The sequence below is a fragment of the Carica papaya genome, chromosome 1 (genome assembly GCF_054855325.1).
Source record: "Carica papaya isolate Zhongbai chromosome 1, ASM5485532v1, whole genome shotgun sequence".
In the NCBI taxonomy this organism is placed as follows: Eukaryota; Viridiplantae; Streptophyta; class Magnoliopsida; order Brassicales; family Caricaceae; genus Carica; species Carica papaya.
This window is the reverse complement of record NC_142309.1, coordinates 11,025,102-11,086,049: the sequence shown is the minus strand read 5'-3', so window position 1 is coordinate 11,086,049 and position 60,948 is coordinate 11,025,102. Positions and strand designations below refer to the sequence as shown.

At 33.2% G+C, this 60,948-nt stretch overlaps 2 protein-coding genes across 4 annotated transcripts; one reads left to right on the top strand and one right to left on the bottom strand.

The window, feature by feature from the left end:
* Window positions 1–12,336: 12,336 nt before the first annotated feature.
* ABCI13 (non-intrinsic ABC protein 11) lies at window positions 12,337–28,882 on the bottom strand. Of its 2 annotated transcripts, none has more exons than XM_022035241.2 (10): window positions 28,175–28,882; window positions 26,560–26,688; window positions 16,853–16,948; window positions 16,636–16,713; window positions 16,494–16,555; window positions 16,312–16,387; window positions 15,896–16,003; window positions 15,394–15,569; window positions 15,223–15,307; window positions 12,337–12,895 (listed from the first exon to the last, which is right to left on the bottom strand). In XM_022035241.2, the coding sequence occupies exons 1-10, from the start codon at window positions 28,370–28,372 to the stop codon at window positions 12,857–12,859; spliced, it is 1,047 nt and encodes a 348-aa protein (XP_021890933.1). In that variant the 5' UTR covers window positions 28,373–28,882; the 3' UTR covers window positions 12,337–12,856. The 2 variants fall into 2 exon arrangements, with proteins under 2 accessions (XP_021890933.1, XP_088075423.1); XM_088219297.1 differs by having other exon boundaries at window positions 16,853–16,943; window positions 26,574–26,688; window positions 28,175–28,314.
* A 13,601-nt stretch (window positions 28,883–42,483) lies between these two features.
* LOC110825399 (uncharacterized) lies at window positions 42,484–58,400 on the top strand. 2 transcript variants are annotated; one of them, XM_088219277.1, is made up of 9 exons: window positions 42,491–43,056; window positions 43,254–43,345; window positions 43,449–44,149; window positions 49,896–49,966; window positions 50,632–50,721; window positions 50,837–51,049; window positions 51,419–51,517; window positions 54,175–54,307; window positions 57,721–58,400. In XM_088219277.1, the coding sequence occupies exons 1-9, from the start codon at window positions 42,691–42,693 to the stop codon at window positions 57,879–57,881; spliced, it is 1,926 nt and encodes a 641-aa protein (XP_088075403.1). In that variant the 5' UTR covers window positions 42,491–42,690; the 3' UTR covers window positions 57,882–58,400. The 2 variants fall into 2 exon arrangements, with proteins under 2 accessions (XP_088075409.1, XP_088075403.1); XM_088219283.1 differs by lacking the exon at window positions 51,419–51,517 and having other exon boundaries at window positions 42,484–43,056.
* The last annotated feature ends 2,548 nt before the right edge of the window (window positions 58,401–60,948 follow it).

The window sequence follows — 60,948 nt, the reverse complement described above, 5'->3', positions numbered from 1 at the left end:
ACTAAAATACTCTAGAATTTACTATTAAAAGAAAGATGTCGAAGAAGGCAAACAGAAGGACAATGAGGAGTCTAAGATTTTTGTTGTAATGTGTAAGAGTGGGATGTAGAGTTCAGTCTGGATTAAAAAATAGAACAACAAAGTCCAAAAAAAAAATTCTCTAAAATTTACTGCAAAGAGAAAAAGGTCGAAAAAGACGAAGAGAAGGACAATGAGTTGTCTAAGAATTTTGATGTAATGTATTAGAGTGGGATGTACAGTTCAGTCTGAACTGAAAAATCGAACAAAAAAGTCCAAAACAAAAAAATTGTATAAAATTCACTATAAAGAGAAAGAGGCCGAAGAAGGGGAGGAGAAGGACAAGAAAGACTCTAAGAATTTTGTTGTAATGAGTAAGAGTGGGATGTAGAGTTTAGTCTGCATTGAAAAATCAAACAACAAAGTCCAAAACATTAATTTTTTAGAATTTACTGCAAAGAGAAAGAGACCAAAGAAGGCGAGGAGAAGTACAAGGAAGAGTTTAAGAAGTTTTTTGTAATATGTAGCAGTGGGATATAGAATTTTGTCTGGACTGAAAAATCGAACAATAAAGTCCAAAACAAAAATTCTTTAGAATTTACTGCAAAAAGAAAGAAGTCGAAGAAGCGAAGAAAATGGACAAGGAGGAGTATAAGAATTTTGTTGTAATGTGTAGGAGTGGGATGTAGAGTTTAGTCTGGAATAAAAAATCGAACAACAAAGTCCAAAATAAAAATTCTCTAGAACTTACTGCAAAGAGAAAGAGGTCGAAGAAGGTGAGCATAAGGACAAGGAGGAGTCTAAGAATTTTATTATAATATATACGAGTGGGATGTAGAGTTCAGTCTGGACTGAAAAATCCAACAATAAAGTCCAAAACAAAAATTCTCTAGAATTCACTGTAAAGAAAAAGAGGCCGAAGAAGGCTAGGAGAAGGACGAGGAGTCTATGAATTTTGTCGTAATTTAAAAGAATGGGATGTAGAGTTCAGTCTGGACTTAAAAATCAGACAACAAAGTCAAAAACAAAAATTCTTTATAATTTACTACAAAGAGAAAGAGGCCGAAGAAAGCAAGGAGAAGGACGAGGAGGAGTTTAAGAATTTTGTTGTAATTTGTAAGAGTATGATGTACAGTTCAGTTTGGACTGAAAAATTGAACAACAAAGTCCAAAACTAAAATTTTTTAAAATTTATTGCAAAGAGAAAAATGTTGAAGAAGGCGAGGAGAATGACAAGAAGGAGCCTAAGAATTTTGTTGTAATGAGTAGGAGTGGGATGTAGAGTTCAGTATGGACTTAAAAATCGAACAACAAAGTCAAAAACAAAAATTCTATTTATTGCAAAAAGAAAGAGATCGAAGAAGACGAGGAGAATGACAAGGAGGTGTCTAAGAATTTTGTTGTAATGTGTAGGAGTGGCATGCAGAGTTTACTCTTGATTGAAAAATCGCACAACAAAGTTCAAAACAAAAATTCTTTAGAATTTACTGCAAAGACAAAGAGGTCAAAGAAGGCCAAGAGAATAACAAGGAAAAGTCTAAGAATTTTGTTGTAATGTGAAGGAGTGGGATGTAGAGTTCAGTCTGGACTGAAAAATCTAATAATAACATCCAAAACTAAAATTCCTTAGAATTTACTGCAAAGAGAAAGAGGCCGAGGAAGGCGAGGAGAAGGGCAATGAGCAGTCTAAGAATTTTGTTGCAATGTGTAGGAGTAGGATGAAGAGTTCAGTCTAGACTGAAAAATCGAACAATAAAGTCCAAAGCAAAAATTCTCTAGAATTTACTGTAAAGAGAAAGAGGCCAAAGAAGGCGATGAGAAGGAAAAAGGGGAGTCTAAGAATTTTATTGTAATGTGTAGGAGTGGGGTGTACAGTTCAATCTAGATTGAAAACTCGAACAACAAATTCCAAAACACAAAATTCTCTAAAATTTAATGCGAAAAAAAAAGAGGCCGAAGAAGGCGAGGAGAAGGACGAGGAATCTAAGAATTTTGTTATAATGTGTAGAAGTGCGATGTAGAGTTTAGTCTGGACTGAAAAATCGAACAACAAAGTCCAAAACAAAAATTCTCTAAAATTTACTAGAAAGAGAAAGAGGTCGAAAAAGGCGAGGAAAATGATAAAGTGGAGTCTAAGAATTTTGTTGTAATGTGTAGGAGTAGGATGTAGAGATTAGTTTGCACTGAAAAATCGAACAACACAGTCCAAAACCAAAATTTTCTATAATTTACTGCGAAGAGAAAGAGATCAAAGAAGGCGAGCAGAATGATAAGGACGAGTCTAAGAATTTTGTTGTAATGTGTAGGAGTAGGATGTAGAGATCAGTTTGCACTGGAAAAATCGAATAACAAAGTCCAAAACTAAAATTCTCTAGAATTTATTGGAAAGAGAAAGATGTCAAAGAAGGCAAACAGAAGGACAAGGAGGAGTCTAAGAATTTCATTGTAATGTGTAAGAGTGGGATGTAAAGTTTAGTCTGGATTTAAAAATCGAACAATAAAGTCCAAAATAAAATTCTTTAAAATTTATTGCAAAGAGAAAGAGGTCGAAGAAGGCAAAGAGAAGGACAAAGAGTTGTCTAAGAATTTTGATGTAATGTGTAAGAGTGGGATATACATTTAAGTATGAATTGAAAAATTACATAACAAAATCAAAAATAAAAATTCTCTAAAATTTACTATAAAGAGAAAGAAGTCGAAGAAGGGGATGAGAAGGACAAGGAGGATTCTATGACTTTTGTTGTAATGTATAGGAATGTGATGTAGAGTTTGGTCTAGACAGAAAAATCAAACAACAAAGTCTAAAATCAAATTCTCTAGAATTTACTGCAAAGAAAAAGAGGCTGAAAAAGGTGAGGAGAACGACAATGAGGAGTCTAAGAATTTTGTTGTAATGTGTAGTAGTGGGATATAGAGTTCAGTCTAGACTGAAAAATGGAATAATAATGTCCAAAACTAAAATTTTCTAAAATTTATTGCAAGGAAAAATAGACCAAAGAAGGCGAGGAGAAGGACAAGGAGTTATCTAAGAATTTTGATGTAATGTGTAGGAGTGGCATGTATAGTTCAGTTTGGACTGAAAAATCGAACAATAAAATCAAAAACAAAAATTCTCCAAAATTAACTATAAAGAAAAAGAGGTTGAATAAGGGGAGGAGAAGGACAACGAAGTGTCTACGAAATTTGTTGTTCTTTGTAGGAGTGGGATGTAGAGTTTACTTTGGACTGAAAAATCAAACAACAAAGTTCAAAACTAGAATTCTCTAAAATTTACTGCAAAGTGAAAGAAGTCGAAGAAGGCGAGGAAAAGGACAAGAAAGAGTCTAAAAATTTTGTTGTAATGTGTAGAAGTGGGATGCAGAGTTCAGTCTGGACTGAAAAAATGGAATAACAAAGTCTAAAACTAAAATTCTCTAGAATTTACTGTAAAGAGAAAGAGGCCGAAAAAGATGAGAAGGACAAAGAAGAGTCTAAGAAATTTGTTGTAATGTGTAAGAGTAGGATGTAGAGTTCAGTCTAAACTAAAAAATCAAACAACAAAGTCAAAATTCAAAAATTTCTAAAATTTACTTTAAGGAGAAAGAAGTCAAAGAAGTCGAGGAAAAGGACAAGGAGGAGTTTAAAAATTTTGTTATAATATGTGGGAGTGGGATGTTGAATTTAGTATGGACTGAAAATCGAATAACAAAGTCCAAAACTAAAATGCTCTAGAATTTACTGCAAAGAGAAATATGTCAAAGAAGGCGAACAGAAGGACAATGAGAAGTCTAAGAATTTTATTGTAATGTGTAAGAGTAGGATGTAGAGTACAGTCTGGACTAAAAAATAGAATAACAAAGTCCAGTATAAAAATTCTATAAATTTACTGCAAAGAAAAAGAGGCTGAAAAAGGCAAGGAGAAGGACAAGGAGTTGTCTAAAAGTTTTGATGTAATGTGTAAGAGTGACATGTACAGTTTAGTATGGACTGAAAAATCAAACAATAAAGTCCAAAACAAAAATTCTCTAAAATTTACTATAAAGAGAAAGAGACTGAAGAAGGGAAGGAGAAGGACAAGGAGGTGTCTAAGAATTTTGTTGTAATATGTAGGAGTAGGATATAGAGTTTACTATGTATTGAAAAATCGAACAACAAAGTCCAAAACTAAAATTCTTTAAAATTTACTGCAAAGAGGTCAAAGAAGGCGAGGGGTAGGACAATGAAAAGTTTAAGAATTTTTTTGTAATGCATAGGAGTGGGATGTAGAGTTCAGTCTGAAATGAAAAATCGAACAACAAAGTCGAAAACTAAAATTCTCTAGATTTACTACAAAGAGAAAGAGGTCGAAGAAGGCGAGGAGAAAAACAATGAGGAGTCTAAGAATTTTATTGCAATGTATAGGAGTAGGATGAAGAGTTAAGTCTGGACTGAAAAATTGAATAACAAAGTCCAAAACCAAAATTCTCTAAAATTTACTGCAAAGAGAAAGAGGCTAAAGAAAGCAAGGAGAAGGACAAGTAGGATTCTACGAATTTTGTTGTAATGTGTAGAGTGGGAAGTACAGCTCAGTCTGCACTGAAAAATCGAACAACAAAGTCAAAAACAAAATTCTCTAAAATTTACTACAAAGAGAAAGAGGCCAAAAAAGGTGAGGGGAAAGACAAGGAGGTGTATAAGAATTTTGTTGTAATGTGTAGGAGTGGAATGTAGAGTTCAGACTGAATTGAAAAATTGAACAACAAAGTCCATAACTAAAGTTTTCTAAAATTTACTAAAAAGAGAAAGAGGTCGAAGAAGATAAGAAGAAGGATATTGAGGAAACTAAGAATTTTGTTGTAATGTGTAGGAGTGGAACGTAGAGTTTATTCTGGACTAGAAAATCGAACAACAAAATTCAAAACTAAAATTCTCTAGAATTTACTGCAAAGAGAAAGAGGTCGAAGAATGCGAGGAGAAGGACCAGGAGGTGTCTAAGAATTTTGTTGCAATATGCAGGAATAGGATAAAGAGTTCAGTCTATACTAAAAAATCGAACAACAAAATCCAAAACCAAAATTCTCTAAAATTTATTGTAAAGAGAAAGAGATTGAAGAAGGCGATGAGAAGGACAAGGAGGATTCTATGAATTTTGTTGTAATATGTAGAAGTGGGAAGTACAATTCAGTCTAGACTAAAAAAATGAACAACAAAGTACATAACTAAAATTTACTGCAAAGAGAAAGAGGTCGAAGAAAGTAAGGAGAAGGACAATGAGGACTATAAGAATTTTGCTGTAATGTGTAGGAGTGGGATGCAGAGTTCAGTCTGGACTGAAAAATTGAACAACAAAGTCCAAAACTAAAATTCTCTAAAATTTACTACAAAGAAAAAAAGGCCAAAGAAGTTAAGGACAAGGACAAGGAGAGGTTTAAGAATTTTGTCTTATTGTGTAAAAATGGGATGTAGAATTCAGTTTGGACTGAAAAATAAAAAAATAAAATCTAAAATAAAAATTCTTTAAAATTTAGTGCAAAGAGAAAGAGGTCGAAGAAGTCGAAGAAAATGACAAGAAGGAGTCTAAGAATTTTGTTGTAATGTGTAGGAGTGTCATGTTGACTTTAGTCTAGACTGAAAAATCGAACAACAAAGTCCAAAATTAAAATTCTCTAGAATTTACTGCAAAGATAAAAGGGTCGAAGAAGTCGAGGAGAAGGAGAATGACAAGTCTCAGAATTTTTTTTTTTAATGTGTAAGAGTGGGATGTAGAGTTTAGTATGGACTAAAAAATAGAACAATAAAGTTCAAAACAAAAATTTTCTAAAATTTACTGCAAAGAGAAAGAGGTCGAAGAAGGTGAGGAGAAGGATAATGAGGTGTCTAACAATTTTGTTATAATAGGTAGGAGTGGGATTTAAAGTTTAGTATGGATTGAAAAATCGAATAATAAAGTCCAAAACAAATTTTTAAAAAAATTTACTACAAAGAGAAAGAGGTCGAAGAAGGCGAGGAGAAGGATAAGGAGGTGTCTAAGAATTTTGTTGTAATATGTAAGAGTGACATGTAGAGTTTACTTTGAACTGAAAAATCGAACAATAAAGTCCAAAACTAAAGTTTTCTAAAATTTACTGCAAAGAGAAAAAGGTTGAAGAAGGTGAGGAGAATGATAAGAAGGTTTCTAAGAATTTTGTTGTAATGTGTAGGAATGGGATGTAGAGTTTAGTATGGACTGAAAAAGAGAACAACAAAGTCCAAAACTAAAATTCTCTAAAATTTACTGCAAAGAGAAAGAGGTCGAAGAAGGTGAGGAGAAGGACAAGGAGGTGTCTAAGAATTTTTTTGTAATGAGTAAGAGTGGGATGCAGAGTTTAGTCTGGATTGAAAAATTAAAGAACAAAGTCCAAAACTAAAATTCTCTAAAATTTACTAAAAAGATAAAGAGGTCGAAAAAGGTAAGGAGAAAGATAAGGAGAAGTCTAAAAATTTTGTTGTAGTGTGTAGGAGTGAGATGTAGAATTCTATCTAGACTGAAAAATCGAACAACAAAATTCAAAACAACAATTCTCTCAAATTTATTGCAAAAAGAAAGAGGTCGAAGAAAGCAAGGAGATGGACAAGAATGAGTTTAACAATTTTGTTGTAATGTGTAGGATTGGGATGTAGAGTTCAGTCTAGACTGAAAAATCGAACAACAAAGTCCAAAAGTAAAATTCTCTAAAATTTACTACAAAGAGAAAGAGTCTGAAGAAGGCGAGGACAAGGACAATGAGGAGTCTAAGAATTTTTTTATAATGTGTAGGAGTGGGATGCAAAGTTTAGTCTGGACTGAAAAATAAAATAACAAAGTCCAAAACTAAAATTCTCTAGAATTTACTGCAAAGAGAAAGAGGCCGAAGAAGGCGAGGAGAAGGACAAGAAAGAGTCTAAGAATTTTGTTGTAATGTATACGAGTAGGATGTAGAGTTCAGTCTGCACTGAAAAATCGAACAACAAAGTCAAAAATCAAAATTATCTAAAATTTACTGCAAAGAGAAAGAATTTGAAGAAGTCGAAGAAAGGGACAAGGAGGAGTCTAATAAATTTGTTATAATGTGTAAGAGTGGGATTTTGAATTCAGTCTGGACTAAAATCAAACAACAAAGTCCAAAAGTAACTATAATCAGAAAGATGTCGAATAAGACAAACAGATGGACAAGGAGGAGTCTAAGAATTTTGGTGTAATGTATACGAGAGGGATGTAGAGTTCAGTCTGGATTGAACAATCGAATAACAAAGTCCAAAACAAAAATACTCTACAATTTACTACAAAGAAAAAGAGGTCGAAGAAGGCGAGGAGAAGGACAAAGATTTATCTAAGAATTTTGATGTAATGTGTAGGAGTGGCATGTACAATTCAGTCTGAATTGAAAAATCGAACAATAAAATTCAAAAGAAAAATTATCCAAAATTAACTATAAAGAGAAAGAGGTTGAATAAGGGGAGAAGAAGGACAAGTCAGTGTCTAAGAATTTTGTTGTAATTTGTAGGAGTGGGATGTAGAGTTTACTTTGGACTGAAAAATCAAACAATAAAGTCCAAAACTAAAATTCTCTAAAATTTATTGCAAAGCGAAAAAGATCGAAGAAGGTGAAGAGAAGGACAAGGAGGAGTCTAAAATTTAATCGTAATGTGTAGGAGTGGGATGCAGAGTTCAATCTGGACTGAAAAATGAAATAACAAAGTCCAAAACTAAAATTCTCTCGAATTTACTACAAAGAGAAAGAGGCCTAAGAAGACGAGGAGAATGACAAGGAAGAGTCTAAGAATTTTATTGTAATGTGTTGGAGTAGGATGTAGAGTTCAGTCTAGACTGAAAATTCGAATAACAAAGTCAAAATCCCAAAGCGTCTAAAATTTCCTGTAAAGAGAAAGAGGTCGAAGAAGTCGAGGAAAAGGACAAGGAGGAGTCTAAGACTTTTGTTATAATGTGTGGGAGTGGGATGTTGAGTTTAGTCTGGACTGAAAATCGAATAACAAAGTCCAAAACTAAAATTCTCTAAAATTTACTGTAAAGAGAAAGATGTTAAAGAAGGCGAACAGAAGGACAATGAGGAGTTTAAGAATTTTGTTGTAATGAGTAAGAGTGGGATGTAGAGTTCAGTCTGAACTAAAAAATCGAAAAACAAAGTCTAAAACAAAAATTCTATAGATTTACTACAAAGAAAAAGATGTCGATGAAGGCGAGGAGAAGGACGAGGAATTGTCTAAGAATTTTGATGTAATGTGTAGGAGTGGTATGCACAGTTCAATCTGGATTAAAAAATTAAACAATAAAGTTCAAAACAAAAATTCTCTAAAATTTACTATTAAGAGAAAGAGGTCGAAGAAGGAGAGGAGAAGGACAAGGAGGTGTTTAAGAATTTTGTTGTAATATGTAGGAGTGGGATGTAGAGTTTACTCTGTACTGAAGAATCAAACAATAGAGTCCAAAACTAAAATTCTTTAGAATTTATTGCAAAAATAAAGAGATCGAAGAAGGTAAGAAAAAAAACAAGGAGAAGTCTAAGAATGTTGTTGTAGTGTGTAGGTGTGGGATGTAGAATTCAATCTGGACTAAAAAATTGAACAACAAAGTCCAAATGTAAAATTCTCTAGAATTTACTACAACGAGAAAGATGTCGAAGAAGGCGAACAGATGGACAAGGAAGAGTCTAAGAATTTTATTATAATATGTAGGAGTGGGATGTAAAGTTTAGTCTAGAATGAAAAATTAAATAACAAAGTCCAAAACTAAAATTCTCTAAAATTTACTATAAAGAAAAAAAGGTTGAAAAAGGTAAGGAGAAAGAAAAAGAGAAGTCTAAGAATTCTGTTATAGTGTGTAGGAGTGGGATATATAATTTAGTTTGGATTGAAAAATCAAACAATAAAATTCAAAACAAAAATTCTCTAGAATGTACTGCAAAGAGAAAGAAGCCGAAGAAAGCCAGGAAAAAGACAAGGACGAGTCTAAGAATTTATTTATAATGAGTAGGAAGATATGTAGAATTCAGTCTGGACTGAAAAATCGAACAATAAAGTCCAAAATTAAAATTATCGAAAATTTACTGCAAAGAGAAAGAGGCCAAAGGAGAAGAGGAGAAGAATAAGGAAGAGTCTAAGAATTTTGTTGTTATGTTTAGGAGTGGGATGTAGAGTTTAGTATGGACTAAAAAATCGAACAACAAAGTCCAAAACAAAAATTCTCTAAAATTTATTGCAAACAGAAAGAGGTCTAAGAAGGCAAGAAGAAGGACAATGAGGTGTCTAAGAATTTTATTGTAATGTATAGGAGTGAGATGTAGAGTTTACCCTTGACTGAAAAATTGAACAATAAAGTCCAAAACTAAAATTCTCTAGAATTTACAGCAAAGACAAAAAGGTCGAAGAAGGCGAGGAGAATGACAAGGAAGACTCTAAGAATTTTGTTGCAATGTGTAGGATTTGGATATAGAGTTCAATCTAAAATGAAAAATCGAACAACAAATTCTAAAATTAAAATTCTCTAAAATTTACTGCAAAGAGAATGAGGTTGAAGAAGGCAAGGAAAAGGACAATGTGGAGTCTAAGAATTTTATTGCAATGTCTAGAAGTGGGACGAAGAGTTCATTCTTAACTAAAAAATCGAACAACAAAGTCCAAAACAAAAATTCTCTAGCGTTTACTGCAAAGAGAAAGATGTCGATTAAGGTGAGGAAAAGGTTAAGGAGGAGTCTAAGAATTTTGTTGCAATGTGTAGGAGTAGGATGTACATTTCAGTCTGGACTGAAAAATCGAATAACAAAATCTAAAACAAAAATTCTCTAAAATTTGTTGCAAAGAGAAAGATGTCGAAGAAGGAGAACAGAAAGACAATGAGGAGTCTAATAATTTTATTGTAATGTATAGGAGTGGAATATAAAATTCAATCTTGACTGAAAAATCGAACAACAAAGTCCAAAATAAAAATTCTCTAGAATTTACTGCAAAGAGAAAGAGGTTGAAGAATGCGAGGAGAAGGACAAGGAGTCTAAGAATTTTGTTGTAATGTGTAGGAGTGGGAAGTACAATTCAGTCTGGACTGAAAAATCAAACAACAAAGTACAAAACAAAAATTCTCTAAAATTTACTGCAAAGAGAAAGATGCCGAAGAAGGCGAGGAGAAGGACAAGGAGGTGTCTAAGAATTTGTTGTAATGTGTAGGAGGGAATATAGAGTTCAGTCTGAACTGAAAAATCGAATAACAAACTCTAAAACTACAATTCTCTAAAATTTACTACAAAGAGAAAGAGGCTGAAGAAGGCGAGGAGAAGGATAAGGAGGAGTCTAAGAATTTTATTGTACTGTGTAGGAATGGTATGTTGAGTTTAGTTTGGATTGAAAAATCAAACAACAAAGTTTAAAACAGAAATTCTCTAGAATTTACTGCAAAGAGAAAGAAGCTGAAGAATGCGAGGAAAAGGACAAGGAGTCTAAGAATTTTGTTGCAATGTGTAGGAGTGGGATAGAGAGTTCATTTTGGACTAAAAAATCGAACAGCAAAGTCCAAAACAAAAATTTTCTAAAATTTACTGCAAAAAGAAAGAGGCCAAAGAAGGCGAGGAGGAGGACAAGGAGGAGTCTAAGAATTTTATTGTAATGTGTATGAGTGAGATGTAGAGTTCAGTATTGACTGAAAAATCGAATAACAAAGTCCAAAATAAAAATTTTCTAAAATTTACTACAAAGAGAAAGAGACCGAAGAATGCAAGGAGAAGGACAAGAAGGAGTCTAAGAATTTTGTTGTAATGTATAAGAGTGGGAAGTACAATTCAGTCTGAACTGAAAAATTAAACAACAAAGTCCAAAACAAAAATTCTCTAAAATTTATTACAAAGAAAAAGAGGTCGAAAAAGGCGAGGAGAAGGATAAAGAGGTGTTTAAGAATTTTGTTGTAATGTGAAAGAGAGGGATGAGAGTTCAGTCTGAACTAAAAAATCGAACAACAATGTGTAAAATTCTTTAGAATTTACAGCAAAAAGAAAGAGGTCAAAGTAGGCAAGGAGAATGACAAGGAGGAGTCTAAGAATTTTGTTGTAATGTATAAGAGTGGGATGTAGAGTTCAGTCTGGACTAAAAATCAAACAACAAAGTCCAAAACAAAAATTCTCTAGAATTTACTGCAAAGAGAAAGATGCTGAAGAAGGCGAGGAGAAGAACAAATAGGTGTCTAAAAATTTTGTTGTAATGTGTAGAAGTAGGATATAGAGTTCAGTCTGTACTGAAAAATCAAACAATAATGTTCAGAACTAAAATTTGCTAGAATTTACTGTAAAAAAAAAGAGGTCGAAGAAAGCGAAGAGAATGACAAGAGTCTAAGAATTTTGTTGTAATATTTAAGAGTGGGATGTAGATTTCAGTCTACACTGAAAAATCAAACAATAAAATTCATAATTAAAATTTTCTAAAATTTAATGCAAAAGAGAAAACTGTCGAAAAAGGCGAGGAGAAAGAGGATGAGGAATCTAAGAATTTTGTTGTAACGTGTAAGAGTAAAATGTAAAATTCTCTTTGAACTAAAAAATCTAACAACAAAATCCAAAAGGAATTTTAGTTTATCCTCTTCGTCTTCTTCCAGTATTTTAGTTTTCTTCATTTTTCTCTTTGAGGAAGATGAGAGGTGAGGAGGAGAACTTATGCGGTCAGTGCGTGCGGGTACATATATGTATGTATGTATATAGAGAGAGAGCAATACACATACACACACATATAAACTTTATTTTTGTTAATGATGATGATAATTAAATTAAATTAATATAATAAAAGACTTTACATGTTTCACAACTGTATTAATAAGGTGGTATTAACTTTTTAATTAATATCAACTACTGATTTCAAAAACAAACTAAACCCTTCTAATCAAAACTTCCAATGACTTTGTATATTAAAAATTCAGTCTTATCAATTAGTATGTTTGCATGTAAACATAATAGACATCGTAATATGGACAAAATGAACTCCTACAATTGATATTTAATATGCTAGATTTCATTATGTCTGATTCTTTAAAGAACATGTGCAAATCTGGTTTCTATGTGGTAAAGTCATCTCATTCAAATATATATTTTGTATATCTAAAAACCAGGAAAACAGCTCATAAGTTAACTACTAACAAACTCGTATAAACCCTTAAACAAAACCCTGCAAGTGAGAGAATCCATAACTCATATAAACTCTATACCAAAGTCCTGCAATTTTGACATCGCCATACCATTGATACAAACCACATCCTAAAAACTAGTAATTAAGTTGGAAGAGTCTAAACTTCTTTAAACTCAATATTGAAGTCACATTTTCGATGTGAAATCCAAGTCTCATACGTTAACGTAACAATAAACAAGCAGAAGCAAGTTTGTGTATATAAAAGAATTCATCGTGCGTTAACCGCAAATAGTCAAATGATACCTGAGGCTATACAACACAAACACTGAAAAAAAAACAGGAAGTTAACTATGTTCGTTTACCTAAAACTTACATTTGGGATCTGGTCATTCCTCAATATGCTCCTTCAACAATGGAACCTACCTTGGACTTGAAACCCAGAGTAAAGAAGTAAGATTGGAAAAATGCTATCATGCCTCAACGGATCTCCCAGATTAGGGAAAACGAAATCAGTCCATAAAGTTTAAATTATAATTATTTTTATTTTATTTTTTATTTTTTCCCTCCATAGAAAGAGACAAGGCTCAGAGACATATTAGCATTTCTCACAAAGCTGAACCATATCATAGATTACATCAGATATAGCATTGCCTGCAAGAGTTTGGAGATACAGGCAAAATCTTTGAATGCTGCACAGCACCATGCCTACCACCAGGAAGTGTCAAAAAAATCCTTGCCATATGTACTAATATTTAATTGGCCCATCTAGGCTTCCTGATGCAAACTGAATACAAAAGAAACACAGGGTAAGACTGAGAGTCTAACCAAAACAAAATTAACATGACAGCTGCATATATAATTGATCAGCATCATGAAAAATTCACACCCAGTCGATAAGTTGACAAACAACAATATTACAATTATTCCACTCCATGCTGATCATTTTGAGTAACTTTGTCCTTGTTAACTTTGTCATACATTGTGCTTGTCTAGAATCTATAATTTTTATGACTAAGTTCCTTTTTTTTAAAGTAATTTCTATGACTAAGTTCTTACAGAAATTACAAATTTTCAAAGTTACAAGTTCTATAGGCATTTGAAGTACATGTTCCTTCCTTGATATTACTTATGCTTTATCAATTCAAAACTTGACGTCAAATTTTCCCCAAGTTCCATAAATTGATATAGAAAAAGATCCTCAATTGGAATAATTTTAGTATTAAAAGACTTATGTAACTATTATTACTTCATATCTTTAATTTATTTAGCTTATTAAAGCAGATTTTGACTTATTATAAATTAGACTATTTAAATTTTAAGTTATTAAAACTTTTGCTCTCTTTTATTATTTTAATATTTTTCTTATTTGTTGTGCCTATATAAAAACCAATAACTATCAACAATGGACAAAAAAGAATGATGATGACTTAAGAAGTCTTTTCACTAGGATTTATTTTCATTTTTTCGATGAAAAAAAGAAGTATAATTAGATAGAGAGAAAAAAATACAACCATAGATGACTAGCTCTCTTTCCTTAAAAAAATAACAAAATAAAGGAAACACTGAATATACTCATAAAATCATAGAAGAGTAATTTCTATGAAAAAACAGGCAAAGAATACTCTTAAAAATCCCATAACTTTCTATCCAAATGAGCCAAAAAACACCTTATCCCAAAGAAGAGAAAAATGAGACTCACAATTCCTAAAAAATTCTAGGGTTTTCTCTCCAACCAACAGCCCTATGCATAAAAACTTAACCTCCTTTCTCTTACCAATGCCATGAAGAGCAGAAGACAGAAACTCATCAGAGATGAAAATGAGTGACCCAATAATCACCAAATGTATTAAGAAAAAGAGAGAGACCAAAGTCTCCAAGATATTTCAATAACCAGAAACAAATAATTATGAGATTCAACAGCTTTGAAGAATATCATAGACAAACCCATTTATCTCTGTGTTTGTTCTACTTATTGTTATATTTTACCTATCCCTTCAGTCAATTTTTCTCCATATTCCATCACCTTGACCTCCCATTTCCTATTGTCTATATCTGTTCTTCAGTTTTTCACATAAAATTTCTCTATTTATGAATTACTTGTGTTTTTCGGATATTCAGCTCTTAATGCTCTAACATTTCCATCAGTGCCTACTCTCTCTACAGAGACATTTTGGGTGATGGACAAATTACCTCCTAGAAAACCAAATCTGCCTTAGATGGTTGGCCTTTCTTCTTCCTATTTATGATCTGACCCACCTTGCTTTCTCTCTAACTCAGTACCTCCATTTTTTCTCTCTACAATGCACGCACTCTCTCTCTCTCTCTCCAGAAGAAATTAGCAAACCAACACAGGAGTTAATGGTGGTTAGAGATGGGAGGAAGGTAGTGGAAGAGAGAGAGAGGTGGGCTAAGGTTAGCTTCAGTGCTGTCGAAAATTTTTTATTAGTTTTTATGTTTTTAATTTTCAATTCTTTGATTTCTAGTACATTAAAAAAATAACTAAATATTAAAAACTTTTACACATCAGAAGCCACATAAAATCTGACAGAAATTTATTCAATAAAAAATAATTGTGTCTAATTTACTGTCATATAGCAAATTCACTGAAGTTGTTAGTGTGCATTAACAATCAGCAACTAAATTAGAAAATTTTTCAAAAAACAGGGACTAAATTGTGAAAAAATAGTACAAACATCAATTTTAATATTTAAAAATAGTATAGGGATCAATGGAGTATTTTGGTCCATATGTTAATGTTATTGTACAAATAATTATTTCAATTAATTCTTTTTATTCTATTTTATATCGTTTCAATATTCACAACTTTTTACAAACACAGCTTCTGTTTTGGTTTATTTTCTTTTTATACCCTTTTTGGTAATTTTGGTATCAACAGCTATTTTTAACTAAACACTCAACATCTGCTTTTTAAGGTGACAGCAATTTTTACAGCTGTTTTTACCAAACACCTAACAGTTTCTCACTAAAAATGCTTTACTCAGTAACTATTTTAACAGCACCTTTAAATTCACAGCAGAAACTACAAGCTCTCCCAAATGCACCCTCAGGCTAGACTAAGCTAAGACTAAAAGTCAAAACATTTCATGTTACCTGTTGAACAATTGGATTGGTAGATGATGTGAATTCATGAGTCATTCCCTGCCAGACAACTTTTCCTTCATGTAGAAATAATAACCTATATACAGATAAGAAATTTATTCAATTATGGCATCTCCCCCAGCATATCCATTACAATACAAGACAATCTTGGGGAAGCATCACCTGTCCACAGCTCTCCTAATGGTACTATGCTGATGAGTAACAACTACATAAGAAGCAATTTTTCCAGGTTTTCCAAGCGCATCCTCCCCCTTCACATGGACAGAACGGATAAGATCTTCAACAACAGTGGATGCAATTGGATCAAGTCCAGCAGTTGGTTCATCATATAGAAGCACCTAACAGAGGTCAAAAAAGGCATCAGTGAAAAGATCAAGTTAGGAAACAGCATAAGCCACATCATATAGCATTTTTTTTCCCACAGTCATGTGGCTTCATCTATAGTTTTCTTTTCAAGTGTTGCAAGTAGTAATTAAATGATAAGAAAAAGTAACACATTCAAAGTGCTAGTCTTACAACACTAAATAAGTATTCTATATCACAAATGAAAATAACCAGGTTAAAAACATAAGTCTCATATAATTATTATACAAACTCGAAGTTTCTCTGGTAAAAAAGAAATGAGGAAGATGAAAATATAGATCTAAAAAGCAGCTTGGCTTACCTCTGGCTCAATAGCTTCCTTTGTGGTATCAAAAATTATTGAACGAGCTAAAGCAACCCTTTTCTTCATTCCACCAGATAATTCAGAAGGTAACCGATTCTCAACACCCTGAATACAGCAGAACTATATTCATTAAGCTCTAGCTGAAAATTTAGTAAACAAGTAAATTAATGGGAACTGCAGAACTTGCTGGATAGAATAATAAGCTAGATTAGCTAACCTTCAGCAGGAACTCTATTATGAGCAAAAATTCAAAAGAATTTATTTGACAAGGAATTTAGAATAAGTATAGAGAAAAACTAAAGTACTATAAAATCATATGCAAGTCAAAATGAAGCCAGTGGAGCAAAGTGGAGAAAAGAAAAAAAAAAACTGATGATTTCATCCAAACTGAGAAATTAGCATTGCAGGTGTACCTTTAAACCAACAGCAGCCAATGTTTCTGCTACAAGCTCTGAGATTTGCTCATCCGACATTTTTGAGTTTTCATATCTATTTAACAAACATAAACGAGTTCAACTTGTTTCTATTATCAACTAATTAAATGAAATAAATAATACAAGTGTAAACTTTCTAAAGATAATCTAGAGTATCTTACAAAAGAAAACCAACATTTTCACGAACAGTCAAAGAATCAAAAAGTGCAGCACTCTGAAAGACCTGTAAAGAGATACACATACTTGTGAGAAAAATTTCCAGAGAATGCCAAGACAAATATAGAACTGAGAGACAACATCTACCAATCCAATTCGAAGACCAGAAATCTCATCATCACTGATCAAACCAACTCTCTTTCGACCTCGAATGTAAACGTCCCCCTGTTTTGTTACACATTCCAATAAGAAAAACAAGCAATAAGCGAATGCATAAATGAAATTAAGATGATCAATGAGAAAGATCAAAAGATTAAAACATTATATAAAACTTAGACTAAGCAAAAGAGAAACCTCAAGCAACCTTATCCGGAGCAAGAAGCCCAGCCATAATCTTCAGAATTGTAGATTTCCCAGTTCCAGAAGGTCCAATAACTCCAACAGCTTCACCATGTCTAATCTATAGAACATTGCAAATCAGAATGAAAATAGAAATGAAGGGCCACAGTATGTGTTATATCTTTAACATAAAAAAGCAAACAAAATAATCATTTTCCCCACCACATATTTACTATATTATTGCAAGAAAAGTTCAAAACTGAAATCCATGTCAAACTCAGATATCCTGCTGATGGCATTAAGGTATGAATGAACTCAACCATATTTACTTTTCAAGCACTTTTCACTCAGACTAAATCATCACTTCCTGAAGTAGGACATGTAAACAGTAAAAAGGAGAGAAACTGATGTGAAAAAAAGGAAATGGGAGATCAATAGAGGAATTACCATCGTCAAAGGCAAAATTAAATGATAGATTAAAAATATATATTTGAAATACTACATCAGAGAAGTGTTCAGTTCACCAAAACCTAACATATTCTCGAGATTCATACCATTATGACATACTAATAACAACAAAATTAGGAAACTACAATAAGATAATATCAAAACTTTCAAAATCCTAATTATATAAACACAAAACCTACTAAATATACCTGAACAGTCTTAACAAATTAATAAATAAATAATAATAATAATTACAAAAGTATTCCCTAAATTTTTTTTATGGATAAAACAAAAGTATTCCCTAATACTAAAAGGTATTCAAATTTAACTTCTTTTCATTCTGCATTACTTGCACTTTCCTTACAGACATACGATGTTAGAAGTCAAATCCTTGTAATCACACCCTCAGGGATGTTGAATTTCTGTATGGTTTGAAGATTATTTTTTTAGATTATTTTTTATAGCGGAAGAGTGAATTAGAGTTTAATAAAGACCATGTTTAGTAGTTTTTTTAGAGTTTTTAATACAAAAGTATTCCCGAATACTAAAAAGTATTCAAATTTAACGTCTATTCGTTCTGCATTACGCACTTTCCTTACAGACATACGATGTTAGAAGTCAAATCTTTGTAATCACACCCTCAGGGATGTTGAATTTCTGTATGGTTTGAAGATTATTTTTTTAGATTATTTTTTAGAGTGGAAGAGTAAATTAGAGTTTAATAAAGACCATATCTAGTAGTTTTTTTAGAGTTTTTAATACAAAATGTAGTGTGTTCTAGGCAAAGATGGCACCCATCTATGTAAGCAAGCAAAATTACAACTTTCTTATAGGAAAATAGATATTATTAATTTTGAAAGAAAAATGTTTCAAAGCATAGAAGATAAGATATCCTCCTGATTGAGTTGCTAGTAAAAATGAAAATATAATAAAGAATATCAGGCTTTCAAAAAAACATTGAGCAATCACATGGTTATTGCTTCCTCATTCCAGGGGAAGTTAGTAAGTGAGATATTAGAATACAGTATATGTGACTTCGCCCATAGGGAGGCCAAAAAGGTACTGTAACTGAATATGGAAGAAAAATATTGTATTGTCGTATCTAATTAGGTTGTACATGTTACATTTTTAAATAGGAATACAAGAGAGCTAAACTAGGAAAGTATTAGCAGTCAAAAAATAATTACCCTAACTAATTCCCTTGGTTAAAGCTTTGACTCAATCTCCTATGTTTAAAACTCTACCAATCCTAGTATTTGGTGTAGTTAATATCAAATACTCTTCTTTCAAATGGTGTAATTAATATCAAATATTCTCCTTTCCAACACTCCCTTTCAAGCTAGCAGGTAGATATCTTACATTGCTAGCTTACTTACTAGGAAATTAAGTTGTCTCTTCTGTAGTCCTTTCGATAAGTACGTCCACCATGAGTAGTTGGTACATAAAGAACACATATTAGACCATTCTCATGTTTTTCTTTGATGAAGTGTCTATCAATTTTGATGTGTTTAATTATGTCCTCCATAATCGGCTTATGAGCAATCGAAATGGCAACCTTGTTGCCACAGTAAACTTTCATGGGCAGTAAAACCGAGATTACTCTTTACTAAGAGTTTGTACTCTAAAGAAAAGCTCGGGACCATTCCTTTCAGGCATTGATTGGTCCCCACTAGGATAGAAAAAGGAGTGTGGACTGAGAGACCCTTAGAGCTGAAGGAAATTAGAAAAGCTATTTGAGTCCTAGGGAATAATAAAGCTCTTGGCCAGGATAGATTTACAATTGAGTTCTTTAAGGCGTGTTGGGACATTGTGAAAATAGTCTTAATCAAAGTGTTTGAGGAGTTCTATTTGAATGATCTCATATGTAGAAGCACAGACTCTACCTTCATCATCCTAGTTCCAGCAAAAGAAAAATCTATAAATGCTTCAAACTACTATCCAATCAATTTAGGGAGTACTACCTATAAGATTATCACAAAAGTGTCTTTCATTGAACTATGTGAAATTTGAGATAACACTATCTCACTAATCTAGAGGGCCTTTTGAGAGGTAGGCAAATCCTTGATACATCTTTAGTAGCTAACGAAGCGGCAAAGTATACACATGCAGCAGAAAGAAAAGGTTTGGTTTTACTACACTTTGAGAAAGCTCATGACATGGTCAATTGAAGGTTTTTAGACTAGGTGATGGAAAGAAAGGGATTTGATCAGCAATTGAAAAAATGGATTAGTGTTTGTCTGTCCTTATGCTCCCTAGTAGTGATAGTCAATGGGAACCACGAGATTGTTTTAGAGCCTCAAGAGGACTTAAACAGTGCGACTCACTTTCATCTCTCCTCTTCACCCTCATAGTGGACATACTGAGTAGGATATTGGCAAGGGCGAGAAAGAGGAGATCAATAAAGGGTTTAAAAGCGGGTACACTGAATGTGCAGGTATATGATCTACATTTTGTGGATGACACGATTTTGTTCTTAGAAAATGACAATAGTTCCATGTCTAATGCTCTTGTCATCCTCTACGTGTTTGAACACATTTCTGGACTAAAAATCAATTTGGGAAAAAACTGGATTCATAGTGAATAATATGGGAGATGAATCGATTAACCATTTAGTAGAGACAATAGGTTGTAAGAAGTTAACATGGCCCATTACATATCTCGGAGTTCCACTAGGTAGCAATCCAAGGTGGCTAGACATCTAGAGAGTTGGGAGGGTGGTATATTCTCCCTTGGGGCAAGGGTGACCTTGTTTAACACTTGTCCAATATATCACTTTACTATCTATCTCTATTTAGGATTCTTGCAGAGGTAGCTAGGAGGATTGAGGACATAATGAAAAGATTCCCATGGTCAGGAGCGGGTGACGAAAGTAGAGACCATTTAGTTCGATGGAAGGTACCTAAAAATTAAGGAGATTTAGGAATTTGAAATCTCATACCAAATTACTAATCTCTATTTACGAAATGGCTATCATGTTTTCCTCATGAACCAAACTCTCCATGGCACATGGTGATAAATAGTATCCACGAAGGAGAGAGGAGTGGTTGGGATGTTCTTGTTAGAGGATCCACTAGTTATCATGGTCCTTAGAAATCCATTTCCCAAGTCCACCCTCTCTTTAACACACTCACCCTATTACACATGGGAAATGGATCTAGAATCTTATTTTGGGAGGACACGTGGTTGGGAAACCAACCGCTCGCCACAAAATTCCCTCAGCTTTACCTGTTATCTACTAGACATACTACCTATATCTCTAGCTTTACAGAGAGTTCTAAGGAAAATTGTCTTGGAACTTCCACTTCAATCGCAATTACTTCCCCAACTAGATTGATAATTGTGGACTCTTAAACCTTCTGATTTGTTCTCATGTAAGTCATACTTCACGCACTTTATTTCTAAACCAACGGATAAACAATTTCATATTTCCATTGTATTTGGGAAAGCTACAGTTCTTTTGAAGATTGAAGTATTTTCATGGACCGTATCAACTAAAATCCGACATTAGTGATTCGCTTCAATTCCGACAAACTCACTGTTATTTGTCCCCTGGCATATACGTTTTCTGCTTCAGAATGGTGAGACTAATTCCCCCTTGTTTTTACATTGTACCACAGCATGGAAATTGTGGATGAATTTGATGGATAAGTTTGGCTTCAGCTGGGTGGCGCCTCCTACAGTTGAAATGTTTATGAACTCATATATTCAAGGGGTTGGAGTAAGAAAAGAAGCCAAGTACTATGGCGAGGTGCTACGTTTGCAGGCCTTTGGGGTATATGGTTAGCAAGGAATCGACAGATTTTCTTGACTGTGCAATGACATTCCATGAGCTCTGCGAGAGAGTCATCTTCATGCCCTCTCTTCGGGCGAAAGCTCATGAGCAGTTCACGAACACAAGCATCTTATAGTTATAGCACAACTAGGAAGTCATCATACACAAAGATTAAAGGAGACAGTTTTTGTACATATTGTTTTGTACTTTTTATTATTTAATTTTTACTTTATACCTTTTGTTTTAATTTTTATTGAGCAGGATAATTTATTCTTTTTTTTTAAAATAAAAGTGTAAGATTTGTATTAAAGTAATGGTGCCAGAGAGGCAGTGCCCGTATACAAAAAATTTACATGTTAGTTAGCATATCAACAATGAAACCAAAATCTTCAAAATAGTCAATATTGTACCCCAAGAAAATAAAGCCAAAATAGTGGAACCAAGTATCTATAATTATGCTAAAGTATACTTCTTTTCCTTAAAAAACCTGGTTGTTTCTCTCATTCCAAATGTTCCAAAAAGTGTAAGAGATATGAGTTTGAAATCTTTTTTTTTTTTTTTCTGGAGAAACCTTCTGTCATAACATTAAGGGTAAATAAAAGAGAAATAATAAAACTTGCAAATTAGCTTTTTACAAGTATCAATTAGGGTTAACGTTAAAGTTAATGTTTTGAATTTACTTCACAGCAACCACCATTGCATTGATTTCGGCCATGATAACGGCTACTTTAGTTGCTTATAACTTATAAAAGGCTCAATCTTTATGTTATAATCAATCAAGAAAAAAAATAAAATTATTTCTCAGATTTCCCTTTCTATTTCTCTTTTATTTCTCTCCTCTTTCTCTTTCTTTCTCAAGATCAAACAGTCATGTCAAAGGTTTCTAACAAGGTGGTATCAGAGCCAGAGATTTCGGAAGCGATCACCACGAAGGAAATCGACCTAAAACTAACGCAGTCATGGAAAAATCGCAGCGGCAGTTAAGCATGCTCCTGGATCTGCTCCATGGTAGATCCGCCGACCAGACTGAAGAAAGCTTAGCATGCCTGGCGGAGGCATTCCTGGAAGATACAAGGCCGACGGCTCAAGGGCCCGCACCTTATAGCCAGCCGACAAACCGGTTCAGTTATTGAATCGGACCGAACAACATATACCGAATGAAGTTCGCTAACTTATCCGATTCGAACCGGTCCAGCCAAAATTTTGAACCGAACCGGTTCACTTGCTCTCCTTCTCTTTCTTTCTTAAGCAATAACAGTCGGGAATGAACACCCTAGAGGTCTCTCCCTCATTCACCTCGGCCAACCAGCCGAAAAGAGCTACCTCCTAGAAGCTCTGCTCGGTTTCCGCTTTAATCCGTGCGAGATCAAGATGGGAACCTGCAAGTCTCTCGTTCTCCAAATGGGTTCTGATATGGAAAAGGAGAAGCAAAAGAAAGAGAGAAGCGGAAGAAGAAGAGGTGGAAGAAGAAGACATTACTGCAGCAGTACGATAACAACGTCTGGCAACGGTTACGTCGGTGGTGTGAAAGGGCCAATTTGTGAAAATCAAAAGCAGTAGAAAGCTACTTTAAAAAAATATATATACATCTATATATGATAATAAAAAAAAAAATTGATTTTACAGGGTAAAAGCAGTAGAAAACTACTTCGGAAAAAAAATATATATATAATAATTTACATATATATATATAATGTTTTAAAATATATATATATGAAAAAGAAAAAAAAAACCTACTTTAAATATATATATATATATCTATATAAAATATAATAATAATAATAAACTATAATTTAACCTTGAGGACAAGATTGACACTGAAAAAGATGGTATTGTCAGGACATTAAGGGTTTAAGAAAGAGAGAAATAATAAAAAGAATAAATTAATCTTTTACAAGTATCAATTAGGATTAAGGTTAAAGTTAATTTTTTGAATTTACTTCACAGCAACCGCCGCTGCATTGATTCCGTCCATGATAGTGACCGCTTTAATTGTTTATAACCTATAAAAGGTTCAATCTTTATATTATAATCAATCAATGAAAAAATTATTTCTTAGATTTCTCTCACTGTTTCTGTTCTATTTCTCTCTTCTCTCTTTCTTTCTTTCTCAAGATCATACAGCAATGTTGAAGGCTTTTGACACCTTTCCACACAAGAAGTTCAGAGGAAATAGACTCATTCCTGGCCCAAGACAAACCCAAAAGGCCTAGAGCAACAGACCATAGCCTGTGAACCATAGAACGCCCGAGGAGAAGATGATTGCAAGATTCAAGACTATTCTTATATAGGAGACATTCGTTAACAATAGAGACACCTCTCTTCATAAAATTGTCCAGTGTGAGTATAAGGCCTTTTGTAGCTTCCCAAACAAAAAAAGAAATTTTGGGAGTGGACCCTGCTTTCTAGATAATTTTAGAAGGGAACAAACTTCCACTAAAGTTTGAGTTTCTGGCCAGTAAGCTGTAAAAAGATTTGACAGTAAGATGAGTGTTCTTGATGATTTCCCAACTCAGTTTATCTTCCTGATCAGAAAGTTAAATGCTTGACAGAGTCTGCAAGAGGCTTTCAAATTCCTCAATCTCCTAGTCTTGAAGGTTCCTGTTAACAATGATATTCCACTAATTGGGAAAGTTAAGATCAATAGCATCTTTGACTAGCATATTTTTGTCATTAGAAATTGCGTGGATGAGAGGAAATCAGGAAGAGAAGCTATCCGTTTCAAGCCATATGTCAGACCAAAAGCAGATTTTATGACCATTGCCAATGCACTATCTGGAGTTCTAAAGGACGAGAGTGTCAAGCTGCCAAATAGTTTTCCAGAGGTTAGCCCCATAAGTATCATTCTTGATCTTAAACATGTCACCACTTTCATAATTAAACCATTTACACAATATAATTGATCTCCATATGTTGTTGTTTTCATTCCAAAATCTCCAAATCCACTTGTCAACTAGTGCTTTATTAAGCGCAGTGATGGATCTCAAACCTAAACCTCCATCCTTGAGAGGTTTTTTGATTTCCTTCCAACTTACAAGGTGGAGTTTCTAATTGTTATCATATTCATATTAAGTATATATATCCACACATAAAATACCATTCCTAAAACACGTATCACACATATTCACACATATAACATCTTTTCTTAAGCACATAGAATATCTTATCTCATGTAGATATTCACATAATATATTTTCATTATTCACCAAAACAACCAATCACATATGCACGTAGACTCATTATCATATCACGTAATATCATTCAGTCACAATCAGGGACGGAGATGATAATTTGCATTATCAACATGGACCAAATCATAAGATGGCTTCCAACTTGTTAGCAATGCTAGTGAGGATGCTGAGCACACTTAAATAGTAAATTGGAATGTTAGAGAGAGTGCTCTTAATGAGTGTCAATCTTCCCCCTTTGGATAGAAATCTCCTCCTCCAATTTGGAAGCCTGTTTTGGAACATGTCAACGATGGGATCTTAGCATTTTGGCACCGAGAGTCTTTGAATTTGAATTTGGCACCAAAGTCTTTGAATTTGGCACCAAAGTCTTTGAATTTGGCACCGAGAGGTATCCCAAGGTAAGTGATAGGCAACTGTTAAAGCTTGCAGCCCAAGACCTAAACAAGCTCATTCCCGGAAGTGTCATCGAGAACCACCAGTTAGATTTTTTTAGGTTGATTTTGAGATCCGAGGTAGCTTGGAAACAAAGTAAGATACATCTCAGGAAAAGAAGAGACCTAACCTCGGGTTGACAGAAAATAAGTGTGTCGTCCACAAAAAATAAGTGCGAGATATCAACTTGTCTCCTCTCTTGACCAACCGTGATTCCTTTGAGAAGGTAAGTCTTTGGCTTTCTCAAGGAGTTTGTTTAAAGCTTTCATCGCAATGATAAAAAAGTAAAGGAGAAAAAGGGTCACCTTGCCTTAAACCCCTTGTGGCATTGAAAAAAGGGAGAGGGACCAACGTTCACAATGACTGCAGAGCTGGTAGAGGAAATGTAACATCCGATCCAATCTCTCCATTTAGTACCAAAACTGAGTCTATAAAGCATGTAATCAATGAAACTCCAAGTGATGTGATCAAATGTTTTCTCCATATCTAACTTGCATAAGGCCCCTTTCATTTCATTTCTAATTATTTCATCGACTATTTCGTTAGCAATCAGAATTGAATCCGCAATCTATCTTCCATGAACAAAGGCGTGCTGGCACTCCCCAATTATCTTATGCATTACTTTTGAGAGTCTTTTGGCAAGCACCTTGGAGAGTAGTTTGTAAATGCATCCAATAAGGCTTCTAGGCAATTCACTAATGTTGGTCGGACCAGTTTTTTTGAGAATCATGATGAGGAAAGTGGAGTTGAGGGCTTTAACAAAGGATCTGTGCTTGTGAAAATCTGTGAAAAACTCCATGATGTCATCCTGAGCAGGATAACTTATTCTCCAGCTTCGTAATCTTTTCTCTCCTTCCACACTTTCATAAAGCTTCTTCTTTTATCATAAAAAAATATCAGAAATAGAGCCACCAATCAGAATGGAGACAAAACCCCAAGAAAAGCTATATTAAGCAAAGAAAGTTAAATAGGGCTCTAAGATGGGGATACTTAGCAGTATGTGATATGCATTCTGCTAACAGACAAGCCTGATTAATATCAGAAAAGCTATGCAAGGAAAGTCAGTGATAACACTTGTAATTTTGTGGACAAGCATGAACCAGAGTTACACTAGAAAAATATGTTCCTTGAAATATAAATTGAGAAGGGCTCCACAAACGGAAAAACTATATCTTTTGATAAGGTGTACCAAAGAAGGACAATAGTAGGAATTTAATTGTATGTTTGATTATTTGGTATTATGTGAAATTATGTATCAGCATGTACCATGTAAATGTTCATCTATATATTATGTGAACAGTTGTAAGTTATGTAGAAATAAGGCAGAATAAGTTAGGATTAGGACAAAAGACAGTTAAGATAAATCGGAATATAACTGCCAGGGTAACTACTCTTCCATTGTAATAAAGGTTGTCTTTTGAAGGCAGATTTATGCAATGAGTAAATTTATGAAAAGTTTTGAGCCTTTTTACTCAAGAAACCTTAGAGTTTCTCTTATCAAGCCCTTGAAAATAAATTCGAAAATAGTCAAAGAAAGAAAAACTCAAAAACACTTCCAAACTTCTTCTGATTTCTATATTCATAGGCCTATAACAAGATTCATCAGTAGGGACAGAAGTCACAACCCTTTCAATAACATTTTAAATGGCTCTTCTTCCAGAAAAAACATTTTAAAAGGCACACGTAGTAAGTAAATGGAAGTCTGCCATATTTAAGGGTTTAAGCAGAACAAACACTTGACCAATCCCATCCTACTGCAAGCTAAAGAACAACAAACCAGGAGAGAGAAAGACAAATTAACATTAGTTAAACACCACATACTCCCACCCAAAACAGTTCTATCAGTATACAGTGTAAACATTCTTACAAAACATAATAAATAAAAATCACCTTGAAGCTCACACCTCTCAGTATATGCTTCTCCCCAAATGACTTGTAGACATCCCGACATTCAATAAGAACATCAGAATCATCCTTTGTCCCCCATATCCTTTTTCCATTTTTGGATTTAGATAATTCCTGAAGACAATCAATTGAAACCATAAATATTAGGAACATGTTCAAATCATAGCAGAGGAAGAAGTAGCACAGATACATGTAATTTAAGGTACTTATAGCTTCAATCCTGGGATTTCGCTTTATTCAAATTCATATTTATGTGTTCTTATGTAAAACTTCATTCTATGTACTTCAACCATTAGTCACTCTACGTAATACCTTTAGTTTTTGTAAGGGCCCTCTGAGCACCTGTCTATAGTTTCAAAAATTGACAAAGCTAAAATGAGAAAAGGATTCTAAAGAAAATTGTTAAGCAATTACAAGCAGATCACATGCCAATAACTTCGCCATAGGGTTAAAGAGAGGATAAGTCGACAAGAAAAATAAAATTTTTGTTTTCCCATACGTCATTTAATTTTCAAATCTTGATCTCGGTTTTCACAGTTTCTTTTTTTCATTTCAACTTGTATTATTTTTTTCATAGTTCGACTTATTTTACCTTTTCTTAGTCTCGTTTGTTTACACAGGTACATAATATGTAAATGTCACCTAGAAACTACCGGTCTTATGTGAAACTAAGAAAAAAAAAAACTTCTGAAGCATAAAAAGGCTAAATTTACCACAGAGAGTGAATTCGAACACAGCAAACCCATAAGAAAAAGTAGTATACTTTCCCCAATTTAAGCTCACAATCAAAATTTCAACTGCCAAAATTGCTACCATGTAAGTGTTTAGGATTGTTTAATCAACTGCTGAAATTGCAACCAAGTTTGTTTTAGGACTATTGACTTGCTGCCTACAAGCAACTTTAAATGCCTCACTTCAATCTATACATCTGATAGAATGAAAAGCATCTTAGTTATTACCTGTCAATAAGGAGTTTCAAGCAAAAAACTAACACTTCTCTACTAAATTTTTCTTACTTCTTTTGCATTGACTTATGATGCTCTTCTCTTAACATGTTCAGTTAGTCATTTGTACTTACATTTATTTGTTATAAAAAAAACCCCACAGTAAATACTTATCTTTCATAACACAAATATTATAAGTTAATACCTAACTGCTTTAGTTAACTCAAAGTACCCAACAAATTGAACATATATATATTTCAACGATCCCAAATAACTTCTAATTCTACAATACCATCCACACATATGAAATAGAATTATGAATCAGAATAAGACGAGCAGAATGGAGTTAAAGCCATGTACGTGGACTAACAAAATGTGGTAACATAAATCAACAATTGAGCCATATTTGATTGTAAAAAGCAAACAAACTAAAACTAAACAATCCGTATAGAATTCACGAACGCAAAAACTAAGTAAATTATGGCACCCGGAAGAAAAAGATAAGGGAAAATAGTTTGAAATAAAATTAACTTTAGCCTAAACCCCAAAATAACCAAATCAATCAAACATGACCCGGTTAATCATCAAGCACAGGCATCGAAAATTACAGATTTGTGTAGCTTAAGTGCGGGAAATTGTGAATATAAAGGGATTACACTGAGTTTGGTCACAGGGAATCTATCATTCTCCAGGTTTCGGGGAGGCGCCATACAAGCACAAACAATTCTTCTCTTGTCCTTTGTATGCTTGTCACACCATGTATTTGTACCCGAAACTGCAAATCTAACGAACCGAGGAGAGAGACCACTGGATATACTCAACGAAGGCAAGGAAGAACAGGACAAAGAATCCATGGTATTTCAAGAAAAAAAATTCAGGATTCGGACACACATAAATTTCTGGAATCAAAACGTAATCTCTCCGTCGATAGGAGAAAACAAAATTCGCTCTTGAAAGAAACTGGTCTTACGAGCGATGAAATTGACGACCTAAAAGCAGAACCTAAACAAATTCATGGCCAGAAACCACGAAATTGATCGAACTTTACAATGTAAACTGAAATTCAAAATGGTTTCGTTCAATTTACGGAAATGATAGAAGACACACATAAACGAAAGCAAAAATCATGAGTTGGTGCAAATGGCAGGTACAGTGAGAAAGGAATTTTGAAAACGAAGGTCTACATAATTTAAATAATCAACGAGAAAGTTGGCCAAATTGGCTTCTTCAGACCAACACGAAACACCTCCGAGGAAGACATCAAGCGTCGAAAAAGACAACGAGTCGTCGAAATGAGTCAACAAATGAGGGGGCGAGTGAGGGGGAATTTCGGCTCGGAAAATTTTAGAAATGAAAATTAAGTCGGTGTTTGGATCAATTTTTTTAAAATGCAAATTAAATATATAAATACGTTAGAAACTTTAATAATAATAATAATAATAACAACAATTGACAATATAAAATAAGAGAATTAAAAAGTAAAAAATAAATTTTTTAAAAAAATTATCATTACAACCTATATTTATATGTTACATAAAGTCATGAATTAAATTAAAATTAAATTATAAATTAATTATGAGGATATAAAAGGGAAAGAGGAATGGAATAGGAGGAATAGTCATACCTCATGAAATTTGAAAGATTTACAGTACTCTTTCTTTCACATGTAATGTAACAACCTCATTTCTCTGTTGAGTAAGGAGCATTATTCATCACACATAATCTGATAAATTTACGCAGCACTAAATGAAAACTTAAAATTCAATCATCTTCTATACGGAATTATAAGTCACAAAACTTATAAAATTCTTTACATTACATCGTTATAATATAATTAAACTAATTTTATAAGACGAACGCTTACTGTCACTAAAGGTTCTTCAAAATCTTCTTTTGACCTTGAACTTTCTTTTGATATGGACTAAAAGTATGAATTGGGGTGAGTTTTGCGGACTCAGTAAGGAAAAGGGACAGTGCCCACAACAGTGATATGCACACACTCAATCATTAAATCTTTTAAATTAGTTCATTAGTAAACATTCAGAATTTTTTATTTTAGTATCATAACTCATGGCATAACAGTTACATAAATAGCATAATTCAATATTCAGTATCATAAATTAAGCAGTAAGCAGTTCAACATATATTAATTTAATATTTCAGCATCGTAAATCTTACTCATGACTTCCTATTCCTTCTCATCAGTTTATATCTTGTTAAAAATAGTTTTACCACGCGATGTCATTTCTGTCGGCATCAACGAGGGTAGTAAGGATCCCCTCTACCACGTGAATATGATACAATACAGTTCAGAGTTTGTAGTATATAGTATATAGTTCACAGGTATTATCGTTTTGCCACGTCTAGCTAAAGTCGTATTCACGGGTAGGGTTCACCACAGTCACACGTCAAAATGCTATACACACACCTATCCTTCAATGATACCGGTTAAACTAATTTTCTAGTTTTTTAAAGATTCTTATATTATTTTTTTACTAATCAAGTTCATCACTAGATGACCTACTCAGGCATGCACCTACTTATATATCATATATGTTATACATCAATATGCTTATACAATAAGTACAATATATACACCTTATATGCGCAATTATCAACTCAAGTAAATATATATGCACATACAACACATATAATATGAATATATTTGTATATTTACACAAGGCATATGTGCATTATATACGCAGGCACATACAAGTTGTTCACTCATACATACGCACGTTACACAACCTACAATTATACATATATATATATGTGCGTCACATACACTTATAACTCGATAACTAGCATGCATAAAATCTGCATATACAGACAAGTAATAATATGAATACATAATTATACGTCATACACAACATCATGCAGATCTCTAATCATACGCAATTGTACACACACATATATGATGAGTTCGCAGAACTCACATTAGAAAACGTGAACATTTTGTAAAGTTTGTAAACAAGTCATTTCAACAGAAAATAAAGTTTCATAAAAACATGGGAGCCTATGAACAAGACTACCCAATCCCTTACCTATAGTCGAATCGAAAGGTGTCGGAATCCTTATTGATCGAGTATACGGTCATCTCTAAATTTCGACTACCGTTTAGATAATTTCTTTATTTGCAAACAAAACATGTGGGTTAGAATACGGATATTGTGGAAATAATATAATACAAAAGGAGATCAAGTTTGACCGTAGTGTGATCTCGATCACCGAAATCGCCGGATGCCACTATACAAGTGTCCTTGATTTGTTACGCATCGCTGTCGGAGCGTTCTTGCCGGAGTGCCACTACCAGACCACCACACACCGCTGTGAACCACCGAAAATTGACCGTAATTCACCACGAAATGCTTCGCGCACTCAGATCCAGCTCGTATATGGTAAAATCACGCAGAAAGAAGCTAAAGATAGGTGACTAACTGTCGCAGATCTCCTTCTTTTTCGGATGCACGCCGTCGCACGATTCTCCCTCTAGTTTTCGATCGCTTAAATCATCGGCCGCTTGGACTCCTCGGCTCGTTGCAGGGAAAGTCGCGCACCGTCACAGACTGCCTCACACAGGTCGGTTGGCAACCACGACCTTCTCATATGTCTCTTTCTCTCTCTCCGCATAACCCTATTTCTCTCTTTATTTTCTATCTCCTTTCCGATTTCTTCCCCTTTTCCTTTAATAGTCAAGAGGATGAAGAGCCATGCACGCCTCTTCTTCCTTCTTCTTCGGCGTGCGGGTTTTGACTTCTTCCTCGTCTTCCTTGGCGGCCAGAGGTATACACGCCTCTGGTTGCCCTAATTTTTTTTTCTTTTTTCTGTCACCAAAACGGCATCATTTTGTTGCTCTCAAAACGATATCGTTTCACCTGTTTCTATTTTTTCTTCCTTTATATCAAAACAACATTATTTTTAGGATTTCCCAAAATGACATCGTTTTAGCTTTTCCTACTTCTAAGAAGCAGATGGGTTGGGTTTTTTTCTCTCGGGCCGGGTTGTTACATGTACATTTTAAAATAAAAAAAAAATCTCTTGTTAAAAATGTTACAAGAAAATCTAGTTTGACAAAATTTTGGTCAGAGTAAAAAGAGTATAATATATAGTAACTCTTCCTAATAAAAATATTATTTCATTTGTCTTAATTGATATACACTAATATTATATACTAATTTCACAAATGTAATCATAGATAATTATTTAGTAAATAAAAATATATTATTTATAAAAATATTTGTTTCTCCAAGTAATAATATATTTACATTATAGAACTAAATTTGGTATTACCATATATTGTATTAACATTAGCTTTATTTTTAAATAATTCAAACATTTTTTTAATGTTTTAATATAACATGTATTATTTTACTATTAACGAAACATATGTCTGCATCGTGATTTAAATGTTCTTTATCTTTTGTGGCTTTTTAATTGAGCTTTTCAAGGAAATGAGTAATGCAACATGAGTTCAAGAAAGATGTAGAGTTATCTCTTGTAAATGTAACATGATTTTTTGGCCTTTCTTTTCAAAATATGAAAAGAAATCATGAACATTTTCTTTTTGCCTCTCCTAATTCCAAGTTATCTTTTCATCAAATTCAACATCTCTACTCACCAGAACCTTGTTATTACTTGGATATACAATTTGTAATCTTTTAAATTTATATCATAACAACGAAAATATGTTTGACACTTCGATCATTAAGTTTGGATCTCTTTTTTATGGAACATGAGAATATGTAATGCTTTTAAAGACTTGTAAATGGTTAACACTAGGCTTCATTATGCTTCATGTTTTTTGGGAGTCTTGTCTTTCACACTTGATGTTAAAAATCTATTGGACAAATACATTGCTTAAGAAATTGATTCGACCCAAAACTCCTTGGACATACTTTTGACTTTTAGCATGCTTCCAGCTATATTAAGAATAAATATATTCTTTTTTTGCAACTATATTTTGTTATGGTGATCTTGGAACTGTTAAAGGGCGACAAATTATATTAAATTCACAAAAATCTTGAAATTCCTTGAAAGTAAATTCGCTTCCTTTATAATCTCAAGGATTTTATTTCATAACTATAATTTTTTTCTATATAAGCTTTAAAATTTTAAAAAGCAACAAAAACATTTGATTTTGCTTTAGAAAATGCAACAAAGTCATCCTACTAAAATCATCAATAAAAAATAGAAAATATTTATTTTAACCAAATGAAGGTTGATTGATTAGTCTACACACATCGACATGCACGAGTTGAAGTAGCTTGGTTGCTCTTGAAGTGATCATTTTGGAAAACTCCTTTTTAAGTGTTTCCCAAGTAGACATGTTTCACACAATTAGTTATGATAGTTGATCAAAGGCATCCCTTTTGCCATTTTTTCTTCTCTCATTGCTTGAATATGTCAAAGTTCAAATGACCAAATCCACATGCCAACACCATGTTTTATCTTTTAGCCTTCTAGCATCTTGCTTTAATAGTCTTGAGATTTAACACAAATATTCTATTCTTTGATATATGCACTTTAGCGATCAAATTAATACTCTGATCACCAAACCAAAGATAATAACTTTTCATGTCAATTTTGATATTATTTTTCAAGAAGTTGGTCTAAGCTTCAAATATTCTTTCTCAACTTTGACACATAATAAATATTAATAACAAGTACATACCCACCATTCTTTAAAGAAATTAGAAGTTTACACTTTGGACTTTAAAGAGTTGCCAAAAAAAAACATTGTCATCGATTTTTTCATCAAGTTCCACAATTTTTTTCTTTGTAGTCACACATGAGATTGCTTGCTCCATTGTCAAAGTACCACAAAGTATGGTCATTACTATCTCCATCTTTGTGTGTTAGCAACAAACTCGTTTCTTTTTAAATCTTATTTATCATTAACAAGATTGACTTGCTCCTCATTTTCGTTTAAAGTGCCACGACACTCCTAAGCATAATGGCCATATTTGTGATAGTTGTAACATTTAATGTTTCATTTGTTAAACCTTCTATAATTACCTCTTCTTCTTCCTCTTCGATGACTTCTACTTGATTGTTGGCTTTCATCTTCATTTTAAGCATCATCTTGAGTGTTATTTTTTTTTTTGGCACTTGAAAATGATCACGATTGCATTCTCTACCTCTTTCTCATCCTTTTTTTCTTCCATCATCATTCAAAGAGATATTTGATTTGAGAATTTTCTCTAAAGACTCCTATTATCTTCTCTTTATTTTGTCTTCATGGGCTTGTAGTGATCTCTCTAATTATTCAAAAGTTATATTGTCTAGATTTTTTTACTCTTTAATGACACACACTATATAATCAAATTTTGGTAACAAAGATTGAAGAATTTTTTGCATGATATGAACATCTTTTATTACCACACCATATTTGATGCGGAACCCAATGATCAAAGATTATATCTAGAACCTCACATTTACATTTAGTATAGATAACTTAGAACTCTAAGCAAATCATCTCTACCAAATCCACAACTAACTTGTAATTGGGAACTTGGGTGATTGAGATGAAAGAAGCAAGAATGAATGAACGCCACAAGGTAACTTAATAAGTTGAATTAATTATTGATGCAACAAAAAGAATAAGAATTCTTACTTGTCAAAGTTCTACCAAAGGCAATGAAATTCATTCAATAATCAAAATGTGTCATATTACTTTGAAAATGGGATATTTATAGGCTAAAATACATAGATTTTGCCAAATAATCGTAATTAGATGATCTAAGAAAACATAAACATAACTTAAATGATCTAAAAAAACATGAACATAATTTAAATAACATAGAAAAGCATGATATTAAATAACTTAGGGAAACATAACATTAAATAACTTAAGAAAATATAATATTAAATGACATAGGAGAATATGGTGTTAAATGACCTACGGAAACATAGTATTAAATGACATAGGGAAACATGTTATTAAATAACCTAGGAAAATATGAACATAATTTAATTATCTACGAAATGACCAAAATGAACTTAGATATTCATTCTAAATATTGCCCACACACTTGGACAAAATTAATGATTTACTTTGGCTTCTTTGATTCTTTAAATAGTCCACATGTGCTAAGTTCTTATTGTATCCATCTTTGTACAAAGTCTTAAAATGTATGTCTTAGTTTTTTTGCTTGAAATATTGTGATTGGACCAGCTGGCATTGTAATCTTTTCTTTATGCTTCTCTTTAATGCCTTTTGAACACATGTCCTCATTATTCCCTCATTTTTTAAAATTATTCGTCTTCAAATCTGCATTCATATTTAACAGAGAAAGATCATAAACATTAAAAGTAGTGGACTCAGAATACTTATTAAGAAAATCAATCTGATAAATATTATCATTGATTTTCTCCAACACTTGAAATGGTCTATTGCCTCTCGAGTCCAGCTTTGACTTCCTTTGTTTTGGAAACTTTTTTGTGTGCATATATACCTAAACCCAATCTCTAGGTTCAAGTACAACTTGTTTTCGCCCTTTATTAGCCATTTAAGCATAAACTTGGTTTTTCTTTTTAATTTATTCACGTGTCTTCTCATGTATAACTTCAACCATTTCAACCTTCTTTTTACCATCTAAACTAGAAATTTTACTTAAAGGTAATGACGTTAAATCCAAACAGTTAACAGATTAAAACCATATACAATTTCCAAATGTGAAAAAACTGCAGAAGAATGAATAGTACGATTATATGTAAATTCAATGAATGACAAACAATCTTTCCAAGTTTTCATATTTTTACTAATAACAGCACGCAACAAAGTTCTCAAAGTTCTATTTGCAACTTCAGTTTGACCATCAATTTGTAAATGACAAGTAGTAGAATATAAAATGACTCAAGAATTTAACATCACAATCAGAAATAATAGTTTTAGGTACAACATGTAACCTTATTACTGCTCTAAAGGACAAATTAATAATGTTTGTTGTGTCATCAATTTTGTGACATGCAATGAAATGTGTCATTTTACTAAACTTGTCAACTACAACAAATATATTATCTTTACATCTTTTAATTTTAGGCAAACCTAACACAAAATCTATAGAAATTTCAGTCCAAGATTAAGTAGGAACTCACAATAGAGTGTAGAAACCATGCGATTTAGACTTAGATTTAGCCTGTTTACATGCAATACAAGATGAATAAAGTTTCTCAACATCTCTACGCATTTTGGGCCAATAAAAATGTTCAGTCAGAATGCCTAAAACTTTATGCATACCAAAATGACCCATTAATTCTCCATTATGAGACTCACAAACAAGTAATTCATGCAATGAACATGTAGGCACACAATTATTTTTCACAAAATAAAAATTCTTCATGCCTATAAAACTTATCAAATGTAGCATGTTCACAAGCAGCATAAACATTGCAAAAATCAGAATTAGTAACATACATATATTTGAGTTGCTCAAATCCTAACAACTTAGAACTAAGTATAGAAATTAAAGTATACTTTCTAGATAATGCATTTGCCACCACATCATCTTTACCTTGCTCATAATAAATCATATAGGAAAAAGTCTTAATAAACTCTATCCACTTTGCATGCCTTTTATTCAACTTCATTTGTCTCTTTAAATGCTTGAGGGACTCATGATCAGTATGCACCACAAATTCTTTTGGAAGTAGGTAATGTTGTCACACTTGTACGAATTAAAGCATATAACTCTTTGTCATAAGTAAAATAGTTCAATTGTGTCTCATTTAATGTTTCACTGAAGTATGCAATTGGACGTTTATCCTATATCAAAATAGCTCCAATATCAATTATAGAATCATCACATTCAATTTAAAATTTTTTAGAAAAATCAGATAAACAAAGAATAAATGTAAAACATAATTTATCTTTTAAAGTTTTGAATGCATGCTCTTGCTCCACTCCCCATTTAAATCCAACATCTTTTTTAACTATTACAGTTAAAAGAGCAGCAATAGTTGATAAATCTTTCACAAATTTTCTATAAAAACTAGTCTGACCATGAAAAATCCTCACATCAGATACACTCATAGGTGTTGGCTATTCTTGTATAACTTTCACTTTGTCATTATCAACCTCAATTCCCTTTGCACTAACAATAAACCTTAAAAACATAACTGGATCAAGTTAAAAAGTACACTTCTGTAAGTTAGCAAACAATTGTTCATTTTTCAAAACTTCTATAACAGTTCTAACATGCATAAAATGGTTATCCAAAGACTTGTTATAAATTAAAATATCATCAAAATAAAGTACAATAAATTTTTCAATAAATTCACACAAGACATGATTCATTAACCTCATATATGTACTGGGTGTATTATTTAAGCCAAATGACATAATCATCCACACATACAAACCATATTTAGTTTTGAATGCAATCTTCCATTTATCACTTAGTTTCATGCGAATTTGGTAATATCCTCGTTTTAAATCAATCTTTGTAAAAATATATGCACCATACAATTCATTTAATATATCATCTAATCTAGGAATAGGATGACGATACTTTACATTGATTTTATTGACTGCACGATAGTCAACACACATCCTCCATGATTCATCTTTCTTAGGAACTAGCAATACAGGAATTGCACATGAACTAATGTTCTCCCTTACATAACCTTTTGTTAAGAGTTCATCTACTTTCCTTTGGAGTTCTTTTGTTTCATCTGCATTACTCCTATATATTAGCCTATTAGAAATTGCAGAAGCAGGAATGAAATCAATTTGATGTTCAATACCCATTATAGGTGGTAATTTATTTGACATATCATCAGGAAACACATCTTCAAACTCCTGTAATAAAGAAATAAACATATTAAGCAGATTTGGATTAAGAGTAGTATTAGAGAAATAAACTTCTCTAAATATAAGCACTATTAAAGCTCTTTTACTTGCATAAGTACTCCTTAATTCCTCTTCCTTTGAATACAAACCCAATTTATTTTCACTCTTTTCTTCTCTCATTATACTTTTCTCTCTTGTGCTTTCATATTTCTTTTTCTCACTAGTGCAATCACTCACTAATGGACTGTTATTTTTTTTTTCTTTTCTTTCTAGCTTATTTTTCCTCATTTTTTTTTTACTTTTCTTACTACCCAAATTCTTATTAGAGGCTTGTATCATCTTCATTTGTTTCTTATACACTTCTGAAGGAGATAATAACACAAGTGTGAAATCTTTGTCATTTAAAATAAGTGAGTACCTATCTGTGTACCCATCATATATGACTCTTTTATCAAACTACCAAGGTCGCCATAATAACAAATGACCAGCTTGCATGGGTACTACATCACATAATACTTCATCAATATGTCTCTCACTAAAGCAGTACTAGCCACATTTCATAACTCCCTCCATCAATGATCACAACACAAACCTTTCCACTTACAAGGCATCTTGTATGGAATAAAATTTTCTTTTGTTTTAAACTTTCATCTTTAACTTGCATATTAAGGGCTCACCTAATAACCAATAATCCTCCACAGGCAACATATTCAACATCATCATCATAATCTTCTAAATGTGGCATATTATCATAATCAGAATCAGATTCATACTCAACATCCCCATTGTCCCTAATAAACATAACCTTTTAATTTGGACATTGTGAAGTAATATGTTCAACTCCCAAACATTTAAAACATTTAATATTTATATATTTATTGGTACATGTGGAATCAAAAATATCTTTAATAGATGATGAGGTACCTTTATCTTTATTTTTTTTAAATATGTAGCATTTTCCTTAGAACTAAAGCTATTCTCCTTGGTCTTCTCTTCTTTCTTAGGCCATTTTGAATTCCAATGGCTATTAAAAGTGAATAAGACCTTGTTGTCCCCCTTACTTTTCATTGTCTTTCTACTTTCAATAGCCATATTAACCAGCTCCTCCAACTCAACATAGTAATGTAATTCAACTATATCGACAATTTCTCTATTCAAGCCACTTAGAAATCGTGTCATGGTAGCTTCTCTATCCTCCTCGATATTTACTTGAATCATGGTTATCTCTATTTCTTTGTGATAATCTTTAACTGATTTAGACTGAGTGAGCCTTTACAACTTCTGATGGAGTTCTTTATAGTAAAATGATGGAACAAACTTTTTTCTCATGATAGCTTTTATTCGAGTCTAGGTGGTGATGGGTGCCTCTCTATTACGTTCCCTAGAGATGAGTAATTGATCCCACTGAACTAAAGCATAATTAATAAATTCAACGGTTGCCAACTTCACTTTCTTCTCCTTAGAGTAGTTATGACATTTAAATATCAACTCAACTTTTCGTTCCCATTCTATATAAGTTTCAGCATCATTTCTATCTTGAAAAGAATGAATTTTCATCTTGATAGAACAAATGTTAGTATCCCTCCTTTTCGATCTTTTTTGTACCGTTGACTCTTCCCTTTCTATCTCATCATCATTCAACATATTTTTTATTTCCCTATTTTATCTCCTTTGATTAGGACCACCTTGTCGGTCTCGAAGGCTATATATCACCTTTCATGTTATTTATGTCCCTATTATGCTTCTCAAACTGCTTTTATATTGCTTTTAACATAAAAGCTATGTCATTCATGATTATTTTACGTTTCTCACTTTCAGAATTTGACATGACGTAACCTATAAAGAAAATGTTAGTAAAGAAAATTTCTCACAACACTCCCTTATGTGTTTTACTCTTGAATAAATTTGTTACTTCTCTCATATTTTCACTCAGTATTTTGGCTTTTATCCTCTTCTATGCTCACACCCTTAAGCATTTTACCACTATATTCTCTTCTTCAAGTTATACTTCAGAATTAAAAGCAACTCAATCAAGATAAACAAGTAGTTGTTTATGTAACACTTTAAGGAATTCTAATGAATAAGAAGGTAAATAATTAACACTAGATACACATTAGATAAACAAGAATAGAATCTAGACACACAAATTAAGGTTGGGGGCATTTCTTTAAATTAATTAAATTAATTATGATGCAATTAGGTACTGTTAAGAAATAAGAGATATATGAAAAAAATGAATCTAAAAATGCAAGAAAACGACTTTCGACAAATGGTAATAGAATTCATATCACTCATAATGAGAAATCTGAATATCTAAACCTATAATCTATTCCTAATGTAAGCTACACTTTACACAATAAAAACTATGCTATTGTGAGGCTATATATGTGAAGTGGATGCATTTTGACTAAAATGGATAGAATTGAAAGTTTAATGAACACACCATTTCTCTTTTGCAATAGAAGCCAATTCTAATATTTCTTTTCTTCATTTTCTCCTTTTTTGGCCTTTTTTTATTTTTTTTTAATTCGGCTAATAAGAACAAAATATTAAAAGACAAAGAACACATAATTAAAGAATAAGAATAAATTGCAACTAGTATTAAAAATAACAAAGATAGAAGTTGAACGGTCTAAATAAATAAGAACAAGAAGATAAACTTAGATAAATCAAACACAAATGATAACTAGAGATTTATCTAAGGCTAAAGCTCTGATACCAAACTAATGCGAAATCCGGAGATCAAATATTACATTCAAAACTCCATATATACATTTAGCATATATAACTTAGAACTCTAAACAAATTCTCCCTATCAAACCCACAACTAACTTGTAATTGAGAACTTGAGTGATTGAGATGAAAGAAGCAAGAATGAATAAACGCTACAAGATAACTTGATAAGTTAATTCAATTCTTGATGTAACAAGAAGAATAAGAATTCTCACTTGTCAAAGTTCTACCAAAGGCAATGAAATTCATTTAATAATCAAAATGTATCATATTATATTGAAAATGAGATATTTATAGGATAAAACACCTACATTCTACCAAATGATCATAATTAGATGACCTAAGAAAACATGAACATAACTTAAATGACCTAAAAAAATATGAACATAATTTAAATGACGTAGGAAAACATGGTATTAAATAACTTAAGAAAACATAAAATGAAATAACCTAGAAAAATATGGTATTAAATAATCTAGTAGAACATGGTATTAAATGACCTACGGGAACATGATATTAAATGACCCAAGAAAATATGGTATTAAATGACCTATAAAAATATGAACATAATTTAATTATCTAGGAAATGACTAAAATGACCCTAAACATCCATTCTAAATTCTGTCCACACACTTGGACGAAATTAATAATTTGTTTTGGCTTTTTTAATTCTTCAAAAAAGTTACAGGTGCTAAGTTCTTGTTGTATCCATCTTTCTACAAAGTCTTGAAATATATGTTTTAGCTTTTTGTTTTGAAATCTTGTGATTGGACTAGTTGACATTGTAAACTCTTCTTCATGTTTCTCTTTAATGCCTTTTGAACCCATTTCTGCATCAGTATCTCTTCATTTGGCCACCATAGACTTTATTCTTGAGCAAATATATGAAATAAATTCAATATCCTTCATTCTCAAATCTTCAAATTCGCCTTGTAAAGTTTGAAGTTGCACCTTCTTCATCTTATCAACTCCTTAAAGTAAATTCTTCAAACCTTGATGGATGAGATTAAGGGCCTGTTGATCCTCCTTTGTTTTTGCCAAAACATCCTTTTCATTTTGGGTCAATGATGCTTCGTTTTTTAGTAGAATAAAGTCTTTGTCAATAATACCCCACACATTTTGTGAGTCAAGAATGACTTTAATGCAAAAATATCAACTCTCATAATTTTTTTTGTAAGACGAGGGAATTGAAATGATAATAGATTATTATTAGTCATCTCTCTAAAATTTTAGTCAATGAACCAAAAAACGAAAAAATCAAGCTCTCATATTACTTTGTAAAAAAATTTTTGAGAGATAAATTAATTTTTGATGATAATTTATTGGAAATAAGATAAAAAATAAGGAAAAACTTATGTTAATTTTTGTGGTTGTTGCAAAAATTCTTGAAGTATATAAAAATATAGATACTAGCATAACTTTTAAAATTCCAAATATAAGTGTCATTCTTAAGTTTAATAATGAAATATAAGATATGAGTTATATAGAAAAATTCAAAAGTCATATATTTAAATATAATAAATGAACTTTTAGGAAAACTTAAAAAATATATATTTAAGTGTAATATAAAAATCACAAAAAAAAAAAATTGAAAAGACATATTCATAACCTTAATTTCTTAGTAAGACAAAAAAATCTCATAATTTATAAATTGTTATTTTTAACAAACATACCTCAGTGTTTATAGGATTTAGTTTTTTCTTCTCTTTTTGGCCTTCTTTATGTTGCTACCATTGTGCGAATATTTGTATTATTTGGGGTTGTTAATTTTAGATTTTTACATGTTTATTAAGTAGATAAAGATGATATCCATGTCCAAATGACATATATATATGTATGTATGTATGTATGTATTGAGGTATTACGTTACCTTGCCTTATAAATCTACAAAAAAAAAAAAAATTAACCATAGATGTGAGATATGAATATGTTGAATAAAAATTAACCAAAAGAAAAAAGAAAAAAAGAAATACGAGATGAAAGGGATGAAGATAAGCATTTGTAGCAGATGTTACAACCCAACAAGAAGAAAACTAATTATATGGTTTTTATTTTATTTTGCTTTTAAAAATTTTAACTTTTATTAAAATAATTAAATACTAAATTATTTTTCACAAAGTCAAAAAATTAACTAACTTATTATTACATGACAATTTAATAAATAAAAAAAGTAAAATATTAAAATAACAACAAATTAATATAAAGATCAATTCAAATGTTTAAACTATGAAACCACAGAAAAAATAATTATATCTTTTTTTAATTACAAAAAGTAAAATAATATCTGCGTAATAAAAAATAACTAACAAAAAAAAAGTTTTTCCGAAAGTAGTTTTTCGGTTAAGTAATTAACAATATTAACCACCCGAAACATGCTGCAATAATTGACTATTTATTATCAAGGATGCTAATTGAATCAAGTGTCGGAAGAAATTTCCTCTAGCGTACCTAAGGGGTAGTTCTGTAATTTTATCCGTCAGCTACGACGTCATTTCATCCTATGCCAGCAGCCAAATGGGGAAAAGACAGAGACGGACGGAAACTTCAAAAATTCCTTACTTGTTCCTGGTTTGCTGTCTGTAAGATTCTCGATAACTCCACTCCACGATTTGATTCCGGAGGAAGAAGGACGGAAGGTGTTGGTTGAGAATGGAGTGTCCGAAGAACGCGTTGAGTTACAACGGGACGCACTGTGCGTGTCCGGTGGGGCAACTGTTGAACACCACTACCAACAGCTGTGAGGTTTTCGGAACGAGGTCGGAGATCTTTACTGATAGCGGCGTTGATTTGTACGCGCTGTCGTTTCCCGAGACCATATTCTCCTTCGATTCCATCAGGAATTTCACGCAGTCGCAGGCCGTCTTCCTTGAGGCTACACTCGTTTTACTTCTCTCTTGGCTCGCTTTCTGCTTCTTCCTCCGCTTCTTTAAGCTCCGAGATGGCAGAAATCTCGTCTTTAACCTCAGATGGTGGATTAGCCGCTTGGATGTTTGCTTTGCCACCAGGCATTGGCTCGTAATTTCTCCTCCTTTCTCATTTCTGACTTTCCTTTCCTAGTATTTCCCTTCCCTACTAACGACTATGTTTTTCTCTCAATTACCCCTCTTATCTTTTCTTTGTTTGTTTGTGGATTTTGACTCACCTTTAATTCTGTGAAACTAACTGCTAACTCAGTCTGGAATTTACACGAATTTGGTCACATGTTTTAATAGGACGACCAGAGTACGGTTAAGAAGCGGAAAACAGAGCTTGGGGGGACTTTCTCAATAGCAAGTTGGATACTCTTCATCGGCTTGTTTGCTGCGTGAGTATGGAACCTCTTGATGCGCATATGATGCTGCTGCAGTTATCAATTCATTGATTCTGTTGTTGGTGGATATTGACTTGGCCTTTCAGTTTCTTCTCAGGCTGCTTTACCAAATAATAAGCAAGCGAACCATCGAGATACATAACGTCAAAGCCGCAAATGCACCTGAGCTAGCTTCTTTCATCAATGACATGGAATTTAACATAACCGCCGTCTCTAGCATGAGCTGTTCCAACTTGCGCGGTATTGGTACTTTAGTTACTGGGGATCCAGGCTTCCCTGGCTTCAGATTCGATTCTCTCTCGAATTTTGTGGGCTATTCATGTCACAACACCAGTGCTGGGCCGACCATAACTTTAAAGTGTAGCAATTGTCGTCTCCGTCATGATTATATGTACATTTCGTGGCTGTTTGTTGATCTTCCCGATAATCCTGCCACTGCCGTTGGTTTTCACTTCAACTTCACTGCTAAAGATCACGCCAATAAAAAGCATACCAGCTTTGTTGGTGGAACCCTAAAAAATGGAAGCGTGCTTAGTGATAGACCGGTAACATTCAGAGGGTTGGGGGCAAACGTATTGAAGTTCAGCCTCTTTCCACGAATATATCATAATTTTAATGATCTAAGGCTCATCCAACCCCTGTTTCATGAGTTTGTCCCAGGTTCACATTATGCTGATGATGCTCAACTCCAAGCCTCCCTTGAAAGTTCTACAGATGGACTTATCAACACCACATTGTTTGTCAACTATCTCTCTTCCTACATTGTTGAGATAGATAATCAAAACATAATGGGTCCTGGTAAGAATTTTGCTTCTTCTGTACATTACACTAATTGGCATATGTTCAGTAAATAATTCTTTCCTATCTATTTTTTGTGCATTGACATAATCTTTATGTTGCACAAAAAGAACTTTGTGCACTTTCTCTCTGATATCTTGTTAAGTTTGTTTCTTATATTGCCTCCTAATTACAACATGTAAATGTAGTTGTAACATACCTCAATCAAGTCCTTTACATTGACAATGGGACATTTTGGAACATAATGGTTTAGAAAGGCTTCAGGTTTGGTAAATTATTTGCGACATTGTGATTTTTCTTAATCGAAATGGTGGTTCTTTCAATGTTATACATTTAGTCAGAAGCTTGGGTTATCTGCATGTATGTTTTTGAAGTAGAGATGGACAAAGGAGTGGTTAAATTTTCAAAAGGAGCCTTGATTGAAGGACTATTTGAAGGGCAAGGCAGGCAAACTTGGGAAGTGATTTGATGGCAAAGCCAAGGAGTCTTTTGTCTGAGTTATTTTTTTTTAAAAAGGAGTTTTTGATTGAGAATTGATGGTTTCTCAGCTGGCATCATAAATGTGGTCATCTTATCCCAAATGTCAGCATGGGTTGCTCCATTTGGTACTAAAGACAAGATCTTTTCATATGAGAATTGAAGGTTTCTTGGGTGAGTTCTGAAGTTAGATCTTACCTTGAAATGAAAACAAGACTTCTTGTCTTCGGTAGCCCAAACGGTTTACTTATGGGTAGTATTAGCTGGTGTTATGTTTGCTGACCTGTGGGCATGCCACTTGTAGTCCTTTTAGATGATAAATATGTAAAGGATAGAGTACTTATCATACTTTCTAAGAAGGCTTAAGAAATTTCGGAAAGTAGCGGTAGGTGAATCAATATTTCAGGCAAATGCTTAACCTATGTTTTGGAGTTTGATGGGTAAATTAAATTACGGGTTTCTAGAGTAAACTAAAGTCTCTCTAGGGTATTTCTCTCACATTTGTAATGTAGAAAATATAAGGATCGACTTTTCTGCATAAAGGAATTGGGGTAAACCAAAACATTACATGTGGGGTTTATCAGATATTACAACTCTGAAAGGGATTCTCTATTCTTGCAATTAGAAATTGATTGTATTAGACAACCACATGAGACTCATAAATGATTTGTCGAAACTGATGGTGAAGCCAGAGGAAGGGAAGATGTTTTCTTGATACTCATATGGTTATTGAAACTTTGAAGTAGATACCCCTGGTTAGAACCTCTATTAGCTGATATGGTTGATGGTATCTACAGAGTGCTAATTAGGTCACTGGCCAACTTCTTATTTATGAAGTGTCTATCCACATCGTGTATGTAGTGCAGTCATGCTGCATTGAATTATGTGCAATATTGGTAGCAAAATTATTATCATAATAGAGTTTCATAGTCCCCTTGCTTATTTTTAGGTTATCAAGGATTATCTTCAGCTATAAATTTCATGAACTCCATGTGCAATAGCTCAAAATTAAGCATCCAGCACTTGACCTTGCAACCATAGTCTGTTTCTTACTCTTCCATGTAACTAGATTACATAGCCTAATCTGGATCTCCTATTGGCCGTAGAGCCAGCATAATTTGCATTGATACAAGCTTCTAGGTAAAACCCGTTATTCTTCTGGAACAAGATCCTTTTTTCATGTGTGGCCTTAAGAGAGTATGGAATTCTATAGATAGCTTGTAGGTGTCTTTCCTTTAGGTCATGCATGAACTAACTTGCTATGCTCTCAACAGAATCTATACCCTACCTGGTGTGAGATGTGTAAATCAAGCTGTCAACAATTTGTGGTATCTTTCTCTATCTACTGATTATCATCTCCTTCTGCGTCAAACGTATGCTTAGGCTTGATAGGAGTGCTCACTACTTCTATATCATACTACTACCTTTGTTATTGTTGATCTCCCATGGGAAAGTAATCTCTACTTGAATACATTTCGCGCTTTACAGCACACAAACCTTTAGTGTGATAATGTAAGCACTACCCATATGGTCACTAATCCAGCTCATTATACACAATTTGAATATGTTGATCTAGACATACATTTCATTGTGAACATTCCTTGTACGCCTTCTATAAATGTGATAAATTCTTACTCAAGAGAAACTTGCAGACATCTTCACTAAAGGTCTCACATGCAGACAGGTCCTCAAAATTGCAATTGCTTGTTCCGCACTCAGCTTTAGGAGGGATGATTAGCATAGTATCTGCCTTGTGGTTAGGAATGTAATTTATGTATAGAATATATGAACTTCGGAATTTTTTGAATTCTTTATTTTGTCTTCCCCAACTTCTTTTATAAATAACTCGGGAGCAATGCAATACAAAATTGTGAGGAAAAAAAATCATTCTATGAAGTTTACGCTTTCTGGATTAATCCTCATGGTTTCCTTAGGGCATTCATCTTTCTATGGTTTAGAGGGATTGGTAAATATTTTGTATTGATAACACTCTTCTATTGCTTTTTTTATTTTCTCTTTCTTTTTTGGGAGGATAGCTTATCTTCCTCTAGGTTGTGACTCCTCTTTTTCATCTAGCATATATCTTTCTTTTTTTTTTTAAATAAAAAGTATGTTATAATTCATTTATTCAAAACATTGAAGGGGTGCCAACTCATGTAAAAAAAATATTTATATGTCAATCAAAATATCAATAAAGCCTTAAAATTTTCCATTATAGAGAGAGAGAATGACCCATCTAGTATATATCTTTCCTATGAAAAAGAAACTTACCTTTTATCCCAAATATCTTCAATAATATCTGCCAACTTTGGAGCATTGGGAAATTGGATACGTGAGAAAACATCATAATAAAGGACAATGATGCGGAACTCAGGATCAACCAATGTGATAAAAAATCCACACATACAAAAACTTAATCTGTAAATAAATCCTCCCTACTTAACCCACAATTAACATGTGATTATAAATTAAGATAATTGGGGAAAAGAATAAGAATTGATAAGACACCACAAGAGTTACTTTGATAAGTAAAACCAATTTTTCACTCAACCAAACGGTTGAAAAAACCTCTTAAAGAGCGCTAAAAAAGGCAAAGCTATAAGTTTGAAAAGTTATGAATTTTATTGATGAAAAACTGAATTGATCATTACCAAAGAAGTGAGGCTTTTTTATAGTCATAGGCCTTGAGAGTTACAATAGGAATCAAAATCTAAAATCTAGGAAACTTATCTTGAAATCCTATCTAGGACTCTAATAAAAATAATAAAACAAAAACTTGTAAATTAACATAAATTAAGACTCCTCTCTCTCTTGAATGGTTGTTGAACTTTTCAAGGATTGTGGTGGCTTTATCTTGGATTATCTTGCACGGTTTTTGATTCTTTATTTTAATGATTTTTGGTGTTGAAGATGAGATAAAATCCAGCCAAGTTTGTGAAGAAAAGGACTCTTCTTCCTCGGGAAAATCTAGATGAGAATCGGCCATGGGGTGTAGATAAGCTCCTTTGATCCTTGCATGTTTAAGATGACTCAAACACGTATTTATAAGATTTTGTGAAGGGGGAATTCAACTAGGACTCTTGAAAAGATGAAATTGGACTCTTTAAGCTTGATTCCCGTGAGTCCTACTTGGATTAGGACTCTTTGTAGCCGAATTTGAGATGGAGAAGAAGAGGGGTGAAAATCTCTTTTGGGTGAGAAATCCTCTTGGCCATGTGATCCTATTTTATAGGGCTTGGGGTGGCCAGCTCCCTTTTGGCTGAATGGGCCTTGTTTTCTTCCCTTTTGGGCCTCCAAATCTGGTCCAAGCTTTTTCCTTCATGATCTACTCTTGAGCAAAAGTTTGGAAGGCTTTCTTGAGTTCTTGGGCCTTTAAACTTGTAATAGTCCTTACACGTATCCCAAACCCTTCATATGTTGTGTTTATCCTTGTATATGGACTTTGTCCATGGCCTAAAATGCCTTGACCTTGTCTTGGACGGTCCATGTTGCTGTGATCTCCAATTATACCGCCAAACCTGCCTTGGTTTTCCATTAAACAACCCAAACCGCACCCTACCAAGCTTGGATGGTCCATACTGCAACACTCATCCTTTATGGTGCCTAAACCGTTGCCTCTCATGCTCATGAGGCCTTGAGATTCATCTTGAATTGTGTCTTGCTCTTCCTTAGGGTGGCCATGGCCTTGTAACATCAATTGGTCATGTTTTTCCTTGAAACCCTGAGCTATCAAGCTCATATAGTCATGTGTGCTCATGTGACCGTGAGCCTTCAAGTAATCTTGAGCTTTCTTATGGTCTAGTTTGATTTGGCCTACCTTGACTTGTATCAGACAATCTAGGATTTATTTTCTTAGTTAGGAAAACAGGTTAAATTTATGGATGTATAGATGCCACATCTAAGAACTAGATTGGAAATTAAGGTTTCATAGGTGGGAAATAACTAGAAAATTAACTAGAAAAGGCCAGGAAAATAGCTAGAAGGAAATCGGGAGTCATACCTAGGATCCCTTGAGCATTGCAGCTAAGGTGTGGGTTTTGATTGCCCGATGCAATTAGATAAGTTTGCTGAGAAAAATATGTGTTTGTATTTTTTGAGAAATGATTTAAGTTAAGTAACAACAATGCATGATCGCTTTTGGTATTTCCTAGATGCATCAATCTTAAAGATTGGCATATGGGTCACATACATATGTCACTTATTTTCGTACCCATTTTCAAAAATTTGATTAACAGCCTTACCAAAGTAAAGCCAGTTATTAGTGAAACAAAAAAGACGTACAACTTAAGAAATCTACGTACTTTCTAAATCTGGGCAACTGCTTTTGACCTTGAAAAGGACTTTCTATCAATTATGCAAAACTGTAAGGGAATGATGTTAAAAAAAAGCTAAATTAAATCCTTTTTTTTTTTAAATATAAGCTAAATTAAATCATAGAGAAAGAGTTGCTAAATTCCTTGCACGGGAGGCGTCTGCTATCTTCAAGAAGTGTCATCATGTCTCTTAGCCAATAATATTATTTTCATTCCATTTTTCTGACAATATTCAATAATGATTGTCTTTATTTCCAAAAAAATTGAATAATGATTGTTTTATAAGGTAGATTACAAATGTGTTATAAGGCATTAATTTAATTCTAATTTAACTATAGCTAGAAGGAAGATACCTTTTAGTACATGACAATGCTTTCTTTTTTGGTTCTCAATTTTAAATTCATTCATGTTTATAAATCAAATATTTGGTAATTGAAAATGAAAACAATCTTTAGAAAGTTATAATAAAAATCTGCTACAGGTTCAAAAAGAATAAACACTTTTCTGTTTCTATAAAAAAATTTTGTTTATACTTTACTATCACATAAAACACATACTTTATTACGACATATAAATTTTGTTTATATGTGTACCATATATGGCTTTAGGAAACAAAAATTAGGAACTACTTTTCTGTCAATCTGAGCCATGCATTCTAAAATGAGAACAATGAGGTAAAGAAGTTCCCCCCCTCCCCATCTTACTGGCTTTGTTCATTTTCTTCTAGCTGAAACAGTTTTTATATTTTTCATGTAACACCTGATTAGATTCCAGATCTTAACAAAGCAATTAATGCATGACTCATACAATTGTGTTGGAGAAGTATTTTTAGTATAGCTATCATGTCTACTAAGTAGAATTTTTTTAATCTCAGTTATTTTATAGTCTAGGATTTAATGTCCTTTTTTTTCTATAAAAAAGTCTAGGATTTAATGCTATCTTCTATTTCCTTGTAGTGAGCTTCCTCGCGGATCTTGGTGGTCTATATTGCATTAGTATTGGCATATTTTTCTACCTCTTGGTGCAGGTGAGTGTGTGTGGTCTTTTCTTCTCCTGTGTTTCCAAGTCTCACTTATCTCAGTTTCCCCATTGCTCTATCCTTTACATGTTTTAATAATTAGGAAAGTCCATCAGACGTGTTTCTGTATTAGTTTCCAAAATCTAAAATATTTAAAGTATGCATTTTATATCAATAACATTGAAGTGGACGAAATTTGGAGGAATATATGGGCTAGATGCTTTTTGTATGCCAGGTAGGGGTGGGGGGTGATGAGCGGGACAGTGATGCAAATGTCGTGGAGATATATTTGTAAGAGTAAGGCGTTTTTACCCCCTTCTTCTTTGATTACCATTGCAAATCAGGCTCTAGATTTGCTTTATAGAGGTATTACTAAATATGCCATGGACATAATTATAAACCAGAGAGGAAGGTGATTGTGGCGGAGCAAAGGGAGGATAATACCTGACTGGGCCTTTGTTCATACTCTCCTTATGGAACTCCATTATCAAAAGAAGCCTTTTCTCTTCTCAATTGAGTTACCAAACTAAGATATTTGTGAAATTGACCCTTATTTCCTAAATGGTCAGCTAGCATTTGGCTGTGTTAGTTCATTGATGGTTTTGATTTCCTTCTGTTAAACAAACTTGCTTGTTGCTCCAGCAGGATTCATCTCTCTTGCTTTGTTTTTGTAGTGCGAATACAGAATAAAAAAGCTCCGCATTGAAGATAGTGTTTTGAGAAAGATTAGAAATCGTCGGAAAGCACAAGAACACTGGGCTAAAGTAATTGCTTTCTTATGTGAGAAAGTTGATAATACCTTTATTTTTCTTGAGGTTATTCTTTTCTGCTTAAATCTCCTTTTGTTAAAACTGGCTTTTACATTCTTCTTCTACCTAGTTGAGAAAATATGTCATGTACACCTGGGGTTGTAGCATAGTAGACGATGAATTCAACCATGCTAAGAAGGAATCAGGTTGCAGCAATCTCACGAGACCGTCGATTCGTGGTAATGGATCTTCTCATGGAAGTGTATCAATGAGGAAGCGAAGGCAAACAAACAGGATGGATACTATAAGTTTTAACAAGAAATTCAGCTTACCTAGTGAGAAGGTAGTGCTCTCATTTTCTGTTGGTTGTTAGGTTCATTTACTAGCTTTATATACAGATCTAGGGCTGTATTTCATGGTCTTTTTTTTTCTTGATTGTATGTTTTGGGTAATCTGTAAAGAGAGGAATTATAGGGCTTTTGAGGGGATAGAAAGGGAAATTTGTAAAATCAGGGATTCTTTTCCTGGGTCACAACATATATAGGGTGGAGGATTTTGGGTATATATAGTTGATACTCTAACAGAATTGTAAATATCTTGTACATGGGAGATACCTTCTTGGTACCATTGATTATTTAATATACTTTTTACACTTTTATCTTACAAAAAAGTTTTCTTTTTTCACCTAATTGGCCGATTATTTATCATGTAGAGTGCCACCCAAGACTACACTCACACTCATGAAGTGAAATCTTCTAAAGTAGATGCTGCAATAAATCTGGAGAGGTTGTCAAATTTAAGGGGGGAACCTGTATGTCTTCTTCCTTCCTCTTTCCCATTTACTGAAAATACTTTAACTTCTGTTTCCATCCATTTTCAACTCAATTTAACATGCGTGGCTAGTGTTTAGAAAATTCAGGGTGTATTTAGTTTTCGAAAATAGAAGTATCTCTATTTCTCTGAATGGAATAACAGATAAGATGTTTCATAGTCTGGAATGCAAAATAATTATTAGAGAGTGTACATTAATTAGGGTGGAGGATTTTGGGTATATAGTCAATACTTTGACAAACTTGTAAATATTTTGTGTATAGGAGGTACCTCTTGGGATCATCAATTCTTTACTACATTTTTTACAGTTTTACTTTCAAAAAAAGAAAAAAAAGGGGATTGGTATTTTGTATCAGTTAAGGGCTTGGTTTTTATGGCCTGGTATATCATAAGTCACAATGCATTTTCAGATCGCAATTCGGGTATTTTAATTTTATCTTTATGAAGACTTTTCCCCTTCGTATTTTGTGTAAAATTACCAAATCAAAAGGTATAAGAAAAGATGTCCTATTTATATAATAACTTATTTAACTAATATAAATTGGTCAAATGCTAAAGGAAATTATTTTGCATTATAAAAAACTTTAGAATAATGTAACTAATAAATCCAAAAAATGATGCAAAAGATGATTTCAGTTATCAAGCCCTGTTTTATCAAATGATAAATTTGATAAAATTTCTGCAAGAAATAATAAATTAGAGAGAATTTATATCTATTGTCATATAAATTTTGTAATCAATAAGCAATTTCAAAACTAATAAGCAATTGGATAATTTAATAAAATTCAAAATAACTTTAAAATATCATAAGATACTAGAATAAACTTTTATGACTACTAACCTCTAATGCCAAATCCATAGTTTCTGATAAAATATAAAGATTTCTTTAAAACTCTTTTCATTCAAAATATCAAATCAATATTCAAAACTTCTAATAATGTATATGAATGTTGATGAGAAGTCTAATATATAATCTATGCAGTCTAAAGAGTTATTTAGGTAAGTAGCATACTGAACTCTTATCTAGAAATAATTGAACTTCTTAGGATATGATACATATTCTAATTCTTTACTACCAAAATATACAACTCCTTGAATACACCCAAATAAACGGCAATATGCTTTATATGAGCAAAAGTCATGTTTAGTCACTGGAGATTGGCCTGAAAAAGGGGAAATCGCTGGAAAAAGTCATTTCCAAAATCTTTTATTTTGTCTTCTTTTTCTAGCTAGCTACCATGCATAAATACTATAATATCAAAACCTAAATTAGTTTTGGGAACTTACCTCAGTGATTGCAGATCAATCTCCTTCTTCTCCTCTTCTCTTATATTCTATAGAGATAGGTTTTTAGACCAAATTTTAGCAAATACATAACTATATATGGGGTAACTATCTACCTCATAATAAAAATTCCAACAATTTATATTAAATTTAAAATAATCTAAAATTTTATAAAATAAATAGATGATACTCTTGGATCTGTAATTAAATAATAATTAATTATTTGTTTGAACTGGGTATTACAACAGGGTGATGCTCATTACAAATACTTTCTTAATAGCATCCAACCATTATCCTTCAAGAAATTAGACTACTCTCTAAGACAACGAGAGTTCTGTCTGAAGATCCCAATCATAGGCTGTCAGGGCAAAACTCCAACAAGTAGGTTCACACATGCTTGAAGACTTTTAGTTGACAAACTTGTGACTCAATCCCAAAGCAACATAACAGTAAATAGTAAATGATAATGGTGCTTTTCAGGGAAAGTTAACTTCTTTTCTTCCGAATTATGTGATAAAGATTGGATAAAATGGGATTTTTTATTAGTCCTGCTAATATTATTAACTAATTTGATTAGGAATATCTTCTTGTATCAGTCCTTTGCAAAAGTTGTGAAGTTAAAATGAGAGAAATGTCTTCTTGGTTCTGGGGAGTGGTGGAGAAAATTACAAGGATCATAAGGAATTTTTTTGGTTGGATATGGGTGCGGCTTCAGAAGATTACTTGGTGAGATGGGATGTGTTTTCTAGAAAAGATGGGGGTATGAATATTGAGATTATGATGTGTAAGAATCTTTTTTTATTGGTCAAGTTATCATGGTACTTTACAATAAGAAAAAAAAAATGATTATGGTTCCTCAGAAAATGAAAAGGTGGAATGAGAATGGTACCTTAAAAAAAGGGGCCAAATGATTATGGTGCTTTTCTTTGGGATCTTTTTCTTTGTGGCACTCTCCACCATCACTTATGTTTCCTCACCTTGTCCCTCAAGGGAATTGGAGCAAAGAAGGAAATTAGGGTGTTCAAGAGATGCATTTTTCTCTCTAGTTTATGGGTGTTTTGTTTGCAGTGCAATGCTAAATTCTTCAAGGATTGCTACCTTACCTTCATCTTTTTCTAAAAGGGAATTTTTTTTATCCTTCTCTTTGGGCCAAGGCTCATGGATTGCTTAGGGATGTTTTTTAGCTATTTTGCAAAGGGATTGTTATCCAGCTTTAGATTGATTTTTACATGTTTCTTTTTCTGCCCTTTCTTGGCATAGGAGGATTTCTTATCCTCTCTTCTTGTACTTTTCTCTTCTCTCTATAATCAAAATAAAGTTCTAAAGCTAAATATATTTTGCGTTTATTTGCAGCCTACAGAAAGCGAAGTCCGTGGCTCCAAAGATGATGGTAATAAGAGTTGTGTTGGCTCGTGTGATAGACCCCCTTTGCCTCAAGACTTTTCTGGTAGAGATGATAACATCTTTCCATTTCCACCTCCACTAGGTATGACTAGTATCTGAAAATTTACTAGCCATGTTTTTTTCCTTATTAAATGTTTACTAATATGGAGAAATGTCAAATGTTGTCTGGCGATGCTCTTCATGCACAGTAGTCGGAAACTTAATATGTGACTGCATTATTTTTAAAGTTAAAAATAAAAATAAGATAAAGCAATTATTTAAAAAAAGAATGAAACTTAAAATGTTCTTGTATACCTCTAATAGTGAGCTTGACTTATTTAATATTTTGTATATTAAATTTCTAAACATGATTTCTATTATTTGATCTTTTAAGAAACAGTATAAAGTTTGATATTTAGTGAGTTTTTCAAGTTAAACAGTAATGTTACCGTTACATTAGCTTTTTTTTATTAATTTTTGTGCTAATATGTACGTTTACGTATAACTTAATGTGAATAAATACAAAATTAGTGATAATTGGAAATGGTATGCTGAAATTACAAACTAATGCATAACACTTTGGAACAACTCAGATGGTCGCTATTATGGTATTTACTGCATTGTTCCAACAAATCTTTAAGTGTTACTAATTCAATCCAATAGGACCAACTTGAACTTTTTTTTGTGGCTTTTTTATAACAATTTAAGGACATGTAATCATTTAGGCAAGGGTCAACAACATTTCACCTACCATATATATGCTTAAACTACAGTGAGAAACAACACAGTCTTAGGTTGTTTGGTTGGCTGATAGGTTTGCTATAGGGTTATAGCGTAACAGTTATCACGTTAGACACTCTAATTGCTACATTTGGTTCAGGAAGTCACAATTTCACTAGAATTGTAGTTATAGCAGATGCAGTAATCGAGATTTATGCCTAGGAGTTATAGTCACGATCAGTCTCTTTAAAATATGTATATCATTTAATATCGTGAGTGGATTATACCCCCAACTTTAGTTATTGGTATACCTAATATACCCTACTTAGGATAGCAATGGGTTTGGTTCGGGTGCAGGTTTCATGAAATTTGAACCCAACCTGGACATAAATTCAGAAACTCGAACCCACCCAGATTCAAGGTGGTTTCATAAAATTGTTATTTATTTGCACCTTGAGTTTTGGGTTAATAACCGCCCACCGTTCCCTCCCCTCGAAAAGAAATGAACTCCTATTGAAAGTCTTCTCACCAAGTTCCTCAACCACCCACTGCTGAGTTCCCATTTATAGTTTTCCTATTTTTCCTTCTTTATGTTCATTAAGTGAATTTGATTGTACTTATTGCTACCCGGTTGAGTAATTCACAGTTCTCTGAAATGGTACATAGCAATATAAACAAGAGCAGAAGACAGGCAATAGACATCCATGATTAGCCCTTCACTTGCAGATGGAAAAGTGAACTAGTGAATGGAAAAAAGAACAAATAAGAAAGAAAAGAACCTCTCGGACGATAATGGTGCAACTTGAAGAAGATGGTAGGATGGTGGAGGTGGGTGGCTTGAAGAAGAGGAAGAATGTGATGCAGTTGAGCGGCGGCTAGGATATGGGTGGATAATGGGTTAGGCATTATAGTTTTTAATTAAAAATTTAAAATATATAATATTTTTTATATATAGAATTGGATAAGATTCAGATAGATTTTTAAACTGCCAAATCCAAAATATAAAAAAGGAACAATGTAGTTTGATTCAATTCAGTTTCGATTTCAAAAACTGGGATAACTTTGAATAGGTCGTGTGGGTTTGGCAGGTTGCCAATTTTCTTTCACTCTTATTCCTACCTTAACAAACAAATTAACACTAAAACCTAGTATTATATATGGATATATTCTAACATTTAATATATATGATGGTTTTGATATATGTTTTGGTAGATTTATTAATGAGACATGCAAAAACCTCAATTACATGTTAAAATTTATATTTTAGAAACTGAAAATTCATAAGAACATTCACTGTTGTTGTTGATTCTTTCCAAGTCATATAAGATGCAACATCAAATCTTGATTATGTGGTTGCTCAGTTGATGTTGAATGAGAATAATATGGCGGAGGAGAGTGTCTGATGAAGAGCACATTTTAGACATTAGGAAGAGTTTGTCAAGGGACTAGTCATTGAAGAGGAAAAGTTAACCTACGTGAAAAACTTTGGTTGAGACAAATAATATGGATGTCTTTACTATGGGAAAAAGAGTAACACTCAGAGGACCTGCCTTGAGTTCAGAGAGGATGTGAAGAGTTTCAAGCACTTGCCAGAAAAGAAAAATAGGAACAAAATGGATGATGGTAATGATGCCAGTGAAGTTTATTGCCGAACTGTTGATAGTTGGGTGAAGGATTTAGTTTCTTACTTGTATAGTTGCAGAGATCAATATTTCAAAAAAAAAGTTGCAGAGATAAAGAACTGAGCACTGAAGATCTTGGCCACATTATTGTTGGAAATAGTGAGAAGGTGAAGACTGAAGCTGTTGGGTTAGCACATCTCAAGATTCTCAATGGTGTTGTCAAGAAACTCGGTAATTTGAGGTGCATAACCTACTTATAGCAATGATATTATTTCACTGAAGAATTGGTTTCTCATTGATGAAAGTATATTGATGAAGGTAATTGGTGCAACGTGACGAGAAATGAGTAGTTCATTTTGCTAGGTCTTGGGGTTGCCATCAAATTTGTTATTTGGGGAATTGTGCTGCAATTACACTTTGTTCTCTTGGCATTCAGAAGGAGGGGTTGAAGCCTAAGGGCAAATTTGTTTCTTTTGCTGACACTGGGTTGAAGCGAGATCTGTTATCTGGGCTCGTCAAGTTCCAGTAGTAACCCGAATAGGATATTGAAGATTAATTCATAATCAAGCAAAAATCTTGACAACTAAACATAAACCAAAGAAGGTTTCTCGGTTTAACATAAGTAGATAGCTATTCTTTACAAAAAGAGAAGAGTTCAATCAGAGAGCAATAAGAAAAACACAGGTTAAGAAATATAACTTCTTGTAACATAAGGAATTGAGGGATGCCAGGGTGCAAGAGTGTGAGGATCATTTATTTTGTTCATACACTCGCTACTGGAGTATAGGGGATGTTTCCGATGATGTAGATAAAGTGGATTGAACTATGTTATTTTGGTATGTTCTTTTTTTAAAATAATAATAACAACTTTTGCATAAATCCAATTATAACTTTTTATAACTTAAGGAATTAAGAGGAATATCAGAGTTCAAGAGTGAGAGAGTTATGCAGTTTTCACTATACTTGTGATTGGAATATGGAATATATTTTTGTAGATGTAGGCCAAGTAAAATGAACCACATTCTTTTATTACGTTTATTTTCTTCATTTTTTTTTTCATAACTCATAAATATTTTTTGATAATGTGATTTGCTTGTTGTTCGGCAAATTTAGCTTTCAAGATCCTTGTCTTAAGTTGCTTAGCTTAGCTGATCCGGCTAAATTGTCATCACAGAATTCAAGGCAGGTTCTGAAGTAGAAATGTCTGAAATCCAGAAGAACTTTCAACATTTATACGATTACAATATGATGTTGAGGGAAAATTTTTTGGCTCTTCAATCCTTTCTTCATACATTGCCAATGAAATCATCCAAAGAGGCAGAAAGCTCTCCATAAGGTTGGCAAATTATACCTGTTGTCTTTTTCCACAATATAAAAGGCTTCAGCTGGAATTGCTGAAGACTGCAAAGGACCTGCGGTGAACATTTGTCAAAAGTGCAAGCAGCAATGTTGTGATAATATATATGGAATGAATTTAAAGCTCTCCAAAGTTTTAGCTACACTTCTCACAGTAACGCTAGGAGAAGATGAAGGATGAGCGGGAGGCATAATCAATCAGCTTCCTACAGAAAAGTTTTTGCTTGACAAAGTTTGTGGTCGCAGCTTTTTGTTTGGGATTAAACACTATCCTGTGTAGTTTGGACACTTCATCTGGTTTAATGACGATATTCTTTGTTGTATAATATTAACATAAATCTAGTTGGGTAGTATATTAAATTATTCGAGTAAATTCAGAATTTATCAGGTTTGTAGACTACGCAAGGAGGAATTTGTATGAAGCAATATTGAACTTTGTATTGTACTGTATCTTAAATGCATATCATGTGTATGAAGCAATTTGTTGACTTATTGAAATTATTTCATTTCATTTCATTTATTTTTGCATATTATAAATTAAGAACGTCAAAACATTGTTTAACTACTATTTTTTTACTTTATCCTGTTTATGGTTAGGAAATTTTGAAAATTTTGAGTATACTTGTTAGCATAACTAAATTTAATTTGATCTACTTTGTTTTCATTTATTTTCTGTTAGGGTTTTCCACCGTAATTGGCGATGAGATTTCTCGCGGTGGCTTTATATATATATATATATATATTGTAGAGAAAATTGTACTTTTTATTGATGTTACAATTGATTATTCACTCATTTGTAGAATTATCATGTTTATGTAAAAAGAAATTTCAATTATTTTGTAATTCAATATAATTTATGAGATATTTTTATCGGGTCTTATATAATATGTCCGATTATACATATACAAAAAGAAAAAAAAATATTTAAGCTTTCCTTTTCCAACACTCTCCCTCGAGTTGGTGAATATGTTTTTTTCATTTTCAGATTAGTAAAACTATTTTGAAACATTACTCAATCCTTTAGCAAGTACAACGAACAATTGATTTTGTGAGGACAAAACCGATGTACAACCCAGTTGACTTCTCAATTTTTATTCAATGAAGTGTTCATCAATTTTAACATACTTCGTTCGATTATGTTGAACCAGATTGTAAGCTTTATTTGTAATGCCCAATTTTAATTTAATGTAAATTAAATTAATTTATGTAATTTTTTAGTTTTTTTTAAATTTAATTTAATGTAAAAATGAAGAAAATTTGATGGAGAATGAAATTAAAAACGATTTTGGAGAAAATGAATGAAAATTTGGGTTCTGAATGTATTTTTGAAAGAAAAATCGAAAAACGGGAGTTAAAATGCAATTTATAAAACTTGTGCCACGTAGGATGCTCGTTCAGCAGCCCCGGCGACCCAAGACGCGCCGCGTGGTAATGGACGCTGATGCGGTGCCACGTGGGCGATCCACGTGCCCGCGATCGAACGACCCAGATTCGTTCTTACGCGCACACAACCTATATGCGTTCGCTCCCCAAACGCGATCGGACAGCCCAGATTAGATCGCGATGAACGGCCCAGATTAGATTGTGATAAATGGCCCAAATTCACTCCCTATGTAACACTTAAAATTTTTATTTTATTTTATTTTAATTTTATTGGAATTTTGTCTAATTTTGTTTTATTTTAATAATTAATTTATAAATTTTTAATTTAATTTAATTTAATAAAAATAAAAATAATACTAATAATAAAATGGGAAAAAATTATTTTTGCAATTTAATTGAAATTGATTTTGAAAAAAATGGGTGAAAATTTGGATTTTGGGAGTGTTTTTGAAAAGAAAATCGAAAACCGGGGGTCAAAACGCAATTTAAAAAAATAGCACCACGTCAGTAGCCCCGGTCAACCAGGACACGCCACGTGGCAGGGACGCTGACGCGGGAAGTCACGCGGGACGGAGACACGTGGGCGATCCGCGTGCGCGCGATTGGACGGCCCAGATCCGTTCCCGCGCGCACGGACGGCCCAGATTAAAAGCGCGCATGGACAGCCCAGATCTCACACGTGCGGACGGCTCAGATTTGATCATGCACGGACGGCCCAGATCTCATCGCGATGGACGGCCCAGATTTATTCTAATTTAATTGCGATCGGACGGCCCAGATTAAATCATGATGAACGACTCAGATTAAAAAAGAAATGTTATAAATAATCGCATCCACACCCAACCCCAAACCCTAGCCGCTAGAACCCTTGCAAGAGAAGACGACCCAGCTACCGGAGGAACTGGCCCCCGCCACCAGCTGCCGCACCAGAGGATTTTTCGATCGCCAAACGAGGTAAAATTTCTCCCCTTGGCTCGTTTTTCCATGCTGAACCTCCTTGTGGCCAAATTTGAGCCAAACCACCGGCTAATTGGGCAAAAAACATCACCGAAGTCCAGCGGCGCTGCCGCGGGTTTCCTCAGTTTTTGCCTCCGATGAGGCCCTTTCCGATCCCGTTCGATGTAATTTTTATACCACTGTGACCACCGTCATTTTCTCTACAGGTTGACCGGAGCAAAACACCAAATTGCAACTTGCGCCGGAGGAACCGCTACACCCGAGAGCTTCGCCGCTAGTAAGTCTCGGTTTTCTGGAATTTTTTGGCCCACCGAGGGCCTTAGGCTTGTTTTATCACAGGAACCAATGCAAGTTTGGCCGAGTTCGGCCGAAAACGACCGGAAACGGCTAAACCGAGGCAGATCACCGCCGTGGGCGGCGGCGCCGTCGTCGGAGCACGGCGGAGCTGCCATGCCAGAATTCCGAAATTGGCTGAAAGGGCCCTAGATCTGATTTGGAGTTTTTTGGGGACATGTGCAGGTACTGGAAGTGTGTTTCAGTTTCCGAAAAAAAATTCAGAAAATTTAAGGACTGCCCGTAGGTGCAGTGAGAACCCCATTTCAGACTCCGAAACAAGTAAGGATCTCTCACCCTATTTTCTATCACGGTATTAAAGCTTAATAAATGATAAAACGGTATTTTATGAATTAATAGATGTGTATAATTT

What these genes read in the sequence shown, in the direction of transcription:
- ABCI13 (XM_022035241.2), bottom strand. Translation starts at nt 28,372, where the DNA reads ATGGATTCTTTGTCCTGTTCTTCCTTGCCTTCGTTGAGTATATCCAGT. An exon ending in GGCTTCTTGCTCCGGATAAG is followed by an intron (nt 16,714 to 16,852) that starts GTTGCTTGAGGT and finishes GTAACAAAACAG; the next exon opens with GGGGACGTTTACATTCGAGG. An exon ending in TGGCTGCTGTTGGTTTAAAG is followed by an intron (nt 16,004 to 16,311) that starts GTACACCTGCAA and finishes TGCTGTATTCAG; the next exon opens with GGTGTTGAGAATCGGTTACC.
- LOC110825399 (XM_088219277.1), top strand. Translation starts at nt 42,691, where the DNA reads ATGGAGTGTCCGAAGAACGCGTTGAGTTACAACGGGACGCACTGTGCG. An exon ending in TTGCCACCAGGCATTGGCTC is followed by an intron (nt 43,057 to 43,253) that starts GTAATTTCTCCT and finishes ATGTTTTAATAG; the next exon opens with GACGACCAGAGTACGGTTAA. An exon ending in TCCATTTCCACCTCCACTAG is followed by an intron (nt 54,308 to 57,720) that starts GTATGACTAGTA and finishes TTGTCATCACAG; the next exon opens with AATTCAAGGCAGGTTCTGAA.